Here is a 72,089-nt window from a genome sequence, read left to right as displayed (position 1 = left end):
GTGGATCCACAGTGAAGAGATAAACACAATTTTAGAACAATGTCCTTAAGATAAACTGACAAATAGCTTGGGAGCTCGCGAAATATGGGACATTAGGGCAAAACGAGCTCAATAACTACATACAAAAGCGTTCCACATCCATGAAACAACACTCACTGAATTCTTTGCAAAATTCCCTTTCGAATAAGCTCTTGATCTCTTCTGTAAGTTGTTCGTGACGAAAGTTATCAATTTTTTCCACCTTTGAAATCGGATTTCCCCATTGTGCGTCGGCTTAAAAAGTGAAGAAACCCTAACTAAGGGTCTTTCAGAGTTCATTTTGTGCTAAGAGCCCAGCGGCCAGCGAGTTCGCCGGACCTGAACTCGTGAACTGTCCGAAGTAAGGCTTGTGCGCGATAAAATCTGGACACCTTTACACACGTATAACTTTCTAAATACATCATCAACGAGTAAAATAGTTTGTAGAGTGATTAATATATGTCCTTACATACTGAAAATTTATTCTTATAACTGTTACAAGTACTCAGTGAATGATGGCGTCGAAGAAATTGGAGATTCGAAAAGCAATTGTGTACAGCGCCAGGGATGCCAGATTTGAAGACATTTGAATCTCTGTGAAGTCATTTATTTCATGAAGACATTTTGAAGACTTTTTAAAATATTTGAAGACTTACCTTCTTATTTAAAGATACTTGAAGACAATCAATAAGCCAGCGAATAGAAAATATAATTTGATGACTAGCTTATAAATTTTGTGACTTCTATATGCAGATCATATAAATATTTCAAACGTTATACATAATAGACTAATGTTTCTTAAAATTTCAAACGTAAAAATACATTTACACTAGCCGGTTGATAAGGTTGACAATTGCAACACATTTTAGTTATATACTGGTAAAAAATTCCCGATGGCAACATTCGTTTAAATTTTCCTTGGTAGCGGTGGCGTTTTCGACGTGTCTGCTAAAAAGGTATTTCGATCATTGTATCAGAACGCAATGACCAATCTAATTTATTTCAAACGACAAAAAAAGACAGAATTTTACTATAAGTTGTTGGGCTAGAACAATTCCTTCCCCTCGGATATGTTACCTTGCCGCGGTGGGTCGGCTTACGCCATTAGCACTGATATGGTAACCAAAGACATATCCTGTCTTGGTGGTATCACATGTTGACTATTTTTGTTTGGTGTCGCGTGTCATATCTGGCATTGACGCACCAATCTACGGCATATGCATGTAATCCGACAGACATCGTGTCTTGGAGCCTTGAATGGTAGTGCAGTCAGGCAGAGGCCTTTTTCATCAGTGATAATGATGTGAGTTCTCTTCTTTTCGGCAATACTTTTCTGATGCGTTCCCTGTGACGATGAGTCGTAGCCACGCTTATACTTAGCTAGCTAGGCATTTATTGATACACAATGTATTCAAGACATTCGTAGGGAAATGACTACTGGATTCACTGAGTAGAAGTTTTTTTGAAACTTGGAACGTTGTGCCAGTCTTATTTTGTTATGTCTCACTTCGAAGAGCCATAATAAAAAATACCACACATTATAATGATGGTATATGAATAATCTTATGACGGCTTCATTCTCGATAATTTTTACTAATAGTAGGGAATAGGCGTGATGAAGCTTTACTTTGCCACCGAAAAGTGAATCCTATAGCTGACTCATAGCTGATCATTAGTACATTATAGATATTGACAGTTTATAAACGATTAAGCTACTTCTTAGAACATAATAATAGTCTTAGACTACCTTGACAATAACAAACACAATAAAATAGACCAAATGCACGAACAGTTTCCACTTTTTACAAGACATAACTTACATTGTGTTTGATAGTATTGACAAAGAACAAAAACCATAAAGAACCAATAACTTGGGTAAACAAAGTAATTCGAGGAACCCATACTTCATACCTTCTGACCATAAAGATAAAAATGACATCGAACACATCAATCTATATAATTAAGAATGAGATAATGGGAGAGAATATCTATTAAAGTTGTAAATATAATGTCTTTTGAGCCAGTTCAACAGTGTCTTAATGGACGACATGATCCTTGTACGGCTGGAAAACTGCTTCTAAAGTTATTAGCTTGTCATTTTTTATAAATCGGGAATTGAACAGTTTCTTATATTTGATGAAAAAACTTCCGTCTCAGTTTCTACGACGAAGCATTGGGCAGCATGTTCCATGTGAGTCGGATAAACTGCTTCGGTTGATTTTGAACGCGTACAATGACAATAGACGTCTAAATAGCATAAAAACTGGCTGAATAATGTGACTCTGACAAGAAAATGACAAACATGACTTTAAACGATTACGATGTTAGTTAGCATGAGATCTCTCTGACTATCTATGAACATAATTTCCTCTGATTCAGTTGCAACAGCGTCTTCTTGGACGACATGTTCCGTGTACGGCTGGCAAACTGCTTCGAACGGAATTATGCAACGGTATCATCAAAGGCCTGGTGCAGAGGTTTCTACTCTATTCAGAGTCCCGCCAGTAAACCTTCACAAAATAAAAGTTCTTGGGCTAGAACCATTTTTTTTAAATTTATTTATAATTCATCTGATCTTTTCGATGTTCCCAGTATACCTGTCGAGAAAAAGAATAAATTTTGAAGAACTCGATGATTTTTCCGTGGATTTAAAAAAAAATTATGAAATTCTTTTTAAAAAATTAATTCGTGTAAAATAAGGAGAATTGGGTCCCAAAGCCCTACCTCGTTTATGATTGCAAACGATAGTCAGGAATACTTGAACCGAAGTTATAAAAAATCTGGTGAAAGTCTAAATCAGTAAAAATAATATTTTTTATTTAAGACATATTAAGGCAAATTTTGGGCTGTGCAACATTTCAGAACGAATGAACCGTCAGCGTCATATTTTAACTATCAAAGGTTGAGTCAAGTGCCCTGCGGTGTTTTGATTCATTTCATTTATTTAGTTTACATCTAAACAGATAACACTGAATCAACAATTTGACGCCACAATACACGGTTCGAGGCCGCATCTCTCCATCCTCGGATACGCCCCACGCTCGCCAAGTCGTTTTGCACCTGGTCTGCCCATCTCGCTCGCTGCGCTCCACGCCGTCTCGTACCTGCCGGATCGGAAGCGAACACCATCTTTGCAGGGTTGCTGCCCAGCATTCTTGCAACATGTCCTCCCCATCGTATCCTTCCGGCTTTAGCTACCTTCTGGATACTGGGTTCGCCGTAGAGCTGGGCGAGCTCATGGTTCATTCTTCGCCGCCACACACCGTCTTCTTGCACACCGCCAAAGATGGTCCTAAGCACCCGTCTCTCGAATACTCCGAGTGCTTGCAAGTCCTCCTCGAGCATTGTCCATGTTTCATGTCCGTAGAGGACAACCGGTCTTATTAGCGTCTTGTACATGACACATTTGGTGCGGTGGCGAATCTTTTTCAACCGCAGTCTCTTCTGGAGCCCGTAGTAGGCCCGACTTCCACAGATGATGCGCCTTCGTATTTCACGACTAACGTTGTTGTCAGCCGAGGATCCGAGGTAGACGAATTCCTCAACCACCTCGAAGGTATCCCCGTCTATCGTAACACTGCTTCCCAGGCGGGCCCTGTCGCGCTCGGTTCCGCCCACAAGCATGTACTTTGTCTTTGACGCATTCACCACCAGTCCAACTTTTGTTGCTTCACGTTTCAAGCGAGTGTACAGTTCTGCCACCTTTGCAAATGTTCGGCCGACAATGTCCATGTCATCCGCGAAGCAAATAAATTGACTGGATCTGTTGAAAATCGTACCCCGGCTGTTACATCCGGCTCTCCGCATGACACCTTCTAGCGCAATGTTGAACAACAGGCACGAAAGTCCATCACCTTGTCTTAGTCCCCGGCGCGATTCGAACGAACTGGAGTGTTCGCCCGAAATCTTCACACAGTTTTGCACACCATCCACCGTTGCTTTGATCAGTCTGGTAAGCTTCCCAGGGAAGCTGTTCTCGTCCATAATTTTCCATAGTGATCCCCGGTGATGCATATTATTTTGATTCATTTCATTCACTAGCTGAGCAGCCAGACTCTATGGTTGAGAGTTCAGTGATCTGGTGGAAAAGAGTTCCTCTCATAAGAACGGACAAATCATTTCACCAGATCTAGTCAACTCGTAACCAAAAGAGAGCTGCAACAGCGAGAACTCCTGACCAAGACCTATTCCCGTAGCTAGACTCTATAATTGGACGGTGTGTGATCTGGTGGAAAAGAGTTCCTCTCGTTAGATCGGACAAATCATTCCGCCAAATCAGTCCACCGCTGAATTAAAAGAGAGCTACTTTGTGTGGAACCCAATATCCTTTTCCAGTGAGGTAACCAGACTCTATTACGGAATGGTGTGTGTAATTTCGCGGAAAAGAGTTCCTCTCATAAGAACGGACAAATCATTCCGCCAAATCTATTCACCAATCAGTGAAAAGAGAGCTACCGTGGTCCATTCTTTTCTAATAGCCAGCCTCTATCAATGAGAGTTAATTGATTTTTCCGTTCCAATGAGAGGAGCTCTATTTCGCAAAATCACTTAACTCTCATTGATAGAGGCTGGCTATTAGAATAGAATGGACCACGGTAGCTCTCTTTTCACTGATTGGTGAATAGATTTGGCGGAATGATTTGTCCGTTCTTATGAGAGAAACTCTTTTCCGCGAAATTACACACACCATTCCGTAATAGAGTCTGGTTACCTCACTGGAAAAGGATATTGGGTTCCACACAAAGTAGCTCTCTTTTAATTCAGCGGTGGACTGATTTGGCGGAATGATTTGTCCGATCTAACGAGAGGAACTCTTTTCCACCAGATCACACACCTTCCAATTATAGAGTCTAGCTACGGGAATAGGTCTTGGTCAGGAGTTCTCGCTGTTGCAGCTCTCTTTTGGTTACGAGTTGACTAGATCTGGTGAAATGATTTGTCCGTTCTTATGAGAGGAACTCTTTTCCACCAGATCACTGAACTCTCAACCATAGAGTCTGGCTGCTCAGCTAGTGAATGAAATGAATCAAAATAATATGCATCACCGGGGATCATGGCCTTCCGGCATAAGGGTTCGTCAGAAAAAAGCAGGTCCAACCTCTCGAAATCAAATCTTTAGAAATATTAAGCTTTTATTTACCTAATTGATACTTTTATTGTAAATTTAACTTAAGCTAAGAAGAGAAAAATAAGTATTCTAGAAACCTCTTCATTTTATGTAATCATCACCGAAGTGAAATTCGGGATTAAAAAATACTCACTCACCCTTTCATTCAGTCCCCCCACCGTTCATACAATTTTCATTCACTCTTTCCATTCACACTGTTGTCTGGTCAGAAAACATCATACCAAGAACAACACTCATACACACTAGTTTCAACGACTTTAATTATTATTAGGGCCCTAATCCTATAATTTGAGAAGGTTTAGCGTTCTCGACAAACCTCTCGATGTTGGTGTAACTCGATTGACGATATTTACCACCTGGGAGTGGATACTATTCTAGTAACCATTCTCCCTAAATTTGCCTCTGGCAAAACCGAGAGACAAGATAAAAAAAATTAAGCCGAACATGATGTGAATGAGGAGTAAAGGACCATCGGTACTCTGACGACGACAAGAACCGAGAAGCACGAATGATTTTTTTTTTTAATTCAAGTTGTTTTTCCACGGTGAGAGGCAATCTTATGAGAAGAGGAAGTGAGACAGGAGTTCCACTGGCAATTTTTATGTTCTATAGTCTGCCAATCTCGAGCAGTTAGAACAGAGGGAGCCAGTGTCGACTAGAAACCTGTTTCTTCCTATGTGTACTCGATCAGGGCGCATCCTCTGATTGTGGTTTGTGGTTATGAACATCTACCAGATACCCATTCCACAATTATAGCTGATGGCCTCGTTGGGGACTATCAGAGTTAAAGCAGCCTCTTACGGTCGAGGCTATGTCGTTCTATGTTGAAGGTAGAACAACCTGTAAACGAACGTTGAGCGTTTCTTCGCTCGATGTGCGTAGGCTGACGAAGTCCCGGAATGATAATATCCCTTTTCTCATGATAATTCCCATTAATCAGGATAATACTGTCAAGAAGCGCGCAAAAGTTTATGCCGTAATCTATTACCGAAGTATTGGAACGATTATCGTTGGGAAGTTGGTAAATCGAAGTCGAAGATACGTTATAAAAACTATCTGAAGCCGACCTGGAACAGGCGGGACGGCTTACGCCAAGAAATTGTGGTTCAGCGGCCGGCGGTTTTGGGCTCGCTGCCCCATCGTTTTTTATGCAATGCGGACAGTTACGAGCGGGTAGCCTTGAAACCCACTATCTTCGCCCAGCACTTCATTTGGAGGTCGGTATATGCATCCGATATTTGAACTTATCGCAACTGACGAACTGACGAATTGAGAGAGGCTGGTGTTACTCGGTAATGTCTTCGAGTGAGAAGCCGTCGTATGATCTTACTTTCAGCACTGCGGAGATTTATTCCTCCTGGGGATTGGCATCATGCGACCAGGATCCGAACGGGGGATTAGCGTTGCCCATGCGATCTGTCGGTCCGACATTCTTGACGTCGGGAACCACTGGGAGGGATTCGGAAGCAGCAGCAGTTCGATGGTTCAATACGTTGTTGGCGTCGAAATGGCCGCCCGCTTATCGTTCTCGTCAACGGTCGAACAGAACACGTTTTTCGGCAGCGGAGGCTTGACTATCGGAACCGCTCTTCACACTAGGTTCGGCAAAACCCCGACGCTTTACAACGGTAATGCGAATACGTCTCACTTCACTACGCTGATGACCGTGTTTTCCCTGGCTCGATTTTTACCGGAATCCAATGCCTAGGCTGTATCAGCTAATCACACTCAGCAGAGAACAATGGACGCCAGATTGGCTGCACGGGGGAACTGGTATTGTCCCTGGTTAAAGAAAAAACGGACGAGGTGAAAAAAACGCGCACAAAAACGACTATCTTCTTTGGTGGTTCACCTGGTAGAGAGCGATCTCGGCGATCGCCAGTCGTTTTTCATGCCTCATCTGTCGATGTGTTGGTTTGCGATTCGAGGAGGTGGCGATGCGCTGTCGCTTTGACAGTCGATGTCAACGGTGCGTTACGGGTGTGATGCGGGATGGGATTAGGGATGTGCAAGATAATTTCTGTATTTCAATATTCGATACTTTGTGTTCAGTTTTATTTTAATTCAATTCCGTTACTTTTAAGTTCATTTTAGTTTTAATATTTTTAGAGCAATAGTAGGTAATAGTTTATGTAAATAGTAAGTAGAATTTTATGAATAATTAATTATGTATAGTAAATTTAGGTAAATTTCTAATGTAAGCAATTTGGCAGGTTACAATAGCTCTACGCGGTCTATACTGTCGTATGCCGCCTTGAAATCAACGAACAGATGGTGCGTTGGGACCTGGTATTCACGGCATTTTTGAAGGATTTGCCGTGCTTATGCGGTGTTTTGATAGTGCGTTTGAATCATATTATTCCTTACGTCAAACCAGACCGAAAATGTCGAGAATTGAAATTGGAAATTCTTTTCAAATTATCTTGGAAATTTATAATAATTTCAATATGGGCAGTGAAGGAATTCCCCCAAAATTTAAACGAGAAATTCAGCTTTATTTCCACAAAATTATTTTCAAGTTCTTGCAGGAAAATTATCTGAACTCCTGCAAAGAATTCATGTTTATTTCCAGAAGAAATTTGTCTAGATTTGTCTGTCTTTCTGTCTTTCAAATACAAATCCGGAGTATCATTTGTATTTGGAAGTTTAAGGATGTCTCTTCGGACTTTCAATGAACCACATTTAAACGAAAATTTTCACAGGAAGTTAGTTTCATTTTCTCAGAAAATTTTCTTTAGTTTCCATAGAAAATTCTTACGAATGTCGACAAGAAATTAAAATTGTTCTGGAGTTAAATGGATGTTTCTCAGAATAGCCACCGTAAATTATTTATATTTGTTCAGGAGCAAATTCTGAAAAAAAATCAGAGGAATTTCCTTAAAAAAACCGCCAGAGTTTTTATTATAGACTCAGTAGAAAGTTCAGGGTAAACTCGTTACAGTTCTTTGTTGAATTCTTCCTTGAATTTCTTTGATATTTTTTCAAGAAATATTTTTGGGCACTCTTCCAGTATTTTAACTGGGAATCCCTCTAAGAATTCTCCAGTAAACACATCTCTGGAATTCTTTCTTAAATTTCCCATGAAATTCCTCCAGGAATTCGTCCAGCAATTTCTTTAGAGATTTTAGATATTTTTTAGAAAATTTCTCCAGAGTTTCCTTTGGAAGTACCTCTAGCAGCTCCTCCATAAGTTCGTCCAGAAATGTCTCCGTTAGATCCTCCAACAATTCCGTCGGAAATTCCTCCAGTCGCTCCTTCAGAAATTCCTCAGTTTGTTTCTTTCACGACTTCCTCCAGCAGATCTTTCAGGGATTGATCTCGAAGCTCCTGCAGGCATTCGTTCGGAAATTCCTCTAAGAATCCTTTCGGAAGTTTCTCTAGGAATTCCTCTTGATGATGCTCCGAGAATGTTGCCGAAAGATTCTCCAATAATACCTCTTGAACTAAACTTGTAGCAGTCAGGAATTTTCTTAATATTTTTGTTAATATTACTGTAAATAGTTCTCAGGGGATAGGTTGTAAGAAAGGCAATCTATAAATCGCCAATAGTTTAGGACAACATATCCCTTAACATAGGCAAGCGGGCATTTAGCAATTAGCCAGGTTCTCCAAGGTCGAGGCCATTTGTTTTCTGGATAAGGTGGAGAGGGAAAGCAGCACAACTTTCGTCAGATTATCCATCGTACCAATAAGGTCACGATCGTACACGAAGGGAGTCGGGAAATAACGTATTTCCGTTTGTGTCCGAACCCACCTTCTTTAATCTGAGGATTCACAGACTCAATCATTTCGTCCGTGATCAGTCAATGAGTTGGAAGTGTCCGCGTTTGCTAATTTGTTTTTTTGATCGTCTGAAATATGTCTCCTATAGTGGCGTTAGATGTAATTATTTAATTAATTTATTGTTCGTTCTCCAATAGTTTCAAAAGTGTGCGTGAATATTTGTGTGCGGTATGTTGGCAAATGCCACTATCTAGATAGGTAAAATGTGCTCTAAATGTGATATGATGTGCTTGTGCTCAAGTGTTTTGTTTCGCCAGATTGGACGGAATATTCCTGCCTGGCGATCATCACCAGCCAGAAGCAGACCGATCCGTCGCCATATCGGTCCGAGGGAAGGCGAGGGGACCTCCACGTGGACGAGATCCACCAGCCGGCAAGCAATTGCCATCGCGCCGCGTCGGCTTCATTAGGGGCCCCATACACGCTCCGACATGTTGTATCTTGATAAAGAATTGATGAAATTTCATGATCTTGCAGTTCCGGCCTGTTTTCGAAGTCTTGACTTTCTCTTGACGTTCTCTGCAGTTCACGCGTTCAGATACTTTGACTCAATTTCTGAGGATGAGCCTGGTTGGAAGTCGACCGTCTGTGCGCGTTGTACGACTGTTTGACAGTTCAACTTGCCCACAGACGGTCCGACGTTACTCCGACCGAACCAAACTTTCTGGGGGTGGAGTCAAAGTTGTACAACATGTTGGAGCGTGTATGAGGCCCCTTAAGAAGCGTCATCGACGGCGTCAACAAGCCGGGAGAGTCGACCCCAGGCAGGTCATCGACTGGGTCAGTAAGCCCAAACAAACCGGTGAGTCATCAAACCCTTTTTTTGATTGGAGTGCGGCGTCCGAGGAGGGCGCCGCGGAGGAAACGTTTTTTTGTGCCAGTCGTAGACTGATGACCTGAATGTGCTGCTAAAGCCAAACATTTTTTCGCGAGTCAGAAAGCCTGTCGACCAACGCTTGGGTCCGCCATCACGGACCCGTGAAAATGCGTGCGTGAGCCCGTTTTCACCAACACCAAATTCCCGTAGAGTAGCAGGAGAGCAGACTAGTCAGTAGCTGCGCTGCAAGGAATAGTGTCGTCACATTAAGACCTACAGCACAGAGCACAAGAGAGACGAAAGAGAGCTAGGGAAGAGAAACCGCATACAAGATAGGAGACAGAAATTATGAACGAACAGGAACACTAAAACGAACAAACCACAAACCCTGAACCAATATGTGCCCCTGTTAGTAATAAATATGCTATGTGTTTGCCTCAATAAAATGTTTCTCTGTAGTCCTCCTAGCCATTTGATTAATTGATTGTGTTTAACGTCACAGCGCGAATTGTTTGTAGTTTCGAGTCCCATCCTCCAATGTTGAGTTTGACTGTGGGTTGTTTATGTTTCTTCCAGCTTAGTAATGGTTGCAGGTGAGAGGAGAGAGTCTGCCGATGATGAGAGGCGCACTCCCACGTAGAGTGTATTAGGTTCTGTGGTGGCTCTCACCGACTCTTTGAGTGTATGGTGGCTGTACGGTATAGAGGGAAGATAGGTGGACCCAATTTGGCACTTTCGTTGTGTTGTTGCTGGCTGGACCGATCCATAAATCCTTATCGGGAAAATCAAAATGGACTTGCCTTGAGAGAGTCTTATCCGGGCAAAATAAATTGGGCCGTGGTCTCCTTAATGGAGTGGTGCTTAAACCACGTGCTTTTTACGACGGATCGCTCTGTGCAGGCTACAAACTCTGGAGTTTCTCTGATATTTCCTTCGGAAATTCCATCGCAATATTCCTGAGCAATACCTCAGGAAGTTCCTTCAAAAAGTTATCCAGAAGTTCTTCCGGAAATTTCTTCAGACATTTCTTCAGAAACCCTTTCAGTAATTGCTCAGGAAAATCCTCCAGGAAGTCCTCAGAAAAATCCTCCTGGAATTCTTCAGAAAAATCCTTCAGTAATTCTTCCAGAAAATCCCTCCGGAATTTCTCCTGTAACTCCTCCGGAAGTTCCATTAGCATTTCATCCGAAAGTTCTTTGGATGTTCCAACAGCAATTCCTCCGGAAATTCCTTCAGGGATTCTTTTAGGAAGTCTCCGAAAAATCCTTCAGGAATTTATCCTGAAGTTTCTTCAGAAATTCTTCCGGAAATTTCTTCAGAAAATCTTTTTCAGGTCATTATGGAAGTCGGTATTAGCCATTTCACGGTGAATTTTTCCCTACAGCCAATTCTTGAAAAATAAATTAAGAAGAATTCCACAACGAAATTCAGTTAGAAAAATCCGTTGGAATTATATTTAAAGACTCATTAGGAAATCCAAGGGAAAGTCGTTTCTCTTACTCATGAAGATTTAAAAGAATATTCTCTTGAATTCTAACTATTTGTGTCTAATCTAATCTAATCTAATCGAACACAAACGCAGCCAGTACAAAGAAAGCATCCTGGAAAACTATTGAGTTAGATGACGTCCAATAATTTTTCTTGTCAATATTGAGGCTCACAGCATACCAGTGGTATGACATAAACTTCAAAGCGGCCAGGCCCACTGCGTTGTGTTTGCCGCAGAGATGATTCTTCGAGATGTATCGTGTTCAAGTAGTCACTTCAACATGATACATATCACGAATCTTCAGGGGTTGAAGGATGCGTGGACATACCGTACCATACGCACCGCGTTCTTTTTAAGTTCTTATTTTGATAATTGTATATAAATAAATATGTAGTGAAATGAATAACATTATGATAAGAAATTTTATCAAATTCAAATATTTGTAGAATACAACGTCAACTAGGAGCCGAAGTTGATTCGGGATGTACATCTCTTGTAGAAGAAGCTGGAAATTGTAAAGAATTTATTTATTATTTAGAATGTTATATATCAGATAGCAGTTTATGTGCCAGGAAGTCGTCTACGTAAAGGTTACATGGCAGGTTGTGAAGCTTTCCTTCCTGGGATGTTTTGTAGTGGGCTATGAAAATGTTAAATCAGTATGAAGGTACATAATACAATAATATAAATATATAAAAGCATAAAAATATGATTTTTTAAATATGAAAATAAGAAACATAAAAATATAGTGTAATAATAGAATAAAAATTGCTATATGAAAATTTAAAAAAATATGAAAATAAAAAATGAAGATACAAAAATATGAGTACATAAAAACATGAGAATATGATAATATTGCAAATGTTAAAATATAAAATGTGATATTAAAGTATTAAATTTGAGAATATGACAATATAAAGATCTGAAAATAAGATAATATAAAAATAATAAAACACAAAAATATAGAAGATGGAAATATGAAAGTATAAAAAATAATATAATAAAAATATAGAAATATGTAAATATGCTAATTAAATTATAACAACATGAAAGTGTGAAAATATAAGAAAGGCAAAAAAATTAAAATATTAAAATTAAATATTTCAAACTACAATATGAAAATATGATATGAAAAAAATTCAAATATATGAAAATACAAAAGTATAAAAATATGAACATATACAAGTATAAAAAATGTGAAAGCATAAAAAAGGCATCATAATGTGTATGTAAGTATAAAAATAGAAAAAATATAAGAGTAAGGAAAATATGATAATATAAAAATATTATAATATTACATAACATGAAATTATATAAATATGAAAATACAAAAATATAAAACATAAAATATCAAATTTGAAAGTGGAATGTTAAATTTAAAGAAATATGAAACTATGATAATAATATAACATAATAATATGAAAATTTTAAGACACAAAAATAATAGAATGTAAAATATGAAATTATAAAAATATAGAAATTAAAAAAAATAAAATGTAAAAATACGAAAAATAAATTTAATGAAATATGAAAAATAAGTATAATAAAATATGGAAAATAAATATATTACGAATATATAAAAACACGAAAGCATGGTATTTCTCCGGTATATTTCGTGGACTAGAAACTAGTGATACTCATGTTTCCTTTGAAATCTCTGTTCAGATTGCTATCAGAAATCAAGGTGGGTGTAATCCTTAATTTCAATCTGTGACAAAAATGACAAAAGCATTAGAATTACTATTCCTGGCCACGCTTGTCTGTACCGTTACTAGGGAGAGAAGGAATAAGTATCACGGAGATGGATATTGGGAAGGTATTCGTAGGGTCAGGATGTGCCTGTAGCTGGCAATGTGACCATGGTAGAACTTACCCCGTAACACACCACGAAAAGGTATCTACCCAGTATTACGGGTTCTTGAATTCTAACTATTTGTGTGTGTAAAAATAAACGATACATAAAACAAGGAGATGATTGAAATTACAAATCTATTGGATTTTGAATTTTTTTCACTGATGATCATAATTTTGATATTGAAGACATTTTAAGACTCAACTGTGAAGATATTTGAAAATATCCCCTGGCATCCCTGGTTCAGCCGCAATTAAAATTCGGGACTCTCAATCCGGAAACTGGCTAAAACTTTGTGTATTCATGTGAACACTGCTCATAGCGTTTTGAAATTTGTCGATGCTTGTTTGACGGATTTTATGAACCTTCAGCAGTACGCGAAGGTGAAACGAATCCGGCACGTATTATTTCTCGGGAAATTCAAATGTTATCAGCTTTCATGCATACATCGAAGCATAGACAATGAATGAAGCCATTTGAAGTGAAAACTGTGCCGGATTAAACCAACTACAGCTTATTTTTGTTCCTAAAAATATGTGTCTAGATTTTGGCGCGAACAAGCCTTATGTTTGAGGCCGCGTCTGCTCTAAAACATCATGTTTTTTGTGCAAGTCCTGAAGCTGTTATCTGGTAAAATACCATAGAACTAGCAAAAGCCTTCGTAAAAGTACGTCACGCAAAAAATTGTAATTTTCTATACCTATACCTGGTTTCTATTAACATGAATTTTAATCACTAGGTAATGATTTTCACATTTTCAGTAGCTACATTGTACCCATACGGATTTTTATTAGTGTACATACATAGAACAAATTGACATGATGTCCGCCGATATGGTTGAGAGTTATTATTTACCATTGCACGATATCGACGAACTGAATGGGACCTACTGGTCTGGTTTCGTTCAAGTGTATCAGCTGTAATATTTAAGTAGGGTAGACTGGGATAGTATGCGCTGATGTAGGAAAAAATCGCTTCTGACGGTTCTTTGTGTAGCTCATGGTCCATATTCTTTTACAAACGACCAATACCAACCCAACAGTGTACTTTTCGAAGCCGATAAGGATGCACAATGGATCTGTGTCGGCTCAAGAAATATGAATGCTTTTTCCCTACAGCTTTTCACAACTTTTTCCTGAGGAGGTTCGTACAGCACCCCCTCGCTCCCTGAGCGCTTATCGCATCACATTGACCGACTAGACTGGGACTGTAGGTATTGAATGGTGCGTTGCAGTGCAGTCCGGTCGGTCATGCACTGGAAGGTATTATTAGACTATGCATTGTGCCTCCCCACGTTGATAGTTACCGCAAATTAGCATTATGTCAAACCATAGATTTAGGAATATTTTTACGTTTTCGCGTCATCGCTCAGTAGCTGTGAGTGAGATCTGCGCGGATAGATCAAGAGTTAAAATGATAGTGGGAACTAGAGTGTACGCGAGCAGTGTTCGGAGCAGATATTCGTTATGTTCACACTTTAAAGCACGGTCAAACTGGTTATTGTTTGAATACGGTGGTTCGATGATAATTAATTAGTTACTTCAGTGCTATTGACTTCGGTGACAAATGCTTGATAACGGATATTCAAATTTTCAATTTTGTGGCATATTTGTGGTAAGTTTTTCGTTTATATGGATAGACTTGGATGTGGTTTTAATGTAACTAGCAATGATTGTAAATGGATCTTGAATAGCAGCGATTCTATTTTCAAAGATTTTGTAACAATATTCTATGTTTTTTCTTTAATTCTATTTGATAATTCATTTATTTTGTTTATCATGTTTGGAGATGAGTATGTTTCTGCGAAATTGTTACCGTTATGAGGAAGTGTTTTTAGAAACATCATACCATTTCATGCCTCTGAAAATGTGGGCACTTATTAATCCATCTGAAGTTCATAGGCGTATGACGTGTTATTGATAATGCAAAACATGTTCAAAGGAAAATTAAAATTTAGAAGTCTTAATCTCATGTTTTTTTTCAAGTTCACAGGAAAGTAACACTAAGGACAATCAGCTCATATTTCTGATAAGGAAATGATTTAGAGCTTTTTATTGGAATGTCTTTATTTGCCATAGGACAAGTTAGTAGTATCCCATTTAATTCCACCACTTGATTGGAACTTTACAGATACGTATTTCGTCGGGTCAAGTACGTCACAAGTACCAGACACTGAAGGCGGCCTTACTGTTGAGGTCGATATACGTATCTGTTAAGCTGCAATCAAGTGGTGGAATTAAATAGGATAGTACTAACTCGTCTTATGACATTACCTCGAAGTCCTACTAAGTGATTTATCTTATCGCAACGTAGCAACTTCTAAAGAAAAACTCACACTAACGGTGTTCGGGTCATATTGATCTGGATTTGACTTAGAAATATCTCCGCCATGTTTATATACTCAACACAATCAACAACTTCATAAATTTTCCGAAACTGATCGTAGACCGCCATACCAAAATTGTGCATGACAATTGGCTACTTTTGTGTGGACAAAAATCTCATAATAATACCACGCAACATCGATTTTATTATTATTATTATGCGAAATTGTCATTAAAAATTATATCAAATGTGATGCTGTCAATATTTCTGCAGATGTTCTAGGTTCTCCAAATCATTCTGGAGCTCAGACCTAAAGGATCTACCACGTCAACTACGCTCGGTACAATACCAATAGCACCCCATTGACTCCACATAGGTCCTTAGAGGCCGAGCGTATGATTTACGATTTGGATATGTCCAAATCGGATCTTCTAAGTTCTCCAAATCATTTAGGAGTTCTAACCTAAAGGTTCTACCACGTCAACTAACATCGGTGCAAACCCAATAACACCCCATTGTCTCCATATAAGTCCTTAGAGGCCATGGGAAAGATTTCCGATTTAGATATGTACAAATCGGATGTTCTAAGTTCTACAAATTATTCTGGAGTTAAGACCCAAAGTTTCTACCACGTCAACTACGCTCGGTACAAAACCAATAGTATCCCTTTGATCCCATACAGGTACTATGGCTATGATTTACGATTTTGATATGTCTTAAATAGATGTTCTAAGTTCTAAGTTCGATTTTGTACCGAGCCTAGAAAGATTTGGGGGAATTAGATCATCGTAATCGTTAACCAGGGTCTCCAGTTAGCCTTGTCAGTAAAGACATAGAATTGCCAATCCGAAGCTAGCGAGTTCGATTCTCGGTCCGGTTTCAGGATGTTTTCGGGTGGAAAACATGTTTGACTCCCTGGACATAGTGTATTCATTGTACTTGCCACATAAGTTACATATTCATGCATTGGCGAGCCTAGATAAACTTTCAATTAATTTCCTCTCCTGCGCTAACGAGCTTTGTTGACACACACACTGGCCAGAACCAATGCCATGAACTGACAGATATGTTGGTGAGACTCGGAAGTAGAGCTTGTTCCAGAACTCCTTAGAACCTCTTGAAGCAATGTTGGGAGCAGGAGTTCAACATTGTTCGAGCTAGCATGCCTTCTTCTCGACGCGGGTGGAACGGAGGATCTTACCGGAATGACGTGCAGGATCCTTTGTCCAGGATCCTGGACCTTTGTCACATGTTTTGGCAGGCAGGCAGTTGCGACAAAGTTTTCCTCTCATAAACGCTTTATTTCGCTCCGCAATCTTCATTTTCTGGAACTTGAGGCAATGGAAAGGGGTGCGCCAAAAATCACATTGACATCTTCGACTGACGTTGATAGAGGCTGTTTGACTTCAATGGGGCTATTTACTGCAACACTGAACACTACTGGTTGTGGAGGAAATTCACCCATTACATATACTTCGGAAAGTACTTGGAATTGTGGTGAGCTTCCCATGAACGTGGTGCCGTTGTGCCCAACCGACCACAAAGCATATATGCCAGTATAGTACTCCATTGGGCAGTCTGTTCACTTATATTTTCTAGCATCTGCAGGATCTTTTCGAATCCGCTGAAGAGTTGATTCAGTCCGTCGTACTAAAGGGCCTGCATTATACAAGTGGCTTTATTAATTTCAAGTTCCAAAAATAACCAAAAACAAATAACGTAAAAAGCGATCCCAGTGCACCGTATAATAAATATATGACTGTATGTAGAAACCGATCAAAATGCTAGTTGATGAGGGTGCAGATTTTCCACGTGCATGGGTGAGTGAGTAAGTGAGTGAGTGAGTCAGCGAACAAGTGAATGGAAGAATATCGTGAATTAGAGTATGAATAAATGAGTTGTGGGCAGCAGGGACTATGCCCAAGGGCTTGACGATCCCTCCCCATGCCATCTGCGAGTTGTGGGGCTTGCCTAGGAGGTGTGGGGCTTGACAGTGGGCCCTGGTAAATTCCTATAAAAAGCTGCATGTATCCGCAAGTAGGCCCCACCAAAGCGACGGCGTGCCGCTCAAAGCGCACAAGCCCAAGTCCTGGTGTTAGGTGGGACGCTAAACAGCCCTGACACGTCGGTCCTCCGACGAGACAGGAGGTTTGCGCAGGCCCAATAAGCCGCCTGGAAAACCAATAATAACGAACAATATAAGAGATAATGCGACTCGATATAATCGGCAAAGACCTAGGCGACGAATAAAAAATCACGATTGAAAGCTTGGAACATGGAACTGCAAGTCGCTAGGTTTCGCTGGTTGCGACAGGATTATCTACGATGAATTACATCCCCGCAACTTCGACGTCGTGGCGCTGCAGGAGATTTGCTGGACAAGACAGAAAGTGTGGAAAAGCGGGCATCGAGCGGCTACCTTCTACCAAAGCTGTGGTACCACCAACGAGCTGGGAACCGGCTTCATAGTGCTGGGTAAGATGCGCCAACGCCTGATTGGGTGGCAGCCAATCAACGCAAGGATGTGCAAGCTGAGGTTTAAAGGCCGTTTCTTAAGGTCACTCCTGACGGAATCCAAGATTAAAATTGCTCGCGTTTTCGGGGGCATACCGCTCGATTCAGAGGCGGCGCACAACTGTCATTTTTGTTGATTTAGCTTTTGCTGCGTCGCAGCATGCTTGAAATAATAAAAATGACAGTTGTGCGTTGCTTCCGTATCGAGTGGTGTGCCCCCGAAAACGCGAGCACTTTTAATCTTGGATTCCGTCAGGAGTGACCTTGAACTATAGCATCATCAACGTGCACTGCCCACACGAAGGGCGACCCGACGACAAGAAAGAAGCGAAGCTCCGCAACCGCTGCATTTGGAGATTGCTGCAACACCGCACGGGGGCGAACGAGGCACGATACAAACGGGCGCGGAACAGACAAAACTCGACTTTCCGGAGGAAAAAGCGGCAGCAGGAAGATCGAGACCGTGAAAAGACAGAGCAACTGTACCGCGCTATTAACACACGAAAGTTCTATGAGAAGTTAAACCGTTCACGTAAGGGCCACGTGCCATAGCCTGATATGTGTAAAGACATAAACGGGAACCTTCGTACGAACGAGCGTGAGGTGATCCAAAGGTGGCGGCAGCACTACGAAGAACATCTGAATGGCGATGTGACAGACGAAGATGGCGGTATGGTGATGGACCTAGGAGAACGCGCGCAGGACATTATTTTACCGGCTCCGGATCTCCAGGAAATCCAGGAGGAGATTGGCCGGCTGAAGAACAACAAAGCCCCTGGGGTTGACCAACTGAGTATGAAATGCTATTCCCCGGAAGCTATACCTAAGATGGCAGCCCCATCCCGGTGGATAGGGAACCTTGGGCCAACAACCTGCTGTTACCGAAACATCAATTTATTCTAGAATCCGATAATGAAAGAATACGGACTGATTTTACGGCGACGACTCTTAGCGCGAAACAACGGACAAGAATAGGAACAAGGAACGTTTTAGCCCAGCAGGGTAAATTGGCACAACTTGCCAATGAGGCACGCCGCATGAAGCTTGAGATACTGGGACTGAGTGAAGTCCGTTGGCCAAACTTTGGAGAACACAGAACGCCGTTGGGACAAGTTCTGCTATACTCTGGTTTACGAGGTGAACACGCTCCCCGGCATCGCGGAGTTGGCTTCCTACTAAGCGCTCAGGCACACTATGCGCTTATGAAGTGGGAACCTATAAGTGAAAGGATAATCGTTGCCAGATTTAGAACACGGGTCCGAAACCTTACTATAATCCAATGTTATGCGCCAACCAATGGTGCTGATCTGCAAGACAAAGAGAACTTCTACAGTCAACTCAATGCCGTCGTAGATAGAATTCCGAAGGGTGATATCAAGATCTGTTTGGGCGACTTCAATGCGAAGATCGGATCCGACAACTCGAACCATGAGCGCATTATGGGACGCCATGGTCTCGGAGAAATGAGCGAAAACGGAGAGCTGTTCGCAGAATTTTGTGGTAATAGCGACATGGTGATCGGGGGATCGCTCTTCGCTCATCGACCGGTTCACAAGGTCACGTGGGTCTCCCGTGACGGCTTTACAGAAAATCAAATCGACCACATCTGCATCAGCCGAAAATGGAAACGGAGTCTTCTTGATGTACGGAATAAACGTAGTGCCGATATCGCGTCTGATCATCACCTCTCCATACGCCTGCGCATTGCGCGGATTCGTCGGCAGGAGGAAAGAGTTGGACGACGATTCAACACACGGCGACTGGAAGATGCCACGGTGAAACGGTCCTTCGTTGAAGAACTGGAGACGCGTGCTGCAGATATTCCGGAAGGTGGCAGCGTGGAAGACCAATGGACCGCCATCAAGAATGCCTTCATCGCCACTAGCGAGAACAATCTGGGCGAACTGCGCATCCAGAGAAAACAATGGATCACCGATGAGACCTGGAGAAAGATAGAGGTGCGAAGAGAAGCCAAAGCCGTGATAGAGCGATCGAAAACCAGAGGAGCCAAAGTCTGAGCCCGTCAATGATACGCGGCTCTTGAGAAGGAAGTAAAACGCTCATGTCGACGGGACAAGCGAGCGTGGGCAGACTCTCTGGCCGACGAAGGAGAGAGAGCCGCCGCAACCGGGGACATTCGCCTCCTCTACGATATCTCACGACGCTTAAGCGGGGCGAAGATGAATGCAACGATGCCTGTGAAAGACGCGAATGATCAGTTATTGGCCGACCCAACTGACCAGCTGAAACGCTGGTTCGAGCACTTCGAACAACTTTTTCAAGTGCCTGCTAGGCCATCACCACCTCGGCATGATCTGCCTAGGATCCGACGTATAACACGCGTCAATACCGAAGCTCCATCACTGCTAGACATTCAAACAGCCATCCAAAGCATGAAATCGAATAAAGTTCCAGGGGTCGATCGCATATCAGCCGAGATGCTCAAAGCTGACCCCATGACATCTGCTCAACTACTGCATCGTTTATTTCGTAATATCTGGGACACCGCAACTTTCCCGGTCGACTGGATGCAAGGTATCTTAGTGAAGGTGCCCAAAAAGGGTGACCTGACTGTATGCGATAACTGGCGAGGCATTATGTTGCTGTGTACCGTTCTCAAAGTTCTGTGCAAAATTGTCCTAGCCCGGATTCAGGAGAAGATCGATGCGACTCTCCCGCGGCAGCAAGCCGGATTCCGTGCCGGAAGATCCTGTGTGGACCATATCGTCACGCTCCGCATCATCCTGGAGCAGGTCAACGAATTCCAAGAGTCCCTTTACTTGGTATTCATTGACTACGAAAAAGCTTTCGACCGTCTCAATCACGAGAATATGTGGGGCGCCCTGAGACGCAAAGGAGTCCCTGAGAAAATCATCGGCCTCATCGAGGCACAGTACGAGGCCTTCTCGTGTAGAGTGCTGCACAATGGGGTCTTGTCCGATCATATCCGGGTCGTAGCTGGTGTGAGGCAAGGATGTATTCTATCACCGTTACTGTTCCTCATCGTAATCGACGAGATTCTGGTAGATGCGATTGACCGTGAACCAAACCGCGGGCTGTTATGGCCGCTTATAACCATGGAGCACCTAAACGACTTCGAATTGGCGGATGATGTTGCACTCCTCGCGCAACGGCGCTCTGATATGCAGAGTAAGCTCAACAAAACCAAATCGTTGGATGTAAACATGGTGACTCCTTCCAGTTTCACAGTAGCCGGGCAACCAGTGGATAATGTTGAAAGCTTCCAATATCTTGGTAGCCAAATGGTGTCAGACGGCGGTACCAAGATCGACATAGGCGCACGGATAAAGAAAGCAAGGGCTGCCTTTGCGTGTTTAAGAAATATCTGGAAAAACAGGCAGATAAGTGAACGCACCAAAATACGAATTTTCAACTCTAACGTGAAATCTGTGCTGTTATACGCTAGCGAAACATGGTGTGTATCAGTGGAGAACACTCAACGGCTGCAGGTGTTCATTAACAGATGCCTGCGGTATATAATTCGGGCCTAGTGGCCTCACAACTGGATCTCAAACAACGAGCTCCATCGTCGTTGTCACCAGAGGCCGATAGCAACAGAAATTCGGGATCGGAAGTGGGGCTGGGTCGGCCACACTCTACGTAGGGGCGGAAACGAAATCTGTAAACAAGCATTAGACTGGAACCCAGCGGGAAATCGCAGCAGAGGCAGACCCACAGGCTCATCTAACCTGGCAACAGGTTAAAGCGATAGCCGGGCAACGCTCAGGATGGAGATCTTTCAAGTCGCCCCTTTGCACCACCGGAGGTGTACAGGATCCATAAGTAAGGTTGACCAACTACCAGGAGAGCTATTTAAACACGGTGGTGAGGCACTGGCTAGAGCGCTGCACTGGGTCATTACCAAGATTTGGGAGGATGAAGTTTTGCCGCAGGAGTGGATGGAAGGTGTCGGGTGTCCCATCTACAAAAAGAGCGATAAGCTGGATTGGTGCAACTATTGCGCAATCACATAGCTGAACGCCGCCTACAAGGTACTCTCCTACGCCGCCTACAAGGTACTGCCGTCGACTAGCACCAATTGCAAGGGAGTTTGTGGGGCAGTACCAGGCGGGTTTTATGGGTGAACGCTCCACCACGGACCAGGTGTTCGCCATTCGCCAAGTACTGGAGAAATGCCGCGAATACAACGTGCCCACACATCATCTATTCATCGACTTCGAAGCTGCATTTGATACAATCGATCGGGACCAGCTATGGCAGCTAATGCACGAACACGGATTTCTGGATAAACTGACACGGTTGATCAAAGCGACGATGGATCGGGTGATGTGCGTAGTTCGAGTTTCAGGGGCATTCTCGAGTCCCTTCGAAACCCGCAGAGGGTTACGGCAAGGTGATGGTCTTTCTGTTGATGTCCATGTGATGTCTGTTATTCAACATCGCTTTGGAAGGGGTAATACAAAGAGCAGGGATTAACACGAGTGGTACAATTTCCAATATGGCCGTCCTGCTATTTGGCTTCGCCGACGACATTGATATCATGGCACGTAACTTTGAGAAGATGGAGGAAGCCTACATCAGACTGAAGAGGGAAGCCAAGCGGATCGGACTAGTCATCAACACGTCGACGACGAAATACATGATAGGAAGAGGTTCAAGAGAAGATAATGTGAGCCACCCACCGCGAGTTTGCATCGGTGGTGACGAAATCGAGGTGGTTGAAGAATTCCTGTACTTGGGCTCACTGGTGACTGCCGAAAATGGTACCCGCAGAGAAATTCGAAGACGCATAGTGGCTGGAAATCGTACGTACTTTGGACTCCGAATAGAGTTCGCCGTCGTACCAAACTGACAATCTACAAAACGCTCATTAGACCGGTAGTCCTCTACGGACACGAGACCTGGACGATGCTCGTGGAGGACCAACGCGCACTTGGAGTTTTCGAAAGGAAAGTGCTGCGTACCATCTATGGTGGGGTGCAGATGGCGCAAGGTACGTGGAGTAGGCGAATGAATCACGAGTTGCATCAGCTGTTGGGAGAACCATCCATCGTTCACACTGTGAAAATCGGACGACTGCGGTGGGCCGGGCACGTAGTCAGAATGTCGAACAGTAAACCGGTGAAAATGGTTCTCGACAACGATCCGACGGGCACAAGAAGGCGAGGTGTGCAGCGGGCAAGGTGGATCGATCAGGTGGAAGATGACTTGCGGATCCTCCGTAGACTGCGTGGTTGGCGACGTGTAGCCATGGACCGAGCCGAATGGAGAAGGCTCTTATATACCGTACACTCTAACTTTCACCTACTCAGTGACTGAGTAAAATTGTATTGCCATCTCTTTTCTTCCCACGGAAATTTTACTCAGTTTCCTTCAAAAGCAGGATTACTCATAGTTTTGCGTTGTCCTGCTTTTGACAGAAATTGAGTAAAATTTCCGTGGGATAGAAAGAGAGAGCAATACAATTTTACTCAGTCACTGAGTAGGTGAAAGTTAGTGTGTACAGGCCACTTTGCCCTTAGTATGAATTAATAATAATTAATGAGTAAACGAACGCGATAACCAATAAACGCCATAAACCAATAGATATAATCGTATGAGAGAATGAGTGACTGCTTAAGTGAATGAGTGCGTAAATGAATGAGGGAGTAAGTGAGCGAATGAGTAAATGATAAAGAGAGTAAGTGAGTGAATGGGCAAGTAGTTGAGAGTAAGTGAATGAGTAAATGAGTGAGTCAGTAAGTGAGTGAGTGAGTTAATGAGTGAGTGAATAAGATAGTAAGCTAGTAAGAGAGTAAGTTAGTGTGTGAGTAAGTGGGTTAGTAATTAAGTCAGTGAATAAGTGAGCATGGAAAGCTTGGGAGTGAGGAAAAATTAATGAACGAGAGGAACGAGGGATTGAGTGAGTTAGTAAAAAGACTAGTTAATCAATTAGTGAGGAAGAAAGCATGTGAAGCCATGAGTAACTGATTTTGATGTTGAGCAAATGAATAAGTGAGTTAGTGAGTAAGCGAGAGATTTAATGAGAATTAATGATTATTTGAGTAAGAATAAAAACCGGACGAATTAATCAATAGGTGAGAAAGTGAATGAGTTAGTGATTAAGTGAGTACACAGAAAAAAATTCCATGGTAACAATTACTATTTTGTAGACTACGCCATGTTTTGAAAACAACCACAAATTTTCAGTTAAATTAACCATGCATTCGAACAAATTCACCACTGATTCAGTTCATGTAACAACATTCCACCAGGACCACAGTTGATTTTTACTGCGCGCATGGTAAAATCAAACGGGTTTGTTGTCTGCTGAAAATCGGCGGTGCGTATTCTTAAATTAACCCTCGGAATGGTAGTTTCGACCGCAACATTTTTTTTGCGTGTATGCGAGATAGTGCATGGATAAGTAAATAAATGATTCAGTGGGTGAATAAGCAAATGTAAAAGTATAATAGTGGGTAAGGAAGTTAACTAATGAGATAACGAGCCAATATGTGTGTAAGTTAGTGACTAAGTGAATGAGTGAGAATGTGATTGAGTGAAAAAGAGAAAGAGTTAGAGGTTATACAAGTGAATGTAAATATAAGAGAATCAGTTTGTGAGTAGATGAAAACCCCCAAATTTATCCCCCAGTGGTGATTATGCCTTTCTCGATTCAATGTGTTGAATTCGAATTAGAATGGTAAATGCAACGTAAATTGCCTACATTTTGGCGGTAAAAGCGTTGATGCGATTATATCACGCTGCCTTAGAATTACTCAACTATGAGAGTAATGGATTGCGTCACGGCTAAATTGATTAATGATTTGAAGTGTACATGTAAACAGCGTATTTGTTGAAAGAAAAATAGAAATATTATTCAAGCCGCATAAGTTATTAGCAAACAAAAACAATAGTGTCCAACTAGGAAAGTTTCTCCTTCGAATGAAACTAGTTGCACTCGAATCGGTCAAGTCCTTCTATATGAAACGAGTTTAACAAAAAAAAAATTCCCGTGGCTACACACATACGCACATACGCACAGACGAACATTTGCTTAGTCGATTGGTATATAACACTATGGGTCTCCGAGCCTCGTATCAAAATTTGGCTTTTGGAGTGGAATAACAGCCTTCTGGTACAACTCTGTTGTACGAGAAAGACAAAAAGATTGCGCGAATATGTGAATGTATGATACTGTGTGTGAGTAAGTGAATGTTTAAGATTGAAAGAAATTGTGAATGAGTTAGTCTTCACTAAACAATTCAAACATCGCATTGATTTTACCTTTTGTGCCAGGGCATCATCATTCTTCTTAATTCATCTAGGGGTAATGACGGCTTTGGCAGGTTTTGTTCTATTATTGGCAGGGGGTTTTTTATGACTGATTATGCTCAAATTTGGCCCAAACATTCTTTGCATATCAAAGAATATTGTGGCCAAATTTCATAAAATTCGGTCGACAAAAACCCCCCTGCCAATAATAGAACAAAACCTGTCAAAGCCGTCTGTTCCCCTACCAGCTGACCATCATTTATGTCTTCTAGGGAGAGTTTCGATGTTCTCTATGGTGATAATTTGCTCCAACTAAATCATTTTGTTTACACTTTAGGCATTTTTCACGCGAAAAAAATAGTTTTCTTAGTGTAATTTTTCAAAAAGATGTAAAACTTTTAAAAATCGATTCTTGATGAAATCATTCTTACGCGGTTTTTATTTCACGCGGATTTTAGAGTTTTCGCGGTTTTTACTTATCCCTCGTGTAAAAACCGACTTCAGTGTAGAGTTCAATCAATTTTAGCTTAACGTCTCGGTACTTTGTATGATATTTTTTTATTATTATTTAATATGAATGTTTTGGAGTTATTCACAAATCACAACCTTCCTGGACGCTCTTTAGCAACTTTCCAAATATTAACAGAAAGACTTGTATTGTAATCTTCTATATATATAAAAACCAATCTATGTATGTATGTTCGCTAACTACTTCTGAACCACTTGGCCGATTTCAACCAAATTTGGTACAGACATTCTCTATCCTCAGAGGAAGTTAACAAAGGGGTGGGATGGTCATGTAGAAAAGGGGGAGGGGTGGTGGGAAGGGTTTTGTTCAGAAAACGAACAATTCTGTGTAACTTTCAACTCCCAGGACCGATTTCAACCAAATTTTGTACACATATTCACTACGAGGAGGTAATCATATGGGAGGGGATTTGGGAAAGGGGAGGTCTGGAGGGAGGGTTTTGTTTAGAAAACGGGCAATTCAAAGTAAATCATGAACCCTGTACCGATTTCAACCAAATTTGGTACACATTCTACATCATAAGGAAAAAGATAACAAAGGGATGGGATGGTCATTGGAAAAAAGGGAGGGTATAGGGGAGGTGTTGTCTTTGGAAAACGAGCAACTCAGTGTAACTCCCAACCCCAGGACCGATTTCAATCAAATTTTGTACACATATTCACTATGAGGAGCCGATCGTACGGGAGGGAAATTTGGATAAGGGGTAGGGGTCTGAAGGGAGGGTATTGTTCAGAAAACGGGCAATTTAGTGTAACTTCTGAACCCCTGTACCGATTTCAACCAAATTTGGTACACATTTTCTATCCCTAGGAGAAGATAACAAAGGGGTGAAATGGCCGTTGAGAAAAGAGGAAGGGTAAAGGAAAGCGGTTGTCTTTAGAAAACGGGCAATTCAGTGTAACTCCTGACCCCAGGACCAATTCTAAGCAGATTAAATGATTAAATCATTCAACTATATGATTAAAGATTATGATAAATGAATTATAATTTTTTGAAAATGATGACTGATAATGATTAATGATTAAATTCATTTTTGACAATAATTAACGATTATGAATAATGAAAAAAACCGTTGGATTATGATTAACGATTACCGATCGCGATTAAATGTTGACACACTATGTGTATGGTTAATGATTAACGATCGATATGATTAATGATTGATGATTATGAATGATCAAATTGCATAGTGATCCATAATCGAGTAACGTTTATTCCAAATTTTAAAAGGTATGATAATTATATGATAACTAGCTTTATGTACCCGGCCTTGCTCGGAGTTGCCAGTTTAATTCGCAGTTTTTTTCACCATCGGAATTGGAATAGGTCAAAAGGATAATTGTGTTTTCTTATTGATATTTCATCATTTGATTAAAAGAAGGTAGATTACATTTGAAAACATTGACTGATTTTGAAAATGGGATCAAACCCAAAATCGCTTTTATTCCGGGCAAACGTCTATTTCTAAAGAAGGAAAAACATACACCGATGCCTTATTCCGGAAAAACGTCTATTTTTAAAGAAATGATCACATTTACCGTCCAGAAGGAAACACTTTAATCATTGCTTTTCTCTGGGCAAACCATGATTTCGATGAAGTGTTGAGTTGATCGATCCCTGTCATCTTCGCCTTCTTAAGAAAAAGAATGTTTGTTCCAAATTTGGTTGAAATCGGGCAAGGTACAGAAGTTATGCTGGAACATTGGATCATTGCATACCTTGCTTTTATTTATTAATCTTGAATCATTATCATATAATTATCATACCTTTTAAAATTTGGAATAAAGGTTACTCGATTATGGATCACTATGCAATTTGATCATTCATAATCATCAATCATTAATCATATCGATCGTTAATCATTAACCATACACATAGTGTGTCAACATTTAATCACGATCGGTAATCGTTAATCATAATCCAACGGTTTTTTCATCTATTATTCATAATCGTTAATTATTGTCAAAAATGAATTTAATCATTAATCATTATCAGTCATCATTTTCAAAAATTATAATTCATTAATCATAATCTTTAATCATAGAGTTGAATGATTTAATCATTTAATCTGCTTAGAATTGGTCCTGGGGTCAGGAGTTACACTGAATTGCCCGTTTTCTAAAGACAACCGCTTTCCCTTTACCCTTCCTCTTTTCTCAACGGCCATTTCACCCCTTTGTTATCTTCTCCTAGGGATAGAAAATGTGTGTACCAAATTTGGTTGAAATCGGTACAGGGGTTCAGAAGTTACACTAAATTGCCCGTTTTCTGAACAATACCCTCCCTTCAGACCCCTACCCCCTTATCCAAATTTCCCTCCCGTACGATCGGCTCCTCATAGTGAATATGTGTACAAAATTTGATTGAAATCGGTCCTGGGGGTTGGGAGTTACACTGAGTTGCTCGTTTTCCAAAGACAACACCTCCCCTATACCCTCCTTTTTCCAATGACCATCCCATCCCTTTGTTATCTTTTCCTTATGATGTAGAATGTGTGTACCAAATTTGGTTGAAATCGGTACAGGGGTTCATGATTTACTTTGAATTGCCCGTTTTCTAAACAAACCCCTCCTCCAGACCCTCCCCTTTCCCAAATCCCTCCCATATGATTACCTCCTCGTAGTGAATATGTGTACAAAATTTGGTTGAAATCGGTCCTGGGAGTTGAAAGTTACACAGAATTGTTCGTTTTCTGAAAAAAAAACCCCCCCACCACCGCTCCCCCGTTTCCAAATGACCATCCCACCCCTTTGTTAACTTCCTGTGAGGATAGAGAATGTGTGTACCAAATTTGGTTGAAATCGGTCCTGGGAGTTGAAAGTTACACAGAATTGTTCGTTTTCTGAACAAAACCCCTCCCACCACCCCTCCCCCTTTTCTACATGACCATCCCACCCCTTTGTTAACTTCCTCTGAGGATAGAGAATGTCTGTACCAAATTTGGTTGAAATCGGTCCTGGGAGTTGAAAGTTACACAGAATTGTTCGTTTTCTGAACAAAACTCCTCCCCCCACCCTCCCCTTTTCTACATGACCATCCCACCCCTTTGTTAACTTCCTCTGAGGATAGAGAATGTCTGTACCAAATTTGGTTGAAATCGGCCAAGTGGTTCAGAAGTAGTTAGCGAACATACATACATAGATTGGTTTTTATATATATAGAAGAAGAAGATGTTTGCCTGTTTTTAATATCTTTTTCTTTTTTTCTCATGTTTGGTTTATTTAAAGTTAATTGGCTAATTTCCGGGCATTGACCACCCAACAAGTACGCTATGTAATTACGAAGTCTTAATACTTGATTTAATTCGAAATTTGGATATAAGGTAACTACTTTCCTTCGGTGTGGTTTGCACCCACGACCTCAGTATGTTTTAGGGTCAAATTTATTTGCACACTATTTTAATTTTTATTCATTTCAAAAATCGTTACTTTTGAGCTTAGACCGACAAAACAGTGCAGTCTCAAAGTGGAAAGTCATGAATTTTCAACATCATGCTAATATTAATTGAAATCAATCTGCTTTGAAAACTTATGCGAGGTATATGAAACCGGTCCTATTTTTTAAATGAGGTTGTAATAATCCAGAATCCAAGACGATTCGGTAAAAGCTGCATCCGTTTCAATGCGATCCCTGGAATCGTGCGAGTTAGGTGATGACAACTTTAGCAAACATAACACGTTCTGGTCATCTGTTTCTAACAGAGAAGTTTTTTTTACGACCGAACTGGATCAGTGTTAGGGTGGCTAAAAAAAAATCATAAAATTACGTGGCTTGAATTGAATCATAAAAAAGAATGAACGTAACAAGCCAATTAGATTGTTGTTAGATGGTTCAAAATTTCGGAAGATTCGTATATGATTTTATGTTAAATGTCAAAGAAAGGCTTATATAATCGAACTTCCAACTTGTTGCGAGAAAATCGGTTGATGATTGCTATATGAAAAGTTGGTTCATGTTTTTCTTAGCTTTTGTGCACACATATACATATACATACACACGGACAGACAGACATTTGTTTAGTTCGTCGAGTCGATTAGTATATGACACCATAGGTCCCCGAGCAATCCATTAAATGTTCGTTATTGGAGTGAAATGACGGAAATGACGGAACATCTTTGTGAATGAAAAGTGTCTTTTTGGCCACCCTACTCTATCCATGTCTTAGAAGAAGTCACACTGTCTGTCGATCCAAATTATCATATCAGCTGAACATGTGCTTAAATATCAAAAACTTTCTTAGTAGGTGTGATTTAACGTTCCTATCACCAACGACCATCGTTATACAAACACGCTGATCTAAAGAAAGTAAATTTCGTTATCGAAATGTCGAACTAGACGATACGTCGACGGCCGCAGAATGAATCGTTAATTAGTGGTAGCTGGCGTCTTCACATTGATCGGTAGAAAGAATGAAATGATATTTGAGTCCGATTTGTATGCTTAATAGAAAACTAGTTTTTATGAAATTTAACCCGTACGTTCGATTGTTATGTCACAAATAATATAAATAGATATAAATACATTGTTTATATGCTTAATATAATCTAATTTAAATAATTCGACTAAATTGGTCAATCTTCTTTTTGGTTTTATAACTTACACAAGTAATGTATTTCTTCAACACATAACATTCATCACACAGCACATTCTTTTCTGATCTTAAACTTATTATTAGGCGAACAAAATAGCTCGCTACTGAAATACGAAATTATTTACCTTCGTCCAGACCGCATTATGCTTTCGTGCTGTGCGGTTCTTTTTTCTGTTTGCTAAAGAAAGTTTTTTATATTACCCCCATTGCGGACTTTGGTTGATCCCGTGTCCTCGTTCAACGTTGGACCCGTTCTCTGAAGTAACATTCCGACAAGCGGTGATAATCCTGCAAGGACACTGGTCTGGGAAAAACCTCTCCACGCTCAGCAATGATCATACAAAGCAAGACCATGCTAAGAGTGGCTGGGTTCGATTCCCGGTGCCGGTCTAGGCAATTTTCGGATTGGAAATTGTCTCGACTTCCCTGGGCATTAGGTATCTTCGTGTTAGCCTCATGATATACGAATGCAAAAATGGTAACTTGGCTAAGAAACCTCGCAGTTAATAACTGTGGAAGTGCTTAATGAACACTAAGCTGCGAGGCGGCTCTGTCCCAGTGTGGGAATGTAATGCCAATAAGAAGAAGAAGAAGAATAAGTAACAATCATTCACATGAATTAGAAATAAATTTCTATTGCTTATTTTTCACCTTTCTCGTATACAAAGTATACGTAAAGGCTACATGTTCGCTCCAAAAATGAAATTTTTATAGGAGGCCCGGAGACCCATAGTGTTATATACAGATCGACGAATTGAGGTGATGTCTGTGTGTGTGCGCAAAACACTATGCAAAAATGTCACTCATTTTTCAGGCACTTATCGTTTACCGTATTCGTTATCGTATTCGACGCATATTGCTGCCTCATTGTTTCCTACTAAAAATTGGCCAGATAGAGCTATGGGATCGGAAATTATGTCCAAAATACCATTTTTATAGAGAAATCGCAAAAAAAAATGTCACTCGTTTCTTCAACGGATTTACTCCCAACAAGTTGCATTCGGGGCCCTCCTTAGCCGTGCGGTAAGACGCGCGGTTACAAAGCAAGACCATGCTGAGGGTGGCTGGGTTCGATTCTCGGTGCTGGTCTAGGCAATTTTCGGATTGGAAATTGTCTCGACTTCCCTGGGCATTAGGTATCATCGTGTTAGCCTCATGATATACGAATGCAAAATGGTAACTTGGCTAAGAAACCTCGCAGTTAATAACTGTGGAAGTGCTCAATGAACACTAAGCTGCGAGGCGGCTCTGTCCCAGTTTAGGGATGTAATGCCAATAAGAAGAAGAAGAAGAAGTTGCATTCGACGCAAAATCCTGTCTCATTATTTCCTATCGAAAATTGGCCGGATCGGACTATGTGCTCGAAAGTTATGGCCAAAATACGATTTCTTATACAGAAATCGCAAAAAAGTCACTCATTTTTAAAGCACTTATCCTTTACCGATTAGCACTCAACAAGTAGCATTCGATGCAAAATCCTGTCCCATTGTTTCCAATTGAAAATTGGCCTGATCGGACTATGGGATCGGAAATTATGTCCAAAATACCATTTTTGCCTTCCTCGTATACAAAGTAAAGGCTATATGTTCGCTCCAAAACCGAACTTTTTATAGGAATCTGTGGCAAGCATGTGGTCACGCATTGTGCGAAAATGCGGGCACACGAACAACGCGTGTTCCACCGTTTCCTCTAAACCTGCGCACACCGGACACTCGGGCGAGGCCGAGTGTCCGAACCGGTGTAGGTACTGCCTGAAGCAACCATGGCCTTTAAGGACCTGGGTCAGGTGGAAAGTGATTTCCCCATGGCGCCTCTTGACCCACGTACCTATCTCCGGTATCAAACTATGTGTCCATCTACCCTTAGTGGAACTGTCCCACGCACGCTGCCATTTAACCATTGAGGCCAACCTGACAGTCCTACGGATGCCTCTCGTGCCGCGCATTTCGAAGCACTCTATGTCTTCACCGATAACGATGTCAATAGGCATCATACCGGTGATGACGCAAAGTGCATCGTGCGACACGGTACGGTACGCGCTCGCAACTCTTAGGCACATGAGCCTATACGTACTTTCTAACTTCGTTCTGTAGCAGTTAATACGCAGGGCCGTGCCCCAAGCTGGCCCCCCATAACTCAGTATGGACAGAGCAACGCTAGCCAGAAGCTTGCACTTGCTGGCATAAGCCGCAGAGCTATTGGACATCATCCAGGACAATGCCACTATAGCTGTGGAGGCACGCTTGCAGGCGTAATTGACGTGGCTACCAAAGGTGAACTTATCGTCGATCATTACCCCCAAGAGTTTGATGGAGCGTTCAAAGGTGACCGTGCAGTTGCCTGCCCTTATCACCGCTTGTTGCTCCGACTTTCGGTTGTTAACAACAACCACCTCAGTCTTGTGGTGAGCCAGTTCTAACTTCCTGGAACTCATCCACTCCTCCACAATTGTGATCGAGTGGGCTGCAGTCAACTCCACCTCTTCGATCGATTCGCCGTAGACCTCCAGCGTAATATCGTCAGCGAAGCCGACGATTACCACGCCCACCGGGAACTTCAACCTCAAGACAGTCGTACGTCGTACATGACGTTCCATAACACCGGACCCAGTATAGAACCTTGCGAAACCCCTGAGGTTATGTCAACGCACTTCCGACCCGCCTCCGTGTCGTATACCAGTACTCGATTCTGGAAGTAGCTTCTGAGAATCTTGTACAGGTACTCGGGAATTCCAAGACGCAGGAGCGCATCTGCAATAGCTGCTCAACTGGCACTATTGAAAGCATTCCTCACGTCGAGAGTCACTATTGCACGATAGCGAACTCCCCTCCTTTTACGCTGGATAGCTATCTCCGCGGATTTGGTAACCGACAAGATAGCGTCTACGGTCGACTTACCCTTTCGGAAGCCAATTACCGATAGACCATCCGCACCCTCCGTGCGTATCAACAACCTGTTGAGGATGATCTTCTCGAGCACCTTCCCCGCCGTATCAAGCAGGCATATTGGTCTATATGCCGACGGATCCCCCGGTGGTTTTCCCGCCTTTGGCAATAGGACCAAGCTCTGCCTTCTCCATGCTTCAGGGAAGACTCCCTCGTCCAGGCATCATCAGGCATGACAGATCTGAACATCTCGGGAGCCTCAGCAATGGCCACTTTGATGGCCAGGTTCGGAATACCATCCGGTCCTGGCGCCTTACCTACACTAAGGGACTTTGCAATCTCCGCAAGTTCCGCCACAGTTATTCTTCCCTCGTCGGCCTCCCCGGCCCCTGGCAGCTCCACAAAGAGAGGCAAGAGCTCTGCGATGATCCTCTCCAGCATCTCTGGAGACCGCTCTGTAGGGGCCATCGCCCCAAGTGTCTTGGCCATTACGACCCTGTAGGCGTCACCCCATGGATTCGCGTTGGCACTTTGACACAGGCCCTCGAAGCAGGCTTTTTTGCTTGATCTAATCTCAGTCTTCAGAGCGGCTCTAGCAGCCACGAACGCCACTCGTCGTTCAACACGCTCCTCTTCTGTGCGTGCTCGCTGCATCCGCCTCCTTGCCCGTAGGCAGGCGCGGCGCAGGTTCGCAATTGCTTGAGTCCACCAGTAAGCAGGTGGCCTCCCATTCCTAGGGTGGACTTTCCTAGGCATGGTGGCATCGCATGCACGCGAGAGTACTGTTACCAGCTGCTCGCCGCTTCCTTAAACACCTCGTCGTCGAAGTATGATGTCTTCCACATACGAGGGCTAGGCCTCGCCCCTTCTTCCGTCCGGTGAATGCTGGTCGTATAGTCGATACTGTAGCGAACCGCCAGGTGGTCGCTGTTAGTGTAGCCATCATCTACCCTCCAGTTCGAACTACTCGTTTGGCCAGGGCTCCAGAACGTAACGTCGATAATCGACTCGGCCCCGTTCCAGCTGTAGGTACTTTTGCCGACATTAGCCAAGTCCGCATCCAACATGGTCAGTGATTCCAGCAGGATCTGCCCCCGTTGATTCGTGGATCGGCTTCCCCATTCCACGGCCCAAGCGTTGAAGTCCCCCGCTATCACCACCGGCCTACGCCCCATCAAGTTAGCCGTCAAACAATCTAGCATTCGACCGAACTGCTCGATCGACCATCGAGGAGGCGCATAACAGCTGCAGAAGAAGACCCCGTTGATTTTGGCAATGACGAAGCCCTCGTGTGTCGAAGACACCGCCTCTTGGACTGGGTATTTCCCCGTTGTCCATATCGCCGCCATTTTAGACCCATCAGTGACCCAATTACCGTTCCTGGCGGGTACCCGGTAAGGATCTGCTATGATGGCGATATCCATCCCCCATTCAGCAACTGTCTGACACAGCAGTTGCTGGGCTGCATTACAGTGGTTCAGATTTAGCTACGTTACCTGCACTGTGATTTTGCAGCACGCTTAAACGCCGGGCACTTCGAACCCCCCATGGGGTGCTTGCTGTTCGCAGCTTTGCTGGAACAGATCAAACAGTTGGGAGGGTTCATGCAGCATTGTGCCTTATGTCCCTCCAATCCGCAGCGTCGACAAAGCTTGCTTCTGTCAGGGCCTTTGCAGTCCCATTGCTTGTGCCCCGGTTCCAGGCACTTGAAGCAAACTTCGGGTTGCTCATATATTCGTGAATGATGTTACCTTCATCCTGCAGCGTGGAGGACTGCTGTTGTTTGCGGACGATCTTAAAATTTACCTCGTTGTTCGAAACCTGGCGGACTGCCTAGAATTGCAAAAACGTTTAGATATCTTCAATGATTGGTGTGATCGAAACATGATGGTTCTTGCCATCGCTAAATGCAACGTGATAAGCTTTCGTCGCACTGTAGATACCATGATCTTCGATTATAATATTGCAGGTACTACTCTACAACGTGTCGACCATATCAAAGACCTCGGTGTCATATTGGATGATAGGTTAACTTACAATCGTCACTTATCTACTACTATTGACAAAGCGAATCGCCAGCTCGGAATCATGTTCAAAATTTCCAGTGAATTTCGAGATCCTTTGTGTTTCAAAGCACTCTACTGCTCATTAGTGCGGTCTCATTTGGAATTTGCTTCAGTTGTTTGGAATCCTTATCAAGCCGTATGGACGGCTCGCTTGGAAGCTGTCCAGCATAAGTTCGTCCGCTACGCACTACGCCATCTCCCTTGGAGGGACTCGCTCAATCTTCCACCATACGCTGATCGTTGTCGCTTACTAGGACTGGATACTCTTGGCAAGCGGAGGAATGTGGCTCAAGCAGTTTTTATCGCTAAATTATTGCTCTCTGAATACGATGTGCCAGATTTGTTGACAAAGATACAACTTTACGCACCCTCTCGTACACTCCGGCCTAGAGATTTATTGTATGAAGCAGTTCAAAGCACGAACTATGCCGCCAACAGCTGCTTCGTCGCTTCAACGAAGGAGCCATTTATTTCGACTTCAACATCAACGCATCTAGATTTCGGTATTGTTTGACAAGATATTTTAATGACTGACAATGTTCCAAATAGTAATTAAGTTTTCATGTAGACCATACAGTCAGATGAAATATAAATAAATAAATAAATAAATAAATAAATAAATAAATAAATAAATAAATAAATAAATAAATAAATAAATAAATAAATAAATAAATAAATAAATAAATAAATAAATAAATAAATAAATAAATAAATAAATAAATAAATAAATAAATAAATAAATAAATAAATAAATAAATAAATAAATAAATAAATAAATAAATAAATAAATAAATAAATAAATAAATAAATAAATAAATAAATAAATAAATAAATAAATAAATAAATAAATAAATAAATAAATAAATAAATAAATAAATAAATAAATAAATAAATAAATAAATAAATAAATAAATAAATAAATAAATAAATAAATAAATAAATAAATAAATAAATAAATAAATAAATAAATAAATAAATAAATAAATAAATAAATAAATAAATAAATAAATAAATAAATAAATAAATAAATAAATAAATAAATAAATAAATAAATAAATAAATATATGCCCACAGGGTATACCGACCACCCCACCTTGACGCTCCCTAACTTGACTAACTTGGAGGCGTCCGCTGCAGATAGCCGAACCAATGCTACCTGTGTCCCTGCCGGACCTTTCCGTAGCCGAACGGCTGCGGTGGATGCCTCCACTTCACACTGACGCCGCAGTGCCGTGACGAGCTCTTCGACTTCGGTGATCTCGTCCAGGTCTTTAACCCTCAGATTCACCTCCGTCGTGAGTGCCCTCACCTTGACCGTCTCGCCCAGGACTTCCTCCGCCAACTTCTTGTAGGCGGCGCCCTTTTGCGAGACGCCCCGCTTTAGCTCGAGGATCATCTCGCCCATCCGGGTACGTCTTATTCGACGTACGTCGGCACCGAGTTCACCGAGCTTGACATAACTCCTCATCGCCTTCAAGACGTCCGAGTACTTAGCTTCGTCCGTTTTAATGACTAGGAGGCGTCATCCCCCTCTATTTCCCTGGTCTGAGGCGGCTGAGAGCTCTCAGCCTGCCGTAACCCCTTACCACCGTCTTTCCTGGGTGGGCGGACCTTTCCAGGCCCTTCCTCCCCCGGTTTTGGAGGTACCTGACTGGAGTTCAGCCTCCCAGCCCCACCACCCTTGTTCGGGGTAGTAACCCTCCGCGTTTTGGAGCGGCCCCCCAGGGAGCTCATCCCCTGGAGACTGTATCCCCTGTTTTTGTGTCTGCTCCGTTGGAGCAGTCACCCCCGACGTGCCCGCGAATACTTGAGCCTCAGTCTGGGTAGACTTTAGCACCACCGTCTTCGCTGGCACGCCCTCGGTCGATTCGACCTTGCCCAAATCCGTGAATTCTTGGGCCTCAGTATGGGTAGACCTTGACTCCACAGATTTCACGGGTTCGCACTTGGCCGTCCCGACCGCCGTTTCCAGCTTGGCGTCCAACATCGATTCTTACTGGAATTTCATTTAAAAAACTCCGAGAACTCCTGTAGAAATTCGTCTTTCGTGCGCAGATTCATCCCAGAAATTTCTGCGGGTCATCCACCGGAAATTTTCATGGAAATGTCAAATGTTTCATTGAATCTGCTGAAGTGCAGAAGTCACTCCAAATTATCTGTGGGAATTCCTCCGAGTATTATTACAAAAATTCCCCTGGGAAACTATTTTGAAATTTATTTGGGAATTTTGTCGTGAGTGCAAGTAAATTCTTCACAAATAACCTGCGGAAAATCTCCAGAGCTTACTTGCAGAAATCCCTTCATGAATTCCTACGGAAATCGCTTTAGAAATTCTTGCAGAAATTGATTGGTGACTTCCTGCGGAAAAACTCCCGGTTCTATTTTTGAGCACTTATTAAAGAAATTTCTGTGATCATCGCTATAACTCTTTTGAAAATTCAAAGCGGCATTCTTTTCGATTTTCTATAGAAATTCCGCTCCAGGAAATTCCTCCAAAAATTTCTTTATAATTTTTCGGGTTTTTAATGCTGCAGAAATCCTCTTTACGCTGTGGAAATTTATTTGCAAGAAATTTATACAAGGATCATCTTAGGGTCCTTGTGGAAACTTTTCGTTTTCTGATGGTAATCCTTTAAAATCGGAGTTAACCGCAAATATCATTAAAAACCCGCCTTTTGCGAATCATCTTCTAATTTTTGATCGACTTTCTGCGGAAGCACTTATTAAAATGAGGCATCTGCATTAAATCACAGAGCATTTTTATGTTTTCAATTGCTATATAAACCCTTATTCGTTCTAGATGAATGTTATAAAGGAAATATAAAATGCTCCAATATTATGAAAGAATTCTCAACGACTTTTGAAGAATGATATAATATATCATGCTGAGTGGTTCATCGTAAAAGAAACAACCAATCAGAAACTGACAAATATCTTGAAATTACAAAGAAATTGACAAGATGAAAATGGGTGTTCAATGTTCATGTCCTTCAATAGACATGGTTTGTGTGCGTCGTGTTTTAGAATGGATTAAAAATGACAACAAGCGGCGTATCTCTCCTCATAACATTTGTTTAAATCAGTGGTGGAAATCTGTGAACTTTGCTCACAAAACAAGAAGTAGGCTATGCAAAATACTCGCGAACACTTGTTTTGCGTTTTTCTTGCCTATCTACTACTCGCAGAGAAAACAGAAAAACGAACCCCGAAAAATGTTCGTGAAGCTTCGCGAGTCATTCAGGTTAATTTGCAAAATGTCATAAAACAACTTCGGAACATGTTTATCACGGATGTTCGAGGTGTTCGAGCGAGAGTACCTTTGTTTAAAGTTATTGTGTTTATCGCAAATAAAATTTATCCATTGTATTCGAAATAACCACAAATACTCGCGACCGTGATTTTTACTCCCGAACAAAATACTGCCCTGCTTTTTTATTTTGCTCTGCCCGTACTCGCGAACGAAGCAAGCACCAGAAAAATGCAGGCAGTAGGTTCGCGCGAGTGTGGCATTTTTTGTAGGTCCAATTACACTCTTTTCTTACTCGTGAAGCGAGTATTTCCACCACTGGTTTAAATAATGCTTGAAAGTGTAATGCATGCCATTAAATAAGGACTTGGACATATCCGAAAAAAAAAATGTTAATAACCTTGAAACATAAATTTGTTCTCAACAACATTCGCTTATGAAAATAAAGTCCATCTATAGATAGGCATCAAACTAATTTTCAAATAAACTTCCTTAAATTTAGCATTTTATATATTAAATTTTCACCTATAACTAAATCCGCGCGAAACCCTTAAATCGTTATGTAAATCCGCGCGGATTTGCGAGAACCGCGAGATCCCCGTAGTCGTAACAACCCTGTGGTTCATATTACTGACAATTTTATTTTTGCTGATGAGCAATTTGGTTTTCGCCATGGGCATTCAACCACTTATCAGTTATTAAGAGTTACGAACTTAATTCGGCTCAACAAATCTGAAGGATATTCGACTGGAGTTGCTCTTCTTGATATAGAGAAAGCATTTGACAGTGTTTGACATGAAGGTTTGATTGTAAAATTAATGAATTTTAATTTTCCTCAGTACATTATTAAACTGATACAAAATTATTTATCAGATCGCTCACTGCAGGTAAACTATCAGAATTCTAAATCTGATAGATTACCTGTAAGAGCTGGTGTCCCCCAAGGCAGCATACTGTGGCCCATATTGTATAACATTTTTACTTCTGACTTACCTGATTTACTACCAGGGTGTCAAAAATATTTGTTTGCAGATGACACGGGCCTTTCAGCCAAAGGGCGAATCCTTCCACTTACTTGCAAAAATGGAAAATTTCTCCGAATACTTCCAAAACTCAGCTTATAATTTTTCCACATAAGCCGAGAGCTTTTTATTTGAAACCTTCTAGCAGTCATATTGTCACTATGAATGAGGTTCCAATTAATTGGTCTAGCGAAGCCAAATATTTAGGACTTCTGCTGGACCAAAAATTAACTTTTAAAAATCACATTGAAGGCCTTCAAGCCAAATGTAACAAATATATTAAGTGTCTATATCCAGTATCCACTTATAAACAGAAAATTAAAAATTTGTCCTAGGAACAAATTTTTGATTTACAAACAAATTTTTAGGCCAGCCATGTCGTATGCTGTGCCAATATGGACTAGTTGCTGCAATACCAGAAAAAGGCACTTCAGAGGATTCAAAATAAAATTTTGAAAATGATTCTGAAGTTGCCTCCGTGGTATAGTACCAATGAACTTCATAGAATTTCTAATATTGAAACATTGCAACAAATGCCCAAAAAAATAATTTCCAATTTTAGACAAAAATCGTTGCAATCTTCTATTGCAACGATTAGCTCCCTTTACCCTTAGTATAAATTAGGTTAAGTTTAGTGTAAGTTTGAAACATTGTAATTCCTACATAGTTCAAGTCAACCAGAGAAATGCTACATTTAAACTATATTTAACTATATTTAAAAAAATTTTGGAATGCATGTTTTTAACAGATGCAACTCCTTTCACAGAGAGCTGCAAAAGATTACGTTCAACCAAATGGGGATTCGAAACGTGAAAACACGTGATTTTTGAGTTCAAACATTTCCGGAATGTTGCATACGGAATCGCATCAATGATCCAAAATCGAATCGAAGCGAAATCGCATCAATGATCCAGATTTCAATATTCTGATATAAAATTTAAGCTTATACAAACGCGAGGTCAGTCTAATGCTCAATCGAACCTATCAAGATCCCGTTGATTGCGATGACCAACAGCAGTGTTGATAGTAAACATTCTTGCCTCACTCCAACTACAATCTGGACGTGATCTGCCAAGTCTTCGTTATGTAATACTTTTGCATGTGGGTTCCTTGTACTGCGCTTCGATGTGACCGATGACTGACTTGAGAAAACCATGCGGCATATGGCACCCTACACATTTTCGTGATTATGCCTGTCAAAAACATCAACGGAAGATTTCAAGGAAGTTCCTCTTAGAAGTAAAACACAGGTTCGAATTCAGCCTACTGCCGTGGTAAATTCACAAATTCTTTGGAGCCCCGTATTCCGTGCAGTTTTGAAAGAGCATTTTCTTTTGAGAATCATTCCAAGATGTTTTACGAAAGGATAGTTTCACATCCTCGCATTTAATTATGCTGCTTTGCACATTCGATTTAAAATACTGTTATCATTGATTTGAATCATTTACTGGCTTCCGAGAGTACAAACTACGTGTTTACCTTTGGGATCGTACACTAATTACGTAAGCACTTATGGGGTGAGGGAGAGTCTGCCATTTTCTTACGTCCCATATAAATAAAAAAATGATTTGTATGGGAAAAATCTTACATGGGGGGAGGGGGGTAGTTGAAAACCCCAGAAAAAATGATTACGTAATTAGTGTACGACACCTTTGTCGAAGAGTCAATGAAGTGAGGGGCCGTTCACAAATTATGTAACGCTTTAGGGGAAGGGAGGGGGTCAGACCAAGCGTTACGGTCCATACGCAAATATTAAATCTTCCATACAAAGAGTGTTACGAGGGGGGAGGGGTCTAAAACTGCCTAAATTTGCGTTACGTAATTTTTGAACGGCACCTGATTTGATTCCAGTATTAGCTCCCAAATGATTCGAACGCATCAAAGCAATGATCGATTGAAATATACGGAGCATGCATTCTCCTTCCCCCTGATTGTTGCATCGATGCAATTATGGAATTATGGATGCGAAGGAACTTTTAAAGACTGATTCCGTGATTTGCGCAGAACCTCAAGATCAAAACGATTCTTTTCCAATGATTACATACGAATAAAATTTTCACAATTTTCACTTAACTGCCGCCCATTAACTGGCATTAAGCATACCTTTCGTGAAAATTCAATTTTTATCCTCATTTGGAATCAATTCTACCCGTAAGTGCCCCGTTAAACTTTCGTCAACACCAGCTCGCGAAACTCCAGAACAGCTGGCATTGATGACGATTGTAGGGACTGCGCGTGCCTATATAGCACTGGGAAGCGCTCTTAATTGTTTCAGTTCCTCGCAGAAATTTGTCGCGCGCGCAAATAATAGCTCTTCATTCATCGGTCCGTTCTCGACGGGAGTGAGCGAACTAGCGCTCAGTCCGTTCGCGCAGTCCTTCCTAAACTATCATCAGCTACGTAAGAAAGCAGTAGTGGGACCGGGCGTGACCGTTATCAGCTGAGAAGAGACGAAAGTTTGCGAATCTGCGATTTGAGTCCCCTATCCGGTCGTTTGCGAAATCTGTTTGTGCCGTAAGATCATCACCTGCCGCTTCAGGTCGAAGCCTGTGAGGAACAGCTAGGCATTCGCGCTACCGGCGGGGCAACATTACGCGCTCAGTTATCGTCGGTTGGCCGCACGCTGCTGAAGGGGTTTGTCAAGTCTTCAGCAAACTGCAACCCAATTCACACCTTTGCCGAGATTTTGGGTTCTGTTTCGCGCGTCCGTCGATGATGCGTCGCGGTGCGTAGCGACGACGGCGACGTGGTGCTATTTTGGAAGAAGTTATTTAGACAGAAGGTTAAACAGTGATAGCAGTAGGGGCATAGTAGAGGGAGCAGACTAAACATCGACAACTGTAAAATGCTGGTAATTTGGCTACCGAATTTCGTTTGGTTTGTTGACAGTTGACACTGTTGTGTGTGCGTTCGTGTTTTCTGTACGGTGTTTCGACCTACGGTAAACTGTCGAGTGACAGTGCGAAGGTTGACCTTACTCATAAAAGTAACTCGCATTACTATCCCCGTGATGTTACAAGACTTTGGACACGTGTAGAATTGTTATCAGTGGTGTGCTAAATCATGATCGACTGCTGCGGCCGCAGCGTGTTCTTCTGTGATGTATCTGAGTGGGCGATGAGCGGCTCATCCGAAGAGCGGCTCAGAAGGAAGTGTTCTATCCGCAAATAGTGTGTCTCGGTATGATGGAATGCACAATAATCATACAATGAGCTTCGCATTCGATTGTGATAACACAACATCTAACAGTTGTGATGGCTAACATGCCATGACCGTACGAAGAATGTGAATTGCTTATCACCGAGCTATAGCGCGGCTCTGGATGCTCTTCTGCGAAACATCTACCGCTAACCTGACGTTGACTAATTCGATCTATTATCGTTGACAATGAACAATAACTGAGCACTCCAGAGGTATTTTTATGTTTTCACCGAACTGTGGCGAGTGGGATGATTTGGAGCGATGAGCTAATTTGAGGTTTGAATTTATTCGACTACTAGACAATTTACGCCTGTTTCCATTTCACCACTTAGTTGTGTCTGGTTGATGGTTTCCATTGAGAAGGTAATTTTATCAATTACACAGCTTAACCCAATTTTGCAATCATGTTCTGAACGCAGTTTTCAGTGAATCAAAAATTGTTTTAGTGACTTTATTATATGAATCACCCATCACCCATCTGATGTACATGATTTTTTAAAGTTGTAATTATTTGTATATTTCCTTTTTTTAGAATAAATAGTGTTACGTTCTAAAATTTTAAAGTGTTCCCTAAATAGTGTTTTGTTTTATCTGTGACAAGAACATATTGAAAATCTCGAAAATTTTCCGCAATTCCACGAATCTGTGTTACGTGGCGAAATTAGCGATGAGCTAATTCCGCCATTCTTCCACTCAAATTACGCCTATTTTTGTTCCTAGCGCTTACCTAGTTCCAGAAATAGGAGACTGTCGGACCGGTCACGCTTTCGCGCGAGCACCAATTTTCCTGTCCGTCCCAGAAGTCAGGAACCTGACGATGGCCGGCACAATGGATGCACGAGATGTATTTAATGACCCCCGGCACCTGACGAAATAACCGTTGCTGCTAAAGCGGTGTCGGTCCCAATTTGAATGACATTTATCAATAGTTGCGTCAGTCAGCTAGCGCGCGCGTCCAACGCGGTGCTGCGGTGTAACAATTATGCCAAATAGGCAAATTGTGCCTCCATTCATTGAAGTTCGCGCTCGGAATGTGACGGCATAGGAAAGGAGATATTGCGAGCCGACGTACATAGTTGTTAATAGGAAAATCCGGAAGATCAGCTTACATTTCGGTATCACGAGTCTACTGGAATTTTGCCCACTTTCAAACTCAGTGCTCTTATTGGCATTTCCACAATCGTCATATTTATTTTTGTGCTATATTGGATACACTTTGCCCACTAAACAATGCACTTTTCAGCGAATGAAGAATCTTCATTGCAAATATAAAATTCCAAATTTGGACCAATAATTGAACTTAACTGGGTAGCAAATCCAGCAATGACTTTATCCGTAATCAACCGTTTGACTAATTTTGACTTTTTCGTCAATAACTGATACAGGTATCAGAAAGTCGGCTCAGGGAGCATCTCTACTGTCTTTTTATTGTCATTTACCTTATGGAAAAAGAAGTGAAAATAGAAATAAACAATATAGAAGAAAAGAAGAATGGAACTAGTTTCTGGGGAAGAAGACCTAGATGAGTACTTCAGAGTAGACTGCAAAAAATGCGTATTATTTTTGTTCCGGACTAAGAAATCTTAGCCGTTTTCTAATAATTGATACTCGAAAGTAGTGATGAAAAGTTTGAATGAATTTGAAATGAATTCTCTCATTTTATGCAAGTAAACTATTTGAGGTTCAAAAAATGATCATCGTTATGGTTTGATCCAGTTACATTTTTGTTTTTCAAACCAGACACTTGTATGATGGTAAAAAAATAAGCAAAGCCGTAGAATATTCGATCATACTTTGATTTAGATTTTTTTTGGGTCTTTATAATCTGGTAAAGCGTAGGGGAAGGTGGGGAGACTTGATCCCCAGGGAGACTTGATCACCCTGGACTTTTATCGAGAACTAAAGTAGTTTTGTTCTAGAGTATTTTTTACTATAGATCCTCTAGACAAATGACCTTTATGTGGTGAGTTATTTTTTGGATTGCCAACCTTATTTATTCTGCAGGGCGGTTTGTATGTTTTGACCTTCTTAAAGATTTTTTTATTGGCCACGCAAAATTTTAACAACTTCTCATAACAATGACCAAATGCTTTCGTACTGATGAAAATGTCAACATATTATCAAAGTCTTAGGATATTTAGATTTTAAGTTATTTCCTTAATATGGGGACACTAGATCTAGCATTACAAAAATTTGGCGAAAAAATTCAAAAAATATAAATCTGTTCTCAGGTTTCTAATTTTTTGTAGATGTGACAGATTTGATGGAGGGTTGACAGGAAAAAATATTTATTGCGTAGATATCATAGGAAGCGGATCAAGTCTACCCAAATTTTAAAATTGCATGTGCTGTCGAATTCAATAACAAAAATCGTTCATGTATACGCACAGTAATTCGAAAATTCCGCGTGTTTTGATGGAAAAATATTTAAAAAAAATCTGAGGGCACCTTTCTAATTTTATCAAAGCAAGTTCTTGGAGAGGGGTCAATTTCGCCCGAATATTTCAAAAGTCGATTTTTGACAGCACTCCAAAAAATCGATTGCATATCGATAACAACAATAATTTAAGAACTGTCATACATCAGTAAAGTTAAATACTATGTTTCTTAAAGAGTCTGTGTGGACATCGCGTATGTTTATTTATTTTGGGCTGTGATATATCGGAAATCAGAAAAGGGGATCTAATCTTCCCAGTCTCCCCTGACGATGCACTTATCTAAAGACATGTATACGAGAATCTACATCGAGGCATTTTAGTTATTATGGCAACTGATCTACTTCAAAGCTGAAATTTATTGGCCAAACCACGTCATCCAATGCCACCAAACTACCGATAGACGCACTCCATCAACGCACTCCAGTTAAGGCGGATGTATCCTAATTCCAATCAAAATTTATCAATGAAGTTTTGATAATTTCTACTAGCTCAGAAGCCTCCTTTCAAGAGGCTCGGAAGCCTCCTTTCAAGAGGCTCGGAAGCCTCCTTTCAAGAGGCTCGGAAGCCTCCTTTCAAGAGGCTCGGAAGCCTCCTTTCAAGAGGCTCGGAAGCCTCCTTTCAAGAGGCTCGGAAGCCTCCTTTCAAGAGGCTCGGAAGCCTCCTTCAACAGGCTCAGAAGCCTCCTTTCAAGAGGCCCGGAAGCCTCCTTTCAAGAGGCCCGGAAGCCTCCTTTCAAGAGGCCCGGAAGCCTCCTTTCAAGAGGCCCGGAAGCCTCCTTTCAAGAGGCCCGGAAGCCTCCTTTCAAGAGGCTGAAAAGCCTCCTTCAAGAGGCTGGAAGCCTCCTTTCAAGAGGCCTGGAAGCCTCCTTTCAAGAGGCTCAAGCCTCCTTTCAAGAGGCTCGGAAGCCTCCTTTCAAGAGGCTCGGAAGCCTCCTTTCAAGAGGCCTGGAAGCCTCCTTCAAGAGGCCTCGAAGCCTCCTTTCAAGAGGCCTGGAAGCCTCCTTTCAAGAGGCCCGGAAGCCTCCTTTCAAGAGGCCTCAAGCCTCCTTTCAAGAGGCCTGGAAGCCTCCTTTCAAGAGGCTCAGAGCCTCCTTTCAAGAGGCCTGGAAGCCTTCTTTCAAGAGGCCTGGAAGCCTCCTTTCAAGAGGCTCAGAAGCCTCCTTTCAAGAGGCTCAGAAGCCTCCTTTCAAGAGGCCTGGAAGCCTCCTTTCAAGAGGCTCAGAAGCCTCCTTCAAGAGGCCCGGAAGCCTCCTTTCAAGAGGCTCAGGCTTCCTGTCAAGAGGCCTCCTTTCAAGAGGCCCCCTCCTTTCAAGAGGCTCAGAAGCCCCTTCAAGAGGCTCTGGAAGCCTCCTTTCAAGAGGCTCGGAAGCCTCCTTTCAAGAGGCCTGGAAGCCTCCTTCAAGAGGCTCAGAAGCCTCCTTTCAAGAGGCCCGGAAGCCTCCTTTCAAGAGGCTCAAGCCTCCTTTCAAGAGGCTCGGAAGCCTCCTTTCAAGAGGCTCAGGAAGCCTCCTTTCAAGAGGCCTGGAAGCCTCCTTTCAAGAGGCTCGAAGCCTCCTTTCAAGAGGCTCGGAAGCCTCCTTTCAAGAGGCCTGGAAGCCTCCTTTCAAGAGGCTCAGAAGCCTCCTTCAAGAGGCCTGGAAGCCTCCTTTCAAGAGGCTCAGAAGCCTCCTTTCAAGAGGCCTGGAAGCCTCCTTTCAAGAGGCTCAGAAGCCTCCTTTCAAGAGGCCTGGAAGCCTCCTTTCAAGAGGCCTGGAAGCCTCCTTTCAAGAGGCTCGGAAGCCTCCTTTCAAGAGGCTCAGAGCCTCCTTCAAGAGGCCTGGAAGCCTCCTTTCAAGAGGCCTGGAAGCCTCCTTTCAAGAGGCTCAGAAGCCTCCTTTCAAGAGGCCTGGAAGCCTCCTTTCAAGAGGCTCAGAAGCCTCCTTTCAAGAGGCCTGGAAGCCTCCTTTCAAGAGGCCTGGAAGCCTCCTTTCAAGAGACCTGGAAGCCTCCTTTCAAGAGGCTCGGAAGCATCCTTTCAAGAGGCTCGGAAGCTTCCTTTCAAGAGGCCTGGCAGCCTCCTTTCAAGAGGCTCGGCAGCCTCCTTTCAAGAGGCTTGGAAGCCTCCTTTCAAGAGGCTCGGAAGCCTCCTTTTAAGAGGCCTGGAAGTCTCCTTTCAAGAGGCTCTGGAAGCCTCCTTTCAAGAGGCTCGGAAGCCTCCTTTCAAGAGGCTCGGAAGCCTCCTTTCAAGAGGCTCGGAAGCCTCCTTTCAAGAGGCTCGGAAGCCTCCTTTCAAGAGGCTCGGAAGCCTCCTTTCAAGAGGCTCGGAGGCCCAGAGGCCTCTTTTCAAGAGGCATGGGAACTCCCTCATAGGAGGCTTAGAGGCCTTTTTACATGCGGCATAGTCCTACCAAACCGCTTAGAGGATTCCTTCCAAGAGGCTTACGGAAGCCTTTAACTGATTCAATACGGATGGGTCATATATGACCCAAGACGAAAATCAGCTGTCGAAAATCAGTTTTAAGAGATAGAGCCTTTCTTTCTTCAGCAAAAATGTTCAAAATTAACTGTTCCATCCAGGAAAAATATTACCCAGGTCAGGTTATGGTCACTAGGATGATCTCCAAACTATCCATGAGTTCTAATTTTGATGTTCTAAGGAATCAACACCATTTTTCACCACATTCTGATTAAATAATTGAAATTGAAACGCTTTATGATAATATCCCGCACCTGTCCTGCAATATAACAGATCTTTTTTAATACCTAAGATACTCCAAACAGTTCTTGAACTCAGATCTTAACATTCAAATCGGTCAACAAAAAGATCTACGATGTCCCCACTATTTTTATGAGTTGAGACAGCTCCACGGTTCTTCATTACACCATTACAGACACACCAGAGAATTCGTTCGGTATCTACGACACTCCAAACTATCCTTGAGTACAGATACTAATATTCAAATCGATCAACATGAAGATCTTCGATGTCCCCACTAGTTTTATGAGTTGGAATAGCTCCAGGATACCTCGTAACACCATAACAGACACTCCACATAATTCAAATCGATCAACACGAAGATCTTCCAGTCCTTATTATTCATACGTAAATTACTTTACTCTTACATATAAATGTTAGTCTTAGTAACATCCACTTCCGTGCAATACTGAAACGAATTATATTGTCGATTGAATGTATTGCGAACTTTATTCAGTTCTTGGTACGCAATCCTCATTTATTGGTTAGACTGTCATCTCATGATACCCCTTGGTGGTTTCAATACGTATAGAAATGGTAAACACTTGGGTAAACATATCGTATAAAATATATAATATGTATAATAAGTATGAAACAAGTAAGTATGAGAGTACCAACGCCTTCAGGGTGCAACTTACTCTAATTCTGATCGATTATGGAGTAGCAATAATTCACATGTATAGCCCAGCCGGTCATCAAGAGACGCCGTGGTACCCGTAGACCAAGCTTTATTCTATAACACTATAGACTATAAAAGGAACGAAAAAATTGTGGATGCGATGTTTGTGATCACAATAACAAGTTTTTTTTTCGTACTTACGTATTGTGTACGTAATGATGTCCATTTGAGCAATTCCAACTAACAAGATTTTTATATAATGGTGTAATGATGTTCCATGACGGTTCTCCAACTAACAAACAAGCTTCAGAATCTATGAATCACTATGTTGGTCTTTCAGACCTCCAATATCTGAACTCATGTATGGCGCCGTAAATTTTCCGGGAATGTTATGATTCGTATATACTGGTAAATTGATATCCCATGGGGTTTCTACATCTGACACACACGCTCAGGATCCTATGATTCACTCGGTTGGCCTCGTAGACCTCCAATATCTGAACTCAAAAATCGTTTGGAGTACCGTAGATATTCTTGAAATATTTCAATTTTCATATACTGGTGTAATGATGTCTCATGGGGTTTTTACAACTAACACATAAGCTGAGTTACCTTTGAATCACTCTGTTGGTCTTGTAGACCCCCAAAATCTGAATTCAAGAATGATTTGGAGTACCGTAGATACTCTGGGAATATTTTATTTTGTATATACTGGTGTAATGGTGTTCCATAAGGCTTCTCCAGCTAACACACAAGCTCGGAAATCAATGAATCACTCTGTTGGTCTTGAAGACCTCCAGTATCTGAACTCAAGAATGACTTGGATTACCCCAGGAACTCTGGGAATGCTGTGATTTGCATATTCTGGTGTAATGATGTCCCAAGGGGTTGCTCCAACTAACGTACAAGCTCAGGACCCTATGAATCACTCTGTTGGTGTTGTAAAACTTCAAGATCTCAACTCAAGAAAGGTTTGGAGTACCGTAGATATTCTGGGAATGTGGATGTTTTTATATATTGACATAATCACGTCCCATGGTGTTTTTACAACTAACACACAAGCTCAGGAACCTATCAATCACTCTGTTGGTCTTGTAGGCCTCCAAGATCTGAACTCAAGAATTGTTTGGAGTACCGTAGATATTTTGGGAGTCTTGTATTTTGTATATACTACTGTAATAATGTTCCATGGGGCTCCTCCAACTATTACACAAGCTCGGGAACCTATGAATTGCTCTGTTGATCTTGTTGACCTCCAATATCTGAACTCAAGAAAAGTTTGGAGTACCGTTTATGTTTTGGTAACACTGCGATTTGATAAAAAAAATAGTTTAATTATGTCTCAAGTAGCAATGCCAACTTCAAATAAGGATTGAGGCCCCGTAAAACGCTTTGTTGTTTATGTAGATCATCAAGATCTGAACTCAAGGAAGGTTTGGAAGCCCTAGAAGATCTCAAAAAAATATTTTGCCCCATATTTCTCCTTTTTCATGGTTTGCATACGTTTTTGAAGCAGAATGTCCTAAATTTATGTTGAAATACGACGAAAAAAAAATCCGGATTGAATCGGTTAAAAACCTTCAAAGTCTTGTAAGAAGCTTGATGTAAAAACTCAATTTGAATTGAAAATTTTCACAGAACAATTAAATAACGCTTATTTTGGCAGAATAACGTTTATTTTCTTCAACGGCGATAGAAATAGGGGGTACCTCAATGAATGCAAAAGTACGAAGGGGTTTCTCTCAGGAAAAAGGTTGAGACTCGCTGTACTATTTGATCTATTAAACCAAATTGAATACGCAACGCATTCAATAGCTGTTCCTTTCCACATCACCCAAGAATTTCCTATAGTATAGGCATTGAGCTCTACAGGCGTAACCAAAGATTTGTTTTCTCTTTTTTTTTAAATAGTTCATACCCTTATTAATCTATCGAAATAAATTAAATACGCCTTCAATAGCTGTTCCTTTCAAAGTGCTCGAATAATTACTGAAATATAGGCCTTGGATCTACACGCGTAACTAATGGTCTGATTATTTAATAGTTCCTACTCTTTTTAATCCATACACTAGATACCCCGAGCAGCACAAGTCAGACTAAAATGGTTGCAGCAACTTGATAGTGACCAAATCTAGTCGCATATCCGTTGCAGTAATCTATGTGGGACATGTGTGCTACTTGGGACGCCTTCAATGACTTTTCCGTTCCAGGTCATCCAATAATTCCCTGAAGTATGGATCTTAAGGTCTACACGCGTAGCAAAAGGACAGTTTTCTCTTTTAATAACCCAAGAATTCCCTGGAGCACATGACGTAGGTTCTACACGCATAACTAGTGGCCTTGTGACCCATAGAAAAAAAATGATTCACCTTCAACTATTCTGCCGTAATCTGGAAAAGTGACGTAACAACCATTTTACAACATGCATGTTTTCCATTTTTCTGTTAAAGAGTACCTAGTGAGTAGATGAGTAGTACTCGTTAACACCATTTTTGGAAAATGGCGTATACGTCACTTTTTCAGATTACGGCAGTATTGTTGCATCCCTCTTCTACCAAGAATTCCATGAATTTAATTTGGTTCAAATTTTCTCTAAGTACATTTTCGATTTCTTAAAGGGGCCAATAGATCATTCGTCATACGTATTGACCTTGAGAAAAGTTACGCGTGTTGACCATAAAGGAATAAAACCATGTATGCGCGTGCGCGTTCGAATTTCTAGTGAAACTATTTTGGAAAATCAGAATATGTAGGCTAAGCGGGTCGTTACAATATTGTTATTTACAACAATTAAATGTTGGAGATTATTGTTTTCTTTGATTAGTTGAACTCAATTCCGCTTCGAGACGATTTTGGTACTCTAACATTTTGGAATGTGACTGCAAGTAGCGAATTTCGCATGATATTGTACATAATACTTTAGTGATAACATAATCATGGCTGTTATTACACTAAAGACGGTTTTCGTATAAACCAAGGTATAAACTGAGAGACAAAATCAATTGTTGCCCAACATAGCATGTCGAATATGGGCCTCCTTTGTAGGACAATGTAGGGCAAGATGGACACCCTTATACAGTGTGAACGTATTTCGAATATGGTATATTAAAACTTAACCCAGCATTTATGGGTCTCCTCTCTGGGTGAGATCCGGTTGAGATGCTGCGTCGGTATAGATACCGCACAGATTTGATAGAACAGACTTGATTTATTGACGCAAATGTATGTGAGAGGGTGTATTTTGTAACGTAACATTTTTATCAGGCAAGAAAGTAATATGATGGTTACACACTTTTATTTATGTCGCAAAGGCCGCCAAATTTCAGACGGTATTTTTAATAAAGATTTTTTTGTACGGTTTTGCGGAAATTCTTACGAATCCACATGCTTTTTTCATTATTTGAATCCCTTAAAAAGCTTGTAGTTTATGTTTGTAAGCAGTTAACATTTTGAGTAAAAATTTTAGTTATATATTTGTCGCCTATATCCCTTGCAAAAATTCGTATCCAAATCTAAAAAGGGAATTTCAAAGCTATTTTCTTCTGAAATTGGGTGGCCATCTTGCTCCTGCTATTAGTGGCCATGTTTCCCCATACAAACTATTTCTACGGTTTGATTAATTTTCCATATCACGAAATAAAATTGAATGTTATCCATACAAGTGGTAGATAGTTATCTACACCCGATTCTGTTTTTATATTGAAACGTATTTTTTGAAACGGCTTTGTAAAAAAAATCCCATACAAAATGTTCGCAAAGTTGCTCCATTTTGCATGATTCGTCGAGAAAGTATGAAACTTTTTTTTTACACTGATTGTCGAATTTTGAACCGAAAACTTTTTTTTGAAACGGCTTTGTAAAAAAAATCCCATACAAAATGTTCGCAAAGTTGCTCCATTTTGCATGATTCGTCGAGAAAGTATGAAACTTTTTTTTTACACTGATTGTCGAATTTTGAACCGAAAACTTTTTTTACACGGAACCCATCTTCCTTGTAAAAAAGAATCACTTCACTTCAAAACCTTAATAACTGGCCTGAATATTATACTTGTAACTATCGTGGTTTTTGAAATATTAGCATATTACAACATAATAAGCCATTCCCTGTTCTTGGCATGGGTAGCACACTGCCATTTCGTGTAAAAAAAACAGATTGGCCGTCTTGCCTCATATGATCATCTTGCGCCACATTACCTTTCTACTTCTTATTGGCAATACATCCCCCTCTGAGATATTCCCGCCCCGCAGCTTAGTGTTCATTAAGCACTTCTACATTTGTTGACTGCGAGGCAGTGCTGCGAATTCTCAGTCAGCATGGCCTTGATTTGTAGCCGCGCATCTAGTACGAAAAAATAGATGCAATAACAAACTTTAGATTAGCAGATGAATATAGCCTTTATTTTTTTTATCTATTGCGTTTATTTGACAGGCTCAGGCGTGTATAACACTTAACGGAGCCGAGACTTTATGATATTTACAATCGATATCATCTTATTATCAACAGTTAGTAAGGGGAAAGGGTATAGACCAAGATACTCGTGGCGACTCAAGGTTAGATTGCGTATTTCAGGACGGACTAGGTTGGGATTTAGGTTTTTGGTATTACAGCTGCTCATCCGGGTATTTGACGTCATTAACGGTATGGCGTAGCGTCGGGCTCGAGTTGTGGTTCATCAGGGAGCATCTTACGGATGGCCATAGCTTCATATTACACAGAACAATAAGACAAAAACAAAACAAAAACGAGAAAGAAAAAAAAATAGGGGAATTAGGCTTTTATGTCAGACGAGCAAAGAAAGGCATAGATGGCCTGCATATAAACCACATCGCGATCCCCCAAAACACCTCTTACTTCCCTGTAGGGTTGTTTACCTCGGGCCACAAGGGTATCCAATAGTTGCTCTCTGGAGGCGTCGTTTTCCGAGCAATACCAAACTACGTGACCGATGTCATCGTAACCGGCTCCACACCTACATAGGTTGCTATCGACCAGGTTTATTCTATAGAGGTGTGCGTTTAGTGAATAGTGATTGGACATAAGTCTCGACATCGTGCGAATGAAGCCTAGGCTTAAGTCCTCACCTCTGAACCACGCTCGCGCAGAAACTTTAGGAACTATGGAAAACAGCCACCGTCCAAGTTCATTGTGTGACCAAATCATTTGCCAATTTTGAAGAGTACTCTGACGGACTAATGGGGAAAAACTCGTTGTTCGAGATTTGTCTATCAAAAACTTCACCTTCCTGTGCGCCCACCTTTGCTAGCGAGTCCGCCTTCTCATTGCCATAGATTAGGCAATGGGATGGGACCCATACAAAGGTAATCTTGAATGATCTTTCGACCAAATCACGCATCTGCTCTCTTATGTTTGTAAGAAAGTAAGATGCGTGCTTAACAGGTTTCATCGACCGGAGTGCCTCGATAGAACTAAGACTATCCGAGAAGATGAAATAATGGTCTACGGGCTGATTGGAAATTATCTCCAAAGCGAAATTAATTGCTGCCAGCACAGCAACATAAACCGAACACGGTTCTTGAAGTTTTCGGAAGGTGGTTGAATTCACGTTGAAAACACCGAAGCCAGTGGATCCGTTAATGCGAGAACCATCAGTGAAATGTCTGTTATTGCAATTGGCATGTTCATATTTTTCAGAAAAAATGGAAGGGATAGATATTTGTCGAAGATGATCTGGTATTCTTTGAACAGCGTGTTTCATGAACAGATCGTATTCAATTGAGGAACTGTCGTTGACGAAGTGAACTCGAGGTGGATTATATCATGGAAGACAGAGATCTGACGATATGTAGTTGAGATAGACTTGCAGGTATCTTGAACGATGAACCAGTTCAAGCATATTATCGAAGTTTTCTAATACAAGTGTGTTACTTGTTCCACATTTGATGAGTATTCTAAGTGAGAGCTCCCAGTAACGGTGCTTTAAAGGAGTGACTCCAGCAAGCACCTCCAGGCTCATGTTATGCGTTGAATGCATACAGCCAAGAGCAATACGCAAACAACGATATTGAATTCGTTCCAATTTGATCAGGTGGCACTCAGCAGGTCTTCCGGGTGAGCGCCCCACCAAGTTCCGGAGATAGAACGGAGAAAATGGATCCTTTTTCGGCATTTCTCTAACAAATAATCAATATGGGTTTTCCAGGTACACTTGGAATCAAACCAGACCCCAAGGTATTTAGAAGATAAAGATTGGTTTATGTCATCTTTCAACAGCTTTAGTTTCAGTTGAGCTGAGTACCGCTTCTTAGTAATCACTACCAATTGAGTTTTTTGCGGAGAAAACTCGATCGCTAAATGTCTGGCCCAAACAGTCAGGTTATTTAGGGAATTTTGCAATGGTCTTTGCAGGACATTTGCACATGAACCTCTTAGGGAGATCACGGCATCATCTGCAAGTTGTCTAAGCGTGCATTGTCCTTCCAAACAATTGTCAATATCTTTAACATAGAAATTGTAAAGCAAGGGACTTAAACATGAACCTTGGGGAAGGCCCATGTAGCTATTTCTGGAAGTTGTCAGAGTGCCGAGAGTAAAGTTCATATGTTTTACTGACAACAAATTGTACAAGAAATTATACAAAATAACGGGTAATCCACTACTGTGCAAATTTTCCGACAGTACTTCTATGGAAACAGAATCAAAAGCGCCCTTAATATCCAAGAAAACTGAAGCCAGTTGCTCCTTGTGCGCATAGGCCAGCTGTATATCTGAAGAGAGCAACGCTAGACAGTCATTTGTTCCTTTACCTTTTCGAAAACCGAATTGAGTATTTGACAGTAATGCATTTTGCTCGACCCAATGGTCAATTCTTGAAAGGATCATTTTCTCCAATAATTTCCTAATGCACGATAGCATGGCAATCGGTCGGTATGAATTGTGATCAGACACTGGTTTCCCAGGCTTTTGAATAGCTATTACTTTGACCTGTCGCCATTCTGGTGGTACGATGTTGTACTCCATGAAACAGTTGTACAGGTCAAGTAATCGTCTTTAGCGATATCTGGGAGGTTTTAAGAAGATTGAATTTGATATTATCGCATCCCGGAGAAGAATTGTTTGATGAAAGAAGAGACATAGAAAGTTCCAGCATTGAGAATGGTTCACCCAAAGAACCGGGATCAGTGACTGATTCTCGAAATAGCGGTTCTCCTGGTACGGAATCTGGGCAGACCTTTTTTGCGAAGTTGAATATCCATCGATTGGAGTATTCTTCACTCTCATTGGTGGAAATGCGGTTCCGCATGTTGCGGACCGTTTTCCAAAGTGTTGTCATTGAGGTTTCTCGTGATAGTCCCTCAACAAAACGTCGCCAGTAGCGGCGTTTTTTAGCCTTGAGAAGATTTTGAGCTTTCTTTCAAGCCTCAAATACTCTTCGAAAAGCTCAGACCTTCCGTGTTTACGGAAAGCCTTGAAGGCATCAGATTTCTCGGAATACAACTTAGTACATTCATCATCCCATCCAGGAGTGGCTGGTCTTCTTATGACAGATGTACTTGGAACGCGTCGTTTCTGAGCTTCTAGTGCGCTTTTATGAATCAATTCGGTAAGGAATCGATATTCATCCAAAGGTGGAAGAGTATCAGTTGATTCAATACCAATTTTTACCGCCGATGCAAATTTTTGCCAGTCAATGTTCTACGTGAGATCGAAAGGAACATTAACTGGCTCAGATTGTTGATAGCCACTCTTAATTGTGGTGACTATCGGCATATGGTCACTACCATGGGGATCTTGAATTACCTTCCACGTGCAATCTAATGATAGTGAATTTGAACATAAAGACAGATCAATACGGCTTTGCTGACCGTTTGGTCCTATTCGAGTTACTTCACCAGTGTTCAAAATATTCAAATTGAAATCGTCACACAAATCATAGAAAATATTCGCTCTATAATCGTCATACGTTTCGCCCCATCCAATACCATGTGCGTTCATATCTCCCAATATCAACACTGGGGATGATAAAAGGGAGACTGCGCTCCAAAGATGTCGACGATTAAGAGAGGCATTTGGAGGAATGTACACTGAAGCTATGCAAAGATCTTTATTCTTCACATTTACTTGGCATGCGACGATTTCTAAGCCGGGAACAGTCGGAATGGGAATTCTGTAGAAGGAGTAGCATTTTTTGATCCCCAAAAGAACGCCACCATAATGATCATTCCGATCTTGGCAAATAATATTAAAATCGTGGAAGTTGATTTCGTCTTCGGAAGAAAGACATGTTTCACAGAGTGCAAATATGTCGCAATCGGAATTGCGAATCAAAAACTTGAATACGTCCAATTTATTTTTTAGACTATGACAGTTCCACTGCAGCACAGTGATTGTATCTTGTATGGCCGTATTATCCATCGAAAGATACAAGTCCTGCAAGAAGGGGCCATGAAACAGTCAATTGAATATAGCCTTTAGGTGCAAACGATCCGTCAGAAATGAAAATAAGTATACACGAATGCAGAAATATTTATTGGAAGCGAAATGCGTTTTCAGTGCCATAACAAAGCATCAGGGTCCTCAGTAAAAAAAAATCAGTGCAAAACATGCAACGTTAATAGGTTGAACAAAGCCCTGTAGGGTAAGCAGCAAATCTTCATGATGAGAAATTTTATGGGGTAAAAATTCTCTTACATAAAACACTACACTTTCAGGTAACACCTGGCTGCGTCAATGTACAGCCGTTATCATGATTATTCATACTACACCTTCGACCTGTGCCATGCAGTAACTATTTATTCGGTAGTATCAATATGCCTTGGGGGCCTTCCTTAGCCGTGCGGTAAGACGCGCAGCTACAAAGCAAGACCATGCTGAGGGTGGCTGGGTTCGATTCCCGGTGCCGGTCTAGGCAATTTTCGGATTGGAAATTGTCTCGACTTCCCTGGGCATAAAAGTATCATCGTGCTAGCCTCATGATATACGAATGCAAAAATGGTAACCTGGCTTAGAAACCTCGCAGTTAATAACTGTGGAAGTGCTTAATGAACACTAAGCTGCGAGGCGGCTCTGTCCCAGTGTGGAGATGTAAGGCCAATAAGAAGAAGAAGAAGATCAATATGCCAGTATTACCGCCAAGCTCATAGCTAAATCAATCAAGTATGGTAAGTGTAGCGGTTAGTGCCTAATCTGACCAACCCTGAAAAATGCATATTTTCCAAAAACTATTGATCAGTTCCAACAGCGAAGAAGCATGAGAGATAAACCTCCTGTTTGAACTAATAAAACCCTTGAAAATTGCTTTATTTTTGGAGTTATGCAAGAAACTGGCCAAATTAGGAAATTGGCAAAACTGACACAGTTACCCTAGTCGATTCAGATACTCTCGCACATTTATTTGATTGAAATATGGTCGCATCGCTTTTGTGACATAATTTTAGATCTGATCCGAATGAAGAAGTCACGATTTTTTTTCCTCCAAAGCGGATTTTGCAACTTCCAACCAAGTTGCACTATGCACCAGCGCTGTTCTTGAATTCTGTTTGAACTCGAATCCATTATGATCCGAAGCTTAAATTTATCATGTCATCAAAGCCAACTGTATTATGTGTTGATGGTATTTATTTGGATACGGACTTGATAATTTGAATTCGATAATTTTTTGATGATGGAGATGATGACAATTTTAGTATATAGGAAGAAATAAAGTTATAATTTGATAGGGTGGTCATATGACATTTGTCCAAACGAGAATTTTCGCCGATCATAAAAAGAAGAATATCAACGTTTGATTAATTTTATGTAAGGTAATTGTAAAGTCATTATTGATTAATGAATTGAAAACATGGAAGCACATTTGATAGGCAGTTATTGCTTTATTTTCTAATAAATTATCAACATTTCTCTTATTCTTTTAGATTTTTGTTCACCCATGCGAACATATGCATTTGGATAGCACCTCTGATTTCATTTTCTTCTTCCTACTGCCCTGTTTTCGAGTTCCAATGATTACCGTTGGACGAGACTTCTTTAGACAAATCCGTTACTATTTTTGGTATATTAAACCAAAATTATGAAGAACAACATTCGGGTACTTGATAATAGTTGTAAGGCAATTTTTTTGTGAAAATAAAAAAAAAACTCAAAGTAGCCGCTCCATGGAGTCCGCTGTACCCGATCAACTATGAGTTATCGACATTCCGACTGCATAATTCAATTAGCCGTTATTAGCACACTTGAAGATGTATGCACATCTGTATCAGTGATACCAATCGCTAACATACGTGTTCAAAAGATTGGTAGCGGCTCATCTTCGAAATAGATTTAAGGCCGTAACTAATCAGTGGAGTAGTCAGCAAAAAATGTGGTTCTTGCACAACGAGTTTTATTTATACAAAATAATGCATTGAGGGGAAAAATATTATAATGGCGGCCTAAGACTTCCATACAAAATAATCACGATGGATGCTAAAAATCTTGAGTTTTGGTGATTTATTCTATTTTATTTTATTGGCTTTCACCCAAACAGATAACGCTGACTTAACTATATTTTGCCACACAAAACGGTTCGATGCCCCACGCTCTCTATACCATTTTGAACCTGGTCGGCCCACGTAGCTCACTGTGCCTCCGTCTTCTTGTAGCTACCGGATCGGAAACGAACACCATCTTTGTAGGGTTACTGTCCGGCACTCTTGCAACGTGCTCTGCCCATCGCATTCTTCCAGTTTTTGGTACCTTATCTTACAAACCGTCGCTATCGCTTACATTAAGTACACGTGTTTTGAATACTCCAAGTGCTTACCTTGTACAAAAAGGTGTATTGAATATGCATCTTGTGTACAATAGATACACCAATGAACCATGAACTCGCCATTGTTTTTCTTCTATAACTTCTTCTTCTTCTTCTTCATTGGCATTACATCCCCCACTGGGACATTGCCGCCTCGCAGCTTAGTGTTCACTAAGCACTTCCACAGTTATTAACTGCGAGGTTTCTAAGCCAAGTTACCATTTTTGCATTCGTATATCATGAGGCTAACACGATGATACTTTTATGCCCAGGGAAGTCGAGACAATTTCCAATACGAAAATTGCCTAAACCGGCACCAGGAATCGAACCCAGCCACCCTCAGTATGGTCTTGTTTTGTAGCTGTGCGTCTTACCGCACGGCTAAGGAGGGCCCTTCTAACTTCAGCCCTATCTAAATTGTCAAAAATGGAACCCGTGGTAGCCTAAAAGCCAAAAAAGCTTCTTTCCTCTAAAGCGCAATGTAAAAAAAATTATACTGGAAAGAAATATAAAACCCAGAATGATCCACCTAGCGGTGATGGTGCCTTTCTCATGTATTATAAAACAAGAAAACTCATAAGAGTAACAAGAAAAGCATATAAGAGAGGTAAAAATTGCACTTTAGGGAGATAGTTTCAGTTATTTCCATCAATTCACATTTATATGCGTTCATTAGAATGCATTGCAGCAGTTTTAGAAAGAAAATTTGAAAACCGACTAAAGAGTGTTACAATATTCATGTATGATAATATTTACTATTGAAAACTTGTTAACAGTTTATCAATTGGTTTCAGTGAATCAGTCAATCTCGTAAGTGCATCGCTCGCAAGCTTCTTCTTCCATAGCACTACATACCAACTGAAACTTGGTCTGCTAGTAATCTATTAGCATTTCTTTAGTTATCAATTGAAAGCTTTCTGTGTCCGCCATTGCATTAGTGTGTAGTATGTATCTTGTGTGGCAAAACCAATGGATACACTATGGCCAGGGTGTCGAAAATGTTTCCCACCCGAAAACATCCTAGATCGGATCGAGAATCTATCTCACCATCTCCGGATTCTGCGCCTTTGTTCGCAAGGCTTACAGGAGACCTCAAGCCAGTATACACGTCAAATTAAGGCAACTTATAGGGCTTTTAGCTGGTGCAGTTCGTTTCTGCTAACTTACACGCGCATTTTCTCTTGAAAGCTTGAGGGCGTTTGAAGGTAGCTGTCGAGGGTCAAGCAAAGGTAGCAGCAGAAACGGCCCATTCTACGGATGTGCCATTAGGGTTATTTTACAATCTTTAGGTGGAACATTTCTGTGGGATTTGGAGCGGAGGAAGATGATGACCTGGGTCTTCGCCGCGTTGATATAAATCTCCCAGCTGGCGAGGTAGCTTGTCAGGACATCCAGGCCACGTTGGAGCTTAGCCACAAGGGCTTTGATCACTCGTCCCTTATAGACGATCTAGGTGTCATCAACGAACAGTGACAAAATGCCGTCTTCAGGAAGTACTGGCATGTCGGAGGTAAACAGGTTGAACAACAGGTGCTCGAGGATACTGCCCTGGGGGACGTCTGCGATGATCGCTCCGCCTATTGTGACCTGGAATGTCCTTTCTAACTGATAGTTTTCGACAATCTTTGCGAGGTAGCTGGGAAGATTGTAGCGTTGTATTTCGGCATCGAGCAATGCCATGGCGGAGGTTTTGGAGACAAACTTGTTCCGTCTGAGGATGTTGGTGACTCGGGTCAGTTGGTGCACAGTTGATCGACCGCGTCGGAATCCAAACTGTTCCTCGAGCATGATGTTGCTTTAATCGGCAAAATCAAGTAGCCGGCAATGAACTGCCTTTTCTAAAAGCTGATGAGACGATTGCTTTTAGGCGAGGAAGGGCCTTTCCCAGGTTTCCGGATAGGGATCACATTTGCTGACTTCCAGGTCGTTGGGAAGTAACTAAGTCGAAGGCACTGGTTGAAGATTAACACAATGTGATCTAAAAACTGTACACTCAAATGCTTGAGTTCCAAGTTGAAGATGGAGTTTGGCCGATCGAGGCACACCAAACGGAAGTCCGGAATATATACGCTCGGGCTTCAGGTGTGTTTTCGTGATGAAAGCCACGTCGATCTCCTTCTCGTCGAGGTAACCAACCAGCTCAGTTGTTTTGCTCTTAAGTGAGCAAGCGTTCCAATTGACCAGACCCATCCTAGCATTTTCGATGACGATCATGCCCAGGGTGAAGATCTGATAGATGTGATTTTTGCACCCGCGTAGTTGCTATGTCAGTTGTGTGAAAATTGGAACTATCTGCTCCGATGTGTAGAGCGGTGGGTCACTTTCAGCCAGAAGGGGCTCGTTGTCCTGACGATGGAATCCAGGGGGAGGAAGCGGGGACCACTGGTTGGGAGCCGATGGTACTTGGGTATCGGGTGCCGCGGATGGAATCGATGAAGCGGCATCAGAAAGCCGTTTGTGTGGTTGCAGCGGCGGAAGGACCGGGATAGGTCGACGGGGAGGCGTAATGGCCGGAAAATTCCTCTCATTCAGCGGCGGGGGTGGAACTGCTCGACGCATAGGCTGATTTTTGGTGGAAACCATCTTCCTGATCTCCACGAACTCGGCGCGCTTGGGACAGTCTTCGCACGATGTTTTGCCCCACAGTTGGTACACTTGAGGTCCAACTCCTCCATTCGGTCACAACGTTTCAACTCCTCAACGAGCTCCTGCTCCACCATGTCGTCGAGACCGCGTAGCACTACCTTCTTCTTCTTCTTCTTATTGGCATTACATCCCCACACTGGGACAGAGCCGCCTCGCAGCTTAGTGTTCATTAAGCACTTCCACAGTTATTAACTGCGAGGTTTCTTAGCCAAGTTACCATTTTTGCATTCGTATATCGTGAGGCTAACACGATGATACTTTTATGCCCAGGGAAGTCGAGACAATTTCCAATCCGAAAATTGCCTAGACCGGCACCAGGAATCGAACCCAGCCACCCTCAGCATGGTCTTGCTTTGTAGCCGCGCGTCTGACCGCACGGCTAAGGAGGGCCCTCGTAGCACTACCTTTAGTGGTTTAATACCGGGGAAATCTTGGGTGTAGTACTCCCATTCCTTCCTTGTCAAATACTGCACCACGAAATCGAATGTGGCCTTGTTGGAGACCATGAGCGTCACCTCCTCTGAGCACAACCGAAAAGTACCAAGGATGTACTTGTTCGAGATCATGCCTCGAATAGACCAATGCAAGATCTTGACTTAACCTCACTTATTTGACAGTTCACAGAGTTTGTTTACAGTAATCCGTAATACAGTACAATCCGTAATTTTCGTTCAAAATCATTTTGATCCGTATATTTTAGTGATATGCTTTGATTCCTACCATAAATCAATCACAGAAGACATCAATATTCTTAATTAATCACAAAACAGTTTTTCCGGAAGCAGCTCCAGAGACTAAGTCCTTGTAAACAAGCTCTGTGAACTGTCAACTTACGTCATCATGCACTGGTCCATAGCTGGTAGCAGGTTCGGCGTGTCTCCTGTCACGAAGATTGGGGGGCACCGCTCCTTACGGTCGTGAAGCTGGTCATGTTGCTACTGGGCAATCGTCTTCTTCCGGTTCTTCTTTTTCGCCAGTGGGTCACCGGCACACAGTGGGACCATTCCCAAAAAAGACGGTCATAAATGTTAAAAGTGAATAAAATGGTCTAGCAGGCCACATAATGTGAGTTTTCATTGAATAGTTCCATGGTTCCATCATGGCATCAACGATCTGTAAGCTAAAGTACAACTATCGTAGCGAGGGGTGGGGCACTAGTCGTCACAAGCACGCTATAGTTCTCTAAGACAACGTACTTGCATCAAGTGGTGTCCATCAAATATCAATGGCTGGCGCCGTCAATGTAGAGTTTCCTTTCTATGAGCATTTCCAGTTTCCACAGGTATTTAATTACCAATTTCAGCCGCCTCAGCTATTGTTAGAAATTGTAAACATATGGAATAGGTTTTGTTTCGTTCTCAACCAAAGTAAAGCTGTAGAGGCGCAAGTTGTTACTTGATATTACGATTCATGTGAAAAACTCATGATATTTTTACAGAGTAAGTTTGGAAAATTAGAAAGTAAGGGATAAAATAAAATCCTCTTCTGAAATTATCCATTGCGACTAGATATAACATGACTTGATAGTTTACCCTACTTTCATTATCAATATTTTCAAAATCTTAGAGCGCAGAAGCCTGTAAGAACTAATGATCATGTGGGATTTCCTTAACAACAGTATGCGTGAGACAAGAACAAATTGTGCTAGGGGGGCGTACAGATATTACGTAAGCACTTGTGCGGGAGGGGGCGGGTGGCTTCTGTCGTTTTCTTACGCACCATGAAAAACAAAAAACATTTGTTTGAAAAAAAAAATCTTACATGAGGGAGGGGGAGTGGAAAACCCCACAAAAAAACTGAAAGGTGCAGCCCAATCGGGCTGTACGCAAAGGTGACGTAGGACTCCGTAGCTATACGAAATGGATGGTATTTGCCATAATAATTTGTGTCTCTTTATTAACATTGAGCAAACTGCTCGGAGGTCAACTAAATCAAAAAGGCGAATAATTGGATCGACTTTGAGTCTCTAACCATGGAATTAACATGACTCATCGGCCGCATCGCCGCTGGAGCCACTCGAGTGGCTTTCAGTGGAGGATATCACAACCCTAGAAGACACCATCCTCAAAAATGTCCGAAGTAAAGGAGGAATAAGCAGAATCAAATGCAAATATATTTATTTGCAACGTTTGGTTTTCGCACATGATGGGAACGTACGTGGCACAGTGAGGAGAACTTCAAGAATTAATTATACATAGTTCTTTTCAGGACTTAAACTCTTTATCCAAGAAGAGGTATTGGTGTCTTCATCGCTTTGGCGGAAATCATCGGCGGAAAGTGAAATTTTCTGGCTATTTGGTTTTGTTTCTGTAAGTCATTGGAAACAAAACAAAAGAAGGTCAATTCGAGATACATTTTCTTCAAGGTGCAAAACTCAATCGTTTTGCGACGGCAGAAAGCTACTTTTCGGTAACAGAATCATAAGCGCTCGATAAAAGGAATGATGCTATAAATTTGTTTGAATGGATGGAATCACTCATAACGATTAATGAAAAGGCGGGCTAATGGAATTACTTCATTAGATATAAGAAAGCAACTTTCCGGCGCGCGCGAGCCATTTTGATTGGGATTCCGCAGACAACGGACAGTTTGGAGAATGACAATTTCTAAGAATCCTATGAAATTTTCTCGCAAGATTCTGAATTTGGTTATGAGCTGTTGGTTATCTAAGATGCGTATTGTTGGGAAGAGCCCGAGTCCTGGTGTTAGGTGGGACGATAAACAGCCCTGACACGACGGCCCTCCGACGAGACAGGAAGTTTGCGCAGACCCAATAAGCCGCCTGGAAAACCAATCATTACGAACGACTAATGCGACTCGATATAATCGGTAAAGACCCAGGCGACGAATACAGAATCACGATTGGAAGCTTGGAACATGGAATTGCAAGTCGCTAGGTTTCGCAGGTTGCGACAGGATGATCTACGATTTTACATCCCCGCAACTTCGACGTCGTGGCGCTGCAGGAGATTTGCTGGACAGGACAGAAAGTGTGGAAAAGCGGGCATCGAGCGGCCACCTTCTACCAAAGCTGTGGCACCACCAACGAGCTGAGAACCGGCTTCATAGTGCTGGGTGAGATGCGCCAACGCGTGATTGGGTGGCAGCCAATCAACGCAAGGATGTGCAAGCTGAGGAATCAAGGTCGTTTCTTCAACTATAGCATCATCAACGTGCACTGCCCACACGAAGGGAGACCCGACGACGAGAAAGAAGCGTTCTACGCACAGCTGGAGCAGACATACGATGGATGTCCACTGCGGGACGTCAAAATCGTCATCGGTGACATGAACGCACAGGTAGGAAGGGAGGAAATGTATAGACCGGTCATCGGACCGGTTAGTCTGCACACCGTATCGAATGACAACGGCCAACGATGCATAAACTTCGCAGCCTCCCGCGGAATGGTAGTCCGAAGCACCTTCTTTCCCCGCAAAAATATCCACAAGGTCACATGGAGATCACCTAACCAAGAAACGGAAAACCAAATCGACCACGTTCTAATCGACGGTAAATTCTTCTCCGACATCACGAACGTCCGCACTTACCGCAGTGCGTTTATAGAATCCGAAGAATGAAGAATGCAGCATGGGCGAGATTGCTGCAACACCGCACGAGGGCGAACGAGGCACGACTCGATTTTCCGGAGGAAAAAGCGCCAGCAGGAAGATCGAGACCTTGAAGAGACGGAGCAACTGTACCGCGCTAATAACACACGAAAGTTCTATGAGAAGTTAAACCGTTCACGTAAGGACCTCGTGCCACAGCCTGATATGTGCAAGGCATAAACGGGAACCTTCTTACGAACGAGCGTGATGTGATCCAAAGGTGGCGGCAGCACTACGATGAACACCTGAATGGCGATGTGGCAGACGAAAATGGCGGTATGGTGATGGACCTGGGAGAACGCGCGCAAGATATAATTTTTCCGGCTCCGGATCTCCAGGAAATCCAGGAGGAGATTGACCGGCTGAAGAACAACAAAGCCCCTGGGGTTGACCAACTACCAGGAGAGCTATTTAAACACGGTGGTGAGGCACTGGCTAGAGCGCTGCACTGAGACATTACCAAGATTTGGGAGGAGGAAGTTTTGCCGCAGGAGTGGATGGAAGGTGCCGTGTGTCCCATCTACAAAAAGAGCGATAAGCTAGATTGTAGCAACTACCACGCAATCACATTGCTGAACGCCGCCTACAAGGTACTCTTCCAAATTTTATGCCATCGACTAGCACCAACTGCAAGGGAGTTCGTGGGTCAGTACCAGGCGGGTTTTATGGGCGAACGCTCCACCACGGACCAGGTGTTCGCCATTCGCCAAGTACTGCAGAAATGCCGCGAATACAACGTGCCCACACACCATCTATTCATCGACTTCAAAGCCGCATATGATACAATCGATCGGGACCAGCTATGGCAGCTAATGCACGAACACGGTTTTCCGGATAAACTGACACGGTTGATCAAAGCGACGATGGATCGGGTGATGTGCGTAGTTCGAGTTTCAGGGGCATTCTCGAGTCCCTTTGAAACCCGCAGAGGGTTACGGCAAGGTGATGGTCTTTCGTGTCTGCTATTCAACATCGCTTTGGAACGGGTAATACGAAGAGCAGGGATTAACACGAGTGGTACAATTTTCAATAAGTCCGTCCAGCTATTTGGCTTCGCCGACGACATAGATATTATGGCACGTAACTTTGAGAAGATGGAGGAAGCCTACATCAGACTGAAGAGGGAAGCTAAGCGGATCGGACTAGTCATCAACACGTCGAAGACAAAGTACATGATAGGAAGAGGTTCAAGAGACGACAATGTGAGCCACCCACCGCGAGTTTGCATTGGTGGTGACGAAATCTAGGTGGTAGAAGAATTTGTGTACTTGGGCTCACTGGTGACTGCCGAAAATGACACTAGCAGAGAAATTCGGAGACGCATAGTGGCTGGAAATCGTACGTACTTTGGACTCCGCAAGACGCTCCGATCGAATAGAGTTCGCCGCCGTACCAAACTGACAATCTACAAAACGCTCATTAGACCGGTAGTCCTCTACGGACACGAGACCTGGACGATGCTCGTCGAGGACCAACGCGCATTTGCAGTTTTCGAAAGGAAAGTGCTGCGTACCATCTATGGTGGGGTGCAGATGGCGGACGGTACGTGGAGAAGGCGAATGAACCACGAGTTGCATCAGCTGTTGGGAGAATCAGCCATCGTTCACACCGCGAAAATCGGACGACTGCGGTGGGCCGGGCACGTAGCCAGAATGTCGGACAGTAACCCGGTGAAAATGGTTCTCGACAACGATCCGACGGGCACAAGAAGGCGAGGTGCGCAGCGGGCAAGGTGGATCGATCAGGTGGAAGATGACTTGCGGACCCTCCGTAGACTGCGTGGTTGGCAACGTGTAGCCATGGACCGAGCCGAATGGAGAAGACTCTTATATACCGCAGAGGCCACTTCGGCCTTAGTCTGAATAAATAATAAACCGAGACTTTCGCTGGTTTAAATGAGATATTGTGGACATTCATCGTCTTTTTTTGCTGTTAAAACCAAATGTAAGCAAGCCAACAAATATATGAAGATTTATAACGATAGATGTGCTCAACCGCAGCATATTAAAGGTTAGGCGCAAATCTTCCAATTAGAGGAAAATGGCAGGGTCAGTGTTCGAACATCTGATACCTGATCATTTCAATAAACATTTTCCTTCGTTTATACTTACACAATTCCGAAATTAAATTTTGATCTATTTGAATCAACAGATTCCAATCTATTGTAAAAGCTTGATAAATTACATGCATTACTTTATAACTCTAACTACTGTTTGTTTTCGAAATGATAACCCAGGCTCAACATACCTACTAATTTGTAGGCTTTGAATTATACTTTCTATGGATTTAAGATAACTGTAACCATTTAGTTCTCATAGTTAGCAGTAATTCGTCACGGCACTACTCAGTGTGTAAATAGCAACACGCGCTGTGACGCTGTTGAACGATCCCGCCGGTTTGTTTTGCCAGACATGCTGTTTTGTCTGTCGTTTGGTCAAAATATGAACGAAACACACGACTGATGGTCGACCAAGTCACCTGCAAACCCTTAATTGGACATTAAAGTTTACCAACCCAATTGCTCGAATCGATCTATTCGCAGTTAATTTCAAATTTTCTTTCATATTTCCAGCAAAGGCAGCTGGATGACCCGACCACCGTGAGCAACCTATGGAACTACCTGACCTTTGTGGCATTCGTAGTGGTGTCTGCACTGATACCGATCCGCAAGCGGCTATGCAGCCGGAAGGTGAAAACCAAAGAGGACTACGTCTTCGGAGCCGGACACATCTCGATGCTGGCGATGATGCTGTCGATTGCGCGGGGCACCCTCGGCGTTATCTCCGTGCTGGGCTACCCGAGCGAGTTCTTCTACCGGGGGACGGCCATGTGGGAAACGCTGTACGGCATGATAACGGCCTACCCGATCGTGTGCTTTGTATTCATTCCGGTGTACTTCGATCTCGGAATCACATCGGTTTATCAGTATCTCGAGTTGAGGTAAGCGGTCATGAAATTTTCTTCCATTGCTTGGTTGTCTAACATCACGGTAATGTTATAGAGTGTAATTTAACGATAAACGACTAATTAAATGTCATCAAAATATACAAATAACATGTGACAAGCCTCTAATTTGAAGTTTATATGTTGTAAAGCAAATTACATCAAATTAAAAGGTATCCCGTCATAACTATCCAAGCAAAGTCTGAGATCTTAATGAGAGCAAATAGAATATATTTTTTTAAATCATAATTTGTTTTTAAATGTTGCTCTTAATGAATGATTACTTATTTTGATTTCAGTTTGCTGTTGATTATTAAGCTGATTACTTATTTTGTTAATGAAAACCAATAAAATCAGTTTTCAATTTGCTCTCAATGACAGCAGAAATAGTTTTCAATTTAATGTCCCCGTGAGATTTTTCTGCTGTAAATTTTGTTATTTTGCTCATCATCTTAAGATATGATGGACACAAAACCCAAAATAGACGCACACTCTAACATTATCATTTTTCTTCAATTACCAGGTTCAACAGCCGATTGGTACGCTGTCTTGCTTCCGGAACATACATTCTCCGGACGCTCCTCAGCCTGGGCGTCACCATCTATACGCCAACGGTTGCGTTGAACACCATCATCGGCGTCCCGTACTGGGCCTCGCTCCTCTGTATCACCTGCATCAGTATATTCTTCAACGCGCTCGGAGGCATGAAGGCTGCCGTGGCAGCGGACGTGATTCAAAGTCTCAGCATGACCGCCATGCTGGTCGGAATCGTCATTTACTGTAGTGTGAAAAGCGGTGGAGTGGATCAGATCATAGCAGTTGGTGCGCAGCATGGACGCATGAACTTCTTCAACTTTGCGGCCGATCTACATCTTCGGGTCACGACCACTTCAGCTTGGCTTGGCGAGCTGTTTATGTCGCTCAGTCTTCTGGGATGTCAGCAGAACTTTGTGCAGCGATACTTAAGCATGCCAACGCTTCGCAAAATCCGACAGACTATGCTGGTCAACATTCCACTAGTCGTAGTGCTTTTTTCACTGCCTTGGCTTGTCGGAATAGGAATCTACGCTTTATATTACACCTGCGATCCGTTAAAAGCGGGCAGCATAGAAAAAATGGATGAAATTCTACCGTATTTCATTATGGACTACTTCGCCAAAGTGCCGGGAGTTTGGGGCCTCTTTGTTGGAACATTGTTCAATGGAGCACTAACCCTAAATATCTCAAATATCAACTCCCTCGCAACGGTGACTTGGGAAGACTTCCTAACACTACTTCCCGGTTTTCGTAAAAAGACCGACAGTTATCAATTGACTGTGATAAAAATGGTGGGAACTATCTACGCCATCTTAATTTTGGGAGTAGGATTTCTCGTCGGACTACTCTCCGGGGTGATAGAATCTTCGGTGCTGGTTTTGTCAGCAACCTCAGGACCCCTCCTAGGGGTCTTTATCCTCGCAATGTTTGTGCCATTCGCCAACTGGAAAGGAGCTGCCATGGGAATGATCGTATCCCATGCGGTTACCGTGTGGATCGTTACCGGTCGAATGATGTACGTTGAGATCTACAATTCCCTTCTGTCAACCTCCATCGATGGATGCGTTAGCGATGCACAGCTTCTCGTTAACAGCACCTCGTACATCGCAGTGGACCACATGAGTAGAGTGATGCCCTTACCCGTTCCAGGTGATTCGTTCCTATACCGAATTTATTCCGTATCGTACATGTACTACGGGGTGTTCGGAACCATCCTTACAGTAGCAGTAGGTTTAGTATTTAGCTTAGCCACCTGGAGCAGTGTGGATGCGTACAACACGAAGATGCTGCATCCGGCGGTGCGGTGGCTGCACGAACGGTCACCTTTCGGTGGTAAACGGTTCGGGTCGTTTGATGTGACCAAGGGGGCAGACAAACAAACACCAGTCGCCAAAGTAGCAGACAAACATAGTGTAGCGAAAGTTCCCACGAAGAGTTGATGGGGTAAGAGGACGTTTTTTTTGCTAGTAGATAGTCAAGATGCTTCGAGTAGATGATGAAGCTAAACCGAATAGCAATGTAAGTTTTGTAAATAGAAATCCGTTGATCTAAACATAAATTAATGTGCAATAGGCATGTGTACTTTGAATATATCCGAAATCCCTTCGGTATTTTGTTCATTGCAGCAGTTTCTCCGTAGCCTTCCGGAATTCAAAACAAAATTCATTTGCGTTTTCAAGGGCCTCTCTATACTTATGATGGTCGTACACTCCGTGTTGTCCTGAGAAAAATGGAATGTAATGCCTTATTTCAGGTCGCTTGTTCTTGGGCCGCCAGTCGCCAGTGTCCCTGCACGCCGGTCGCACGCGCATCTTCCTTGATTGCACACAGCCAGTGAGTGCAAGCTCTACCCTGGAGCCCACGTCCTCTTCCAGGTTCTCTGCTAAATATGACTTTTGATGGTCATTATTGATCCGTTTCATTATTAGGGATAAATTAACTGAAATTTAATTTGATCATATTTGCAATTATTCATTTGCTCAGTGTAAGGCCGGAGTGGTCCGTGCTGTACATAAGAGTATTCTCCTTTCAGCTAGGCTGCACATCGCCAACCATGCAGCCTACGGGGGGTCCGCAAATCGCCTTACACCTAATCGATCCACTTTGCTCGATATGCACCACTCCTTCTTGTGCCCGACGGATCGTTGACGAGAACCATTTTCACCGGATTACTATCCGACATTTTGGCTACATGCCCGGCCTATCGCAGTCGTCCGATTTTCGTGGTGTGAACGATGGATGGTTCTCCCAACAGCTTTTGCAACTCGTGGTTTATTCGCCTCCTCCATGTACCATCTCCCATCTGCACCCCACCATAGATAGTACGCCACACTTTCCTCGCGAAAACTCCAAGTGTGAGTTGATCCTCCACGGAAATTGCCCAGGTCATGTGTTCATGGAGAACTACCGATCTAATGAGCGATTTGTATATAGTCAGTTTGGTACGGTGGCGAACTCTCTTTTGACCGGAGCGTTTTGCGGAGTCCGAAGTACGTACGATTTCCGGCCATGATGCGTCTCTGAATTTCTCTGCTGGTATCGTTACCGGAGGTCAGCACTGTGTCCAAGTACACGAATTCTTCAACCACCTCGATGTCGTCACCACCGATACAAACTCGTGGTGGGTGGCTTACATTGTCCTCTCTTGAGCCTCTTCCTATCATATACTTTGTCTTCAACTCGTTGATGACTGGTCCAATCCATTTAGCTTCGCTTTTTAGATTGATGTAGGCTTCCTCCATCTTCTTAAAGTTACGTGCCATGATATCTATGTCATCGGCGAAACCAAATAACTTTGACATTGATATTCAATTTGAAATCTCAAAATATGAATATCATTTCATACTGCGGTGCATGGATTCAACATTTTGAAGTCAGATTTCTAAAATATATGCATCTGTTTAGTATATGAAGTAAAATAATCATAATTTATCGGTGCAAATCCACCGCAATTCAAAATATTCATTTTAGCCCCGGCAGATATTCATTTTTTACGCTCGATTATCAATCGGCTATTGAGGATCGAGCGGTAAATTTGGTATGGAAGTTTGACAGCATGCTGCGAGATGTTCGTGCCTGCAATGCCGAGCGTCTGATCAAAACAAACACGAATCA

At 42.0% G+C, this 72,089-nt stretch overlaps 1 protein-coding gene across 2 annotated transcripts; it reads left to right on the top strand.

The window, feature by feature from the left end:
• The first annotated feature begins 14,375 nt into the window (after positions 1–14,375).
• On the top strand, positions 14,376–70,528 carry LOC134218047 (sodium-coupled monocarboxylate transporter 1-like). 2 transcript variants are annotated; one of them, XM_062696948.1, is made up of 3 exons: positions 14,376–14,701; positions 68,068–68,435; positions 68,962–70,528. In XM_062696948.1, the coding sequence occupies exons 1-3, from the start codon at positions 14,654–14,656 to the stop codon at positions 70,412–70,414; spliced, it is 1,869 nt and encodes a 622-aa protein (XP_062552932.1). In that variant the 5' UTR covers positions 14,376–14,653; the 3' UTR covers positions 70,415–70,528. The 2 variants fall into 2 exon arrangements, with proteins under 2 accessions (XP_062552932.1, XP_062552998.1); XM_062697014.1 differs by lacking the exon at positions 14,376–14,701 and adding an exon at positions 41,794–42,353.
• The last annotated feature ends 1,561 nt before the right edge of the window (positions 70,529–72,089 follow it).

Source organism: Armigeres subalbatus, chromosome 1, assembly GCF_024139115.2.
Source record: "Armigeres subalbatus isolate Guangzhou_Male chromosome 1, GZ_Asu_2, whole genome shotgun sequence".
Lineage (NCBI taxonomy): Eukaryota > Metazoa > Arthropoda > Insecta > Diptera > Culicidae > Armigeres > Armigeres subalbatus.
This window is presented reverse-complemented; position numbering and strand designations above follow the sequence as displayed.

Coding starts and splice junctions, on each gene's coding strand:
- LOC134218047 (XM_062696948.1), top strand. CDS start 14,654: ATGCTTGATAACGGATATTCAAATTTTCAATTTTGTGGCATATTTGTG. Junction 14,702..68,067: donor AATTTTGTGGCATATTTGTG/GTAAGTTTTTCG, acceptor TCATATTTCCAG/CAAAGGCAGCTGGATGACCC. Junction 68,436..68,961: donor TATCAGTATCTCGAGTTGAG/GTAAGCGGTCAT, acceptor TTCAATTACCAG/GTTCAACAGCCGATTGGTAC.